This window comes from Papaver somniferum, unplaced genomic scaffold, assembly GCF_003573695.1.
Source record: "Papaver somniferum cultivar HN1 unplaced genomic scaffold, ASM357369v1 unplaced-scaffold_132, whole genome shotgun sequence".
Taxonomy (NCBI): Eukaryota; Viridiplantae; Streptophyta; class Magnoliopsida; order Ranunculales; family Papaveraceae; genus Papaver; species Papaver somniferum.
In genome coordinates, this window is record NW_020622381.1 from 2,376,395 (window position 1) to 2,448,483 (window position 72,089).

At 36.4% G+C, this 72,089-nt stretch overlaps 3 protein-coding genes, 1 long non-coding RNA gene and 1 pseudogene across 4 annotated transcripts; 2 read left to right on the plus strand and 3 right to left on the minus strand.

The window, feature by feature from the left end:
* Positions 1–21,394: 21,394 nt before the first annotated feature.
* On the plus strand, positions 21,395–22,543 carry LOC113333214. Its single transcript, XM_026579727.1, has one exon. The coding sequence runs from the start codon at positions 21,395–21,397 to the stop codon at positions 22,541–22,543; it is 1,149 nt and encodes a 382-aa protein (XP_026435512.1).
* Positions 22,544–28,219: 5,676 nt separating this feature from the next.
* LOC113333179 lies at positions 28,220–30,297 on the plus strand. The gene is made up of 2 exons (XR_003351826.1): positions 28,220–29,766; positions 29,896–30,297. It is a non-coding gene; the product is annotated as an uncharacterized LOC113333179 (long non-coding RNA).
* Positions 30,298–36,255: 5,958 nt separating this feature from the next.
* Positions 36,256–39,922, minus strand: LOC113333216 (annotated as a pseudogene).
* A 13,002-nt stretch (positions 39,923–52,924) lies between these two features.
* Positions 52,925–54,341, minus strand: LOC113333217 (putative F-box/FBD/LRR-repeat protein At1g78760). Its single transcript, XM_026579728.1, has 3 exons — positions 53,607–54,341; positions 53,257–53,424; positions 52,925–53,047 (listed from the first exon to the last, which is right to left on the minus strand). Exons 1-3 carry the CDS (start codon positions 54,339–54,341, stop codon positions 52,925–52,927), a joined length of 1,026 nt encoding a protein of 341 aa, XP_026435513.1.
* Positions 54,342–58,433: 4,092 nt separating this feature from the next.
* Positions 58,434–61,216, minus strand: LOC113333218 (F-box/LRR-repeat protein At4g14103-like). The gene is made up of 4 exons (XM_026579730.1): positions 60,245–61,216; positions 59,894–60,061; positions 59,452–59,682; positions 58,434–58,445 (listed from the first exon to the last, which is right to left on the minus strand). Exons 1-4 carry the CDS (start codon positions 61,214–61,216, stop codon positions 58,434–58,436), a joined length of 1,383 nt encoding a protein of 460 aa, XP_026435515.1.
* Positions 61,217–72,089: the final 10,873 nt, after the last annotated feature.

The window sequence follows — 72,089 nt, forward strand, 5'->3', positions numbered from 1 at the left end:
CTTTCGAGATCTGTTGTTTCACAAAAGTCCACGGATCTACAAAATGATGATGACGTGTTCCCTAACCAGATTATTGTGCGGCAGTTGAGAGACAGAGGTGCGGTTACTTTGGGAAACCAACGCATCATTTCAGTTTAAAAAAAATGTATCCACAATGTATGATGTTCATGATTACATTATCGCGTTTCTGCTTAGTAGTATACGTTTTAAGTTACTGTATAGAAAATTATATACGGGTGAAAAATGTATTTGCACCAGATTTCACGTGATCAATTGTTTGTGCACCATATTTTAAAGTATAAAGACGTAAAACAAGTAGACGAAGTAGAAAAAATGTTGATGACGTGTGTCCTCACCAGATTACTGTGCTACGTTGGGAGTTCGAGGTCCCGTTACACTGCGAAACCAATGTATCATTCGCCTTAAAAAAATATATCCACAAAGTATTAGGTTTTTGATTACATAATCGCTACGATAAAGATTAAATACACAACCCACGAGGAGAAATATTATTTTCTCTTAAAACATTCACTCACATAGTGGTTACGTCACTCAAATATGTTGTACTAATCAAGCTGTGTCTTTTCGAGATCTGTTGATTCACAAAAGTCAAGGAGCTAAAAATGATGACGACGTGTGTCTTAATCAGATATGGTGCGACGTTTGAGAGAACGAAGTGTGTTTACACTGCGAAACCAACGCATCATTTCGCCAGACAAAAATATATCCACAAAGTATTGGGTTTATGATTACATAATCGCTATGATAAAGATTTTAAATTCTCAACAACGAGGGTTGTGTAATATTTTCTTTTGAATCATCCACTCACTTAAGTAGTTTACGTCACTCTAAAATATATGTACAAATCAAGAGGTGTTTCCAGATCTGTTGTTTGACAAAGTCCACGGAGCTACAAAATGATGATGACTTGTGCCCTAACCAGATTATTGTGCGACAGTTGAGAGACAGAGGTGCGATTACTTGAGAAACCAACGCATCATTTCCATTTAAAAAAATGTACCCACAAAGTATGATGTTCATGATTACATTATCGCGTTTCTACTAGTAGTATACGTTTAACACTGTACAGAAAATTATATACGGTGAAAAATGTTTTGCACCAGATTTCACGTGATCAATTGTTTGTGCACCATATTTTAAAGTATAAAAGACGTAAACACAAGTATGACGAAGGAGTCAAAATGATTATGACGTGTGTCTTCAGTTACTTTGCTACAGTTGGGAGTCTGAGGTCCCGTTACACTGCGACACCAAAATGTATCATTCGCCTCAAAAATATATCCACAAAAGTAGTAGGTTTTTGATTACATAATCGCTATGATAAAGATTAAATCCACAACCCACGAGGAGAAATATTATTTTTTATTAAAATATTCACTCACATAAGTGTTTTACGTCACTCAAATATGTATGTACTGATCAAGATGTGTCTTTTCGAGATCTGTTGTTTCACAAAAGTCCACAGAGCTAATAATGATGACGAGTGGTGTGTCCTAATCTGATATTGTGCGACGTTTGAGAGAACGAAGTATGTTTACACTGCGAAACCAAGCATCATTTCGCCAGACGAAAATATATCCACAAAGTATTGGGTTTATGATTGCATAATCGCTATGATAAAGATTAAATCCTCAGCCAACGAGGTGTGTAATTATTTTCTTTTGAAACATCCACTCACTTAAGTAGTTTACGTCACTCTAAAATATATTACGATCAAGATGGTCTTTTCCAGATCTGTTGTTGACAAAAGTCCACGGATCTACAAAATGATGATGACGTGTTCCCTAACCAGATTATTGTGCGGCAGTTGAGAGACAGAGGTGCGGTTACTTTGGGAAACCAACGCATCATTTCAGTTTAAAAAAATGTATCCACAATGTATGTTCATGATTACATTATCGCGTTTCTGCTTAGTAGTATACGTTTTAAGTTACTGTATAGAAAATTATATACGGGTGAAAAATGTATTTTGCACCAGATTTCACGTGATCAATTGTTTGTGCACCATATTTTAAAGTATAAAAGACGTAAAACAAGTATGACGAAGTAGAAAAAATGTTGATGACGTGTGTCCTCACCAGATTACTGTGCTACAGTTGGGAGTTCGAGGTCCCGTTACACTGCGAAACCAATGTATCATTTCGCCTTAAAAAAATATATCCACAAAGTATTAGGTTTTTGATTACATAATGGCTATGATAAAGATTAAATCCACAACCCACGAGGAGAAATATTATTTTCTATTAAAATATTCACTCACATAAGTGTTTTACGTCACTCAAATATGTATGTACTGATCAAGATGTGTCTTTTCGAGATCTGTTGTTTCACAAAAGTCCACAGAGCTACAAAATGATGACGACGTGTGTCCTAATCTGATATTGTGCGACGTTTGAGAGAACGAAGTGTGTTTACACTGCGAAACCAATGCATCATTTCGCCAGACGAAAATATATCCACAAAGTATTGGGTTTATGATTACATAATCGCTATGATAAAGATTAAATCCTCAGCCAACGAGGTGTGTAATTATTTTCTATTGAAACATCCACTCACTTAAGTTTTACGTCACTCTAAAATATATATGAATCAAGATGTGTCTTTTCCAATCTGTTGTTTGACAAAAGTCCACGGAGCTACAAAATGATGATGACGTGTGCCCTAACCAGATTATTGTGCGGCGCATTGAGAGACAGAGGTGCGGTTACTTTGGGAAACTAACGCATCATTTCAGTTTAAAAAAATGTATCCACAAAGTATGATGTTCATGATTACATTATCGCGTTTCTGCTTAGTAGTATACGTTTTAAGTTATGTATAGAAAATTATATACGGGTGAAAAATGTATTTTGCACCAGATTTCACGTGATCAATTGTTTGTGCACCATATTTTAATGTATAAAAGACGTAAAACAAGTATGACGAAGTAGAAAAAATGTTGATGACGTGTGTCCTCACCAGATTACTGTGCTACAGTTGGGAGTTCGAGGTCCCGTTACACTGCGAAACCAATGTATCATTTCGCCTTAAAAAATATATCCACAAAGTATTAGGTTTTTGATTACATAATGGCTATGATAAAGATTAAATCCACAACCCACGAGGAGAAATATTTTTTCTATTAAAATATTCACTCACATAAGTGTTTTACGTCACTCAAATATGTATGTACTGATCAAGATGTGTCTTTTCGAGATCTGTTGTTTCACAAAAGTCCACAGAGCTACAAAATGATGACGACGTGTGTCCTAATCTGATATTGTGCGACGTTTGAGAGAACGAAGTGTGTTTACACTGCGAAACCAATGCATCATTTTTCCAGACGAAAATATATCCACAAAGTATTGGGTTTATGATTACATAATCGCTATGATAAAGATTAAATCCTCAGCCAACGAGGTGTGTAATTATTTTCTTTTGAAACATCCACTCACTTAAGTAGTTTACGTCACTCTAAAATATATGTACGAATCAAGATGTGTCTTTTCCAGATCTGTTGTTTGACAAAAGTCCACGGAGCTACAAAATGATGATGACGTGTTCCCTAACCAGATTATTGTGCGGCAGTTGAGAGACAGAGGTGCGGTTACTTTGGGAAACCAACGCATCATTTCAGTTTAAAAAAATGTATCCACAATGATGTTCATGATTACATTATCGCGTTTCTGCTTAGTAGTATACGTTTTAAGTTACTGTATAGAAAATTATATACGGTGAAAAATGTATTTTGCACCAGATTTCACGTGATCAATTATTTGTGCACCATATTTTGATGTATAAAAGACGTAAAACAAGTATGACGAAGTAGAAAAAATGTTGATGACGTGTGTCCTCACCAGATTACTGTGCTACAGTTGGGAGTTCGAGGTCCCGTTACACTGCGAAACCAATGTATCATTTCGCCTTAAAAAAAATATATCCACAAAGTATTAGGTTTTTGATTACATAATGGCTATGATAAAGATTAAATCCACAACCCACGAGGAGAAATATTTTTCTCTTAAAATATTCACTCACATAAGTGTTTTACGTCACTCAAATATGTATGTACTGATCAAGATGTGTCTTTTCGAGATCTGTTGTTTCACAAAAGTCCACAGAGCTACAAAATGATGACGACGTGTGTCCTAATCTGATATTGTGCGACGTTTGAGAGAACGAAGTGTGTTTACACTGCGAACCAATGCATCATTTCGCCAGACGAAAATATATCCACAAAGTATTGGGTTTATGATTACATAATCGCTATGATAAAGATTAAATCCTCAGCCAACGAGTGTGTAATTATTTTCTATTGAAACATCCACTCACTTAAGTAGCTTACGTCACTCTAAAATATATATGAATCAAGATGTGTCTTTTCCAATCTGTTGTTTGACAAAAGTCCACGGAGCTACAAAATGATGATGACGTGTGTCCTAACCAGATTATTGTGCGGCATTTGAGAGACAGAGGTGCGGTTACTTTGGGAAACTAACGCATCATTTCAGTTTAAAAAAATGTATCCACAAAGTATGATGTTCATGATTACATTATCGCGTTTCTGCTTAGTAGTATACGTTTTAAGTTACTGTATAGAAAATTATATACGGGTGAAAAATGTATTTTGCACCAGATTTCACGTGATCAATTGTTTGTGCACCATATTTTAATGTATAAAAGACGTAAAACAAGTATGACGAAGTAGAAAAAATGTTGATGACGTGTCTCCTCACCAGATTACTGTGCTACAGTTGGGAGTTCGAGGTCCCGTTACACTGCGAAACCAATGTATCATTTCGCCTTAAAAAAATATATCCACAAAGTATTAGGTTTTTGATTACATAATGGCTATGATAAAGATTAAATCCACAACCCACGAGGAGAAATATTATTTTCTATTAAAATATTCACTCACATAAGTGTTTTACGTCACTCAAATATGTATGTACTGATCAAGATGTGTCTTTTCGAGATCTGTTGTTTCACAAAAGTCCACAGAGCTACAAAATGATGACGACGTGTGTCCTAATCTGATATTGTGCGACGTTTGAGAGAACGAAGTGTGTTTACACTGCGAAACCAATGCATCATTTCGCCAGACGAAAATATATCCACAAAGTATTGGGTTTATGATTACATAATCGCTATGATAAAGATTAAATCCTCAGCCAACGAGGTGTGTAATTATTTTCTTTTGAAACATCCACTCACTTAAGTAGTTTACGTCACTCTAAAATATATGTACGAATCAAGATGTGTCTTTTCCAGATCTGTTGTTTGACAAAAGTCCACGGAGCTACAAAATGATGATGACGTGTTCCCTAACCAGATTATTGTGCGGCAGTTGAGAGACAGAGGTGCGGTTACTTTGGGAAACCAACGCATCATTTCAGTTTAAAAAAAATGTATCCACAATGTATGATGTTCATGATTACATTATCGCGTTTCTGCTTAGTAGTATACGTTTTAAGTTACTGTATAGAAAATTATATACGAGTGAAAAATGTATTTTGCACCAGATTTCACGTGATCAATTATTTGTGCACCATATTTTGATGTATAAAAGACGTAAAACAAGTATGACGAAGTAGAAAAAATGTTGATGACGTGTGTCCTCACCAGATTACTGTGCTATAGTTGGGAGTTCGAGGTCCCGTTACACTGCGAAACCAATGTATCATTTCGCCTTAAAAAAATATATCCACAAAGTATTAGGTTTTTGATTACATAATGGCTATGATAAAGATTAAATCCACAACCCACGAGGAGAAATATTATTTTCTATTAAAATATTCACTCACATAAGTGTTTTACGTCACTCAAATATGTATGTACTGATCAAGATGTGTCTTTTCGAGATCTGTTGTTTCACAAAAGTCCACAGAGCTACAAAATGATGACGACGTGTGTCCTAATCTGATATTGTGCGACGTTTGAGAGAACGAAGTGTGTTTACACTGCGAAACCAATGCATCATTTTTCCAGACGAAAATATATCCACAAAGTATTGGGTTTATGATTACATAATCGCTATGATAAAGATTAAATCCTCAACCAACGAGGTGTGTAATTATTTTCTTTTGAAACATCCACTCACTTAAGTAGTTTACGTCACTCTAAAATATATGTACGAATCAAGATGTGTCTTTTCCAGATCTGTTGTTTGACAAAAGTCCACGGAGCTACAAAATGATGATGACGTGTTCCCTAACCAGATTATTGTGCGGCAGTTGAGAGACAGAGGTGCGGTTACTTTGGGAAACCAACGCATCATTTCAGTTTAAAAAAAATGTATCCACAATGTATGATGTTCATGATTACATTATCGCGTTTCTGCTTAGTAGTATACGTTTTAAGTTACTGTATAGAAAATTATATACAGGTGAAAAATGTATTTTGCACCAGATTTCACGTGATCAATTATTTGTGCACCATATTTTGATGTATAAAAGACGTAAAACAAGTATGACGAAGTAGAAAAAATGTTGATGACGTGTGTCCTCACCAGATTACTGTGCTATAGTTGGGAGTTCGAGGTCCCGTTACACTGCGAAACCAATGTATCATTTCGCCTTAAAAAAATATATCCACAAAGTATTAGGTTTTTGATTACATAATGGCTATGATAAAGATTAAATCCACAACCCACGAGGAGAAATATTATTTTCTATTAAAATATTCACTCACATAAGTGTTTTACGTCACTCAAATATGTATGTACTGATCAAGATGTGTCTTTTCGAGATCTGTTGTTTCACAAAAGTCCACAGAGCTACAAAATGATGACGACGTGTGTCCTAATCTGATATTGTGCGACGTTTGAGAGAACGAAGTGTGTTTACACTGCGAAACCAATGCATCATTTCGCCAGACGAAAATATATCCACAAAGTATTGGGTTTATGATTACATAATCGCTATGATAAAGATTAAATCCTCAGCCAACGAGGTGTGTAATTATTTTCTTTTGAAACATCCACTCACTTAAGTAGTTTACGTCACTCTAAAATATATGTACGAATCAAGATGTGTCTTTTCCAGATCTGTTGTTTGACAAAAGTCCATGGAGCTACAAAATGATGATGACGTGTTCCCTAACCAGATTATTGTGCGGCAGTTGAGAGACAGAGGTGCGGTTACTTTGGGAAACCAACGCATCATTTCAGTTTAAAAAAAATGTATCCACAATGTATGATGTTCATGATTACATTATCGCGTTTCTGCTTAGTAGTATACGTTTTAAGTTACTGTATAGAAAATTATATACGGGTGAAAAATGTATTTTGCACCAGATTTCACGTGATCAATTATTTGTGCACCATATTTTGATGTATAAAAGACGTAAAACAAGTATGACGAAGTAGAAAAAATGTTGATGACGTGTGTCCTCACCAGATTACTGTGCTATAGTTGGGAGTTCGAGGTCCCGTTACACTGCGAAACCAATGTATCATTTCGCCTTAAAAAAATATATCCACAAAGTATTAGGTTTTTGATTACATAATGGCTATGATAAAGATTAAATCCACAACCCACGAGGAGAAATATTATTTTCTATTAAAATATTCACTCACATAAGTGTTTTACGTCACTCAAATATGTATGTACTGATCAAGATGTGTCTTTTCGAGATCTGTTGTTTCACAAAAGTCCACAGAGCTACAAAATGATGACGACGTGTGTCCTAATCTGATATTGTGCGACGTTTGAGAAAACGAAGTGTGTTTACACTGCGAAACCAATGCATCATTTCGCCAGACGAAAATATATCCACAAAGTATTGGGTTTATGATTGCATAATCGCTATGATAAAGATTAAATCCTCAGCCAACGAGGTGTGTAATTATTTTCTATTGAAACATCCACTCACTTAAGTAGCTTACGTCACTCTAAAATATATATATGAATCAAGATGTGTCTTTTCCAAATCTGTTGTTTGACAAAAGTCCACGGAGCTACAAAATGATGATGACGTGTGCCCTAACCAGATTATTGTGCGGCATTTGAGAGACAGAGGTGCGGTTACTTTGGGAAACTAACGCATCATTTCAGTTAAAAAAAATGTATCCACAAAGTATGATGTTCATGATTACATTATCGCGTTTCTGCTTAGTAGTATACGTTTTAAGTTACTGTATAGAAAATTATATACGGGTGAAAAATGTATTTTGCACCAGATTTCACGTGATCAATTGTTTGTGCACCATATTTTAATGTATAAAAGACGTAAAACAAGTATGACGAAGTAGAAAAAATGTTGATGACGTGTGTCCTCACCAGATTACTGTGCTACAGTTGGGAGTTCGAGGTCCCGTTACACTGCGAAACCAATGTATCATTTCGCCTTAAAAAATATATCCACAAAGTATTAGGTTTTTGATTACATAATGGCTATGATAAAGATTAAATCCACAACCCACGAGGAGAAACACTATTTTCTATTAAAATATTCACTCACATAAGTGTTTTACGTCACTCAAATATGTATGTACTGATCAAGATGTGTCTTTTCGAGATCTGTTGTTTCACAAAAGTCCACAGAGCTACAAAATGATGACGACGTGTGTCCTAATCTGATATTGTGCGACGTTTGAGAGAACGAAGTGTGTTTACACTGCGAAACCAATGCATCATTTTTCCAGACGAAAATATATCCACAAAGTATTGGGTTTATGATTACATAATCGCTATGATAAAGATTAAATCCTCAGCCAACAAGGTGTGTAATTATTTTCTTTTGAAACATCCACTCACTTAAGTAGTTTACGTCACTCTAAAATATATGTACGAATCAAGATGTGTCTTTTCCAGATCTGTTGTTTGACAAAAGTCCACGGAGCTACAAAATGATGATGACGTGTTCCCTAACCAGATTATTGTGCGGCAGTTGAGAGACAGAGGTGCGGTTACTTTGGGAAACCAACGCATCATTTCAGTTTAAAAAAAATGTATCCACAATGTATGATGTTCATGATTACATTATCGCGTTTCTGATTAGTAGTATACGTTTTAAGTTACTGTATAGAAAATTATATACGGGTGAAAAATGTATTTTGCACCAGATTTCACGTGATCAATTGTTTGTGCACCATATTTTAATGTATAAAAGACGTAAAATAAGTATGACGAAGTAGAAAAAATGTTGATGACGTGTGTCCTCACCAGATTACTGTGCTACAGTTGGGAGTTCGAGGTCCCGTTACACTGCGAAACCAATGTATCATTTCGCCTTAAAAAAATATATCCACAAAGTATTAGGTTTTTGATTACATAATGGCTATGATAAAGATTAAATCCACAACCCACGAGGAGAAATATTATTTTCTATTAAAATATTCACTCACATAAGTGTTTTACGTCACTCAAATATGTATGTACTGATCAAGATGTGTCTTTTCGAGATCTGTTGTTTCACAAAAGTCCACAGAGCTACAAAATGATGACGACGTGTGTCCTAATCTGATATTGTGCGACGTTTGAGAGAACGAAGTGTGTTTACACTGCGAAACCAATGCATCATTTCGCCAGACGAAAATATATCCACAAAGTATTGGGTTTATGATTACATAATCGCTATGATAAAGATTAAATCCTCAACCAACGAGGTGTGTAATTATTTTCTTTTGAAACATCCACTCACTTAAGTAGTTTACGTCACTCTAAAATATATGTACGAATCAAGATGTGTCTTTTCCAGATCTGTTGTTTGACAAAAGTCCACGGAGCTACAAAATGATGATGACGTGTTCCCTAACCAGATTATTGTGCGGCAGTTGAGAGACAGAGGTGCGGTTACTTTGGGAAACCAACGCATCATTTCAGTTTAAAAAAAATGTATCCACAATGTATGATGTTCATGATTACATTATCGCGTTTCTGCTTAGTAGTATACGTTTTAAGTTACTGTATAGAAAATTATATACAGGTGAAAAATGTATTTTGCACCAGATTTCACGTGATCAATTATTTGTGCACCATATTTTGATGTATAAAAGACGTAAAACAAGTATGACGAAGTAGAAAAAATGTTGATGACGTGTGTCCTCACCAGATTACTGTGCTATAGTTGGGAGTTCGAGGTCCCGTTACACTGCGAAACCAATGTATCATTTCGCCTTAAAAAAATATATCCACAAAGTATTAGGTTTTTGATTACATAATGGCTATGATAAAGATTAAATCCACAACCCACGAGGAGAAATATTATTTTCTATTAAAATATTCACTCACATAAGTGTTTTACGTCACTCAAATATGTATGTACTGATCAAGATGTGTCTTTTCGAGATCTGTTGTTTCACAAAAGTCCACAGAGCTACAAAATGATGACGACGTGTGTCCTAATCTGATATTGTGCGACGTTTGAGAGAACGAAGTGTGTTTACACTGCGAAACCAATGCATCATTTTTCCAGACGAAAATATATCCACAAAGTATTGGGTTTATGATTACATAATCGCTATGATAAAGATTAAATCCTCAGCCAACGAGGTGTGTAATTATTTTCTTTTGAAACATCCACTCACTTAAGTAGTTTACGTCACTCTAAAATATATGTACGAATCAAGATGTGTCTTTTCCAGATCTGTTGTTTGACAAAAGTCCACGGAGCTACAAAATGATGATGACGTGTTCCCTAACCAGATTATTGTGCGGCAGTTGAGAGACAGAGGTGCGGTTACTTTGGGAAACCAACGCATCATTTCAGTTTAAAAAAAATGTATCCACAATGTATGATGTTCATGATTACATTATCGCGTTTCTGCTTAGTAGTATACGTTTTAAGTTACTGTATAGAAAATTATATACGGGTGAAAAATGTATTTTGCACCAGATTTCACGTGATCAATTATTTGTGCACCATATTTTGATGTATAAAAGACGTAAAACAAGTATGACGAAGTAGAAAAAATGTTGATGACGTGTGTCCTCACCAGATTACTGTGCTATAGTTGGGAGTTCGAGGTCCCGTTACACTGCGAAACCAATGTATCATTTCGCCTTAAAAAAATATATCCACAAAGTATTAGGTTTTTGATTACATAATGGCTATGATAAAGATTAAATCCACAACCCACGAGGAGAAATATTATTTTCTATTAAAATATTCACTCACATAAGTGTTTTACGTCACTCAAATATGTATGTACTGATCAAGATGTGTCTTTTCGAGATCTGTTGTTTCACAAAAGTCCACAGAGCTACAAAATGATGACGACGTGTGTCCTAATCTGATATTGTGCGACGTTTGAGAAAACGAAGTGTGTTTACACTGCGAAACCAATGCATCATTTCGCCAGACGAAAATATATCCACAAAGTATTGGGTTTATGATTGCATAATCGCTATGATAAAGATTAAATCCTCAGCCAACGAGGTGTGTAATTATTTTCTATTGAAACATCCACTCACTTAAGTAGCTTACGTCACTCTAAAATATATATATGAATCAAGATGTGTCTTTTCCAAATCTGTTGTTTGACAAAAGTCCACGGAGCTACAAAATGATGATGACGTGTGCCCTAACCAGATTATTGTGCGGCATTTGAGAGACAGAGGTGCGGTTACTTTGGGAAACTAACGCATCATTTCAGTTAAAAAAAATGTATCCACAAAGTATGATGTTCATGATTACATTATCGCGTTTCTGCTTAGTAGTATACGTTTTAAGTTACTGTATAGAAAATTATATACGGGTGAAAAATGTATTTTGCACCAGATTTCACGTGATCAATTGTTTGTGCACCATATTTTAATGTATAAAAGACGTAAAACAAGTATGACGAAGTAGAAAAAATGTTGATGACGTGTGTCCTCACCAGATTACTGTGCTACAGTTGGGAGTTCGAGGTCCCGTTACACTGCGAAACCAATGTATCATTTCGCCTTAAAAAATATATCCACAAAGTATTAGGTTTTTGATTACATAATGGCTATGATAAAGATTAAATCCACAACCCACGAGGAGAAACACTATTTTCTATTAAAATATTCACTCACATAAGTGTTTTACGTCACTCAAATATGTATGTACTGATCAAGATGTGTCTTTTCGAGATCTGTTGTTTCACAAAAGTCCACAGAGCTACAAAATGATGACGACGTGTGTCCTAATCTGATATTGTGCGACGTTTGAGAGAACGAAGTGTGTTTACACTGCGAAACCAATGCATCATTTTTCCAGACGAAAATATATCCACAAAGTATTGGGTTTATGATTACATAATCGCTATGATAAAGATTAAATCCTCAGCCAACAAGGTGTGTAATTATTTTCTTTTGAAACATCCACTCACTTAAGTAGTTTACGTCACTCTAAAATATATGTACGAATCAAGATGTGTCTTTTCCAGATCTGTTGTTTGACAAAAGTCCACGGAGCTACAAAATGATGATGACGTGTTCCCTAACCAGATTATTGTGCGGCAGTTGAGAGACAGAGGTGCGGTTACTTTGGGAAACCAACGCATCATTTCAGTTTAAAAAAAATGTATCCACAATGTATGATGTTCATGATTACATTATCGCGTTTCTGATTAGTAGTATACGTTTTAAGTTACTGTATAGAAAATTATATACGGGTGAAAAATGTATTTTGCACCAGATTTCACGTGATCAATTGTTTGTGCACCATATTTTAATGTATAAAAGACGTAAAATAAGTATGACGAAGTAGAAAAAATGTTGATGACGTGTGTCCTCACCAGATTACTGTGCTACAGTTGGGAGTTCGAGGTCCCGTTACACTGCGAAACCAATGTATCATTTCGCCTTAAAAAAATATATCCACAAAGTATTAGGTTTTTGATTACATAATGGCTATGATAAAGATTAAATCCACAACCCACGAGGAGAAATATTATTTTCTATTAAAATATTCACTCACATAAGTGTTTTACGTCACTCAAATATGTATGTACTGATCAAGATGTGTCTTTTCGAGATCTGTTGTTTCACAAAAGTCCACAGAGCTACAAAATGATGACGACGTGTGTCCTAATCTGATATTGTGCGACGTTTGAGAGAACGAAGTGTGTTTACACTGCGAAACCAATGCATCATTTCGCCAGACGAAAATATATCCACAAAGTATTGGGTTTATGATTACATAATCGCTATGATAAAGATTAAATCCTCAACCAACGAGGTGTGTAATTATTTTCTTTTGAAACATCCACTCACTTAAGTAGTTTACGTCACTCTAAAATATATGTACGAATCAAGATGTGTCTTTTCCAGATCTGTTGTTTGACAAAAGTCCACGGAGCTACAAAATGATGATGACGTGTTCCCTAACCAGATTATTGTGCGGCAGTTGAGAGACAGAGGTGCAGTTACTTTGGGAAACCAACGTATCATTTCAGTTTAAAAAAAATGTATCCACAATGTATGATGTTCATGATTACATTATCGCGTTTCTGCTTAGTAGTATACGTTGTAAGTTACTGTATAGAAACTTATATACGGGTGAAAAATGTATTTTGCACCAGATTTCACGTGATCAATTGTTTGTGCACCATATTTTAAAGTATAAAAGACGTAAAACAAGTATGACGAAGTAGAAAAAATGTTGATGACGTGTGTCCTCACCAGATTACTGTGCTACAATTGGGAGTTCGAGGTCCCGTTACACTGCGAAACCAATGTATCATTTCGCCTTAAAAAAATATATCCAAAAAGTATTTGGGTTTTGATTACAAAATGGCTATGATAAAGATTAAATCCACAACCCACGAGGAGAAAAATTATTTTTTATTAAAATATTCACTCACATAAGTGTTTTACGTCACTCAAATATGTATGTACTAATCAAGATGTGTCTTTTCGAGATCTGTTGTTTCACAAAAGTCCACGGAGCTACAAAATGATGACGACGTGTGTCCTAATCTGATATTGTGCGACGTTTGAGAGAACGAAGTGCGTTTACACTGCGAAACCAACGCATCATTTCTCCAGACAAAAATATATCCACAAAGTATTGGGTTTATGATTACATAATCGCTATGATAAAGATTAAATCCTCAGCCAACGAGGTGTGTAATTATTTTCTATTGAAACATCCACTCACTTAAGTAGTTTATGTCACTCTAAAATATATGTACGAATCAAGATGTGTCTTTTCCAAATCTGTTGTTTGACAAAAGTCCACGGAGCTACAAAATGATGATGACGTGTGCCCTAACCAGATTATTGTGCGGCATTTGAGAGACAGAGGCGCGATTACTTTGGGAAATTAACGCATCATTTCAGTTTAAAAAAAATGTATCCACAAAGTATGATGTTCATGATTACGTTATCACGTTTCTGCTTAGTAGTATACGTTTTAAGTTACTGTATAGAAATTTATATAGGGTGAAAAATGTATTTTGCACCAGATTTCACGTGATCAATTGTTTGTGCACCATATTTTAAAGTATAAAAGACGTAAAACAAGTATGACGAAGGAGAAAAAATGTTGATGACGTGTGTCCTCACCAGATTACTGTGCTACAGTTGGGAGTTCGAGGTCCCGTTACACTGCGAAACCAATGTATCATTTCGCCTTAAGAAAATATATCCACAAAGTATTAGGTTTTTGATTACATAATCGCTATGATAAAGATTAAATCCACAACTCACGAGGAGAAATATTATTTTCTCTTAAAACATTCACTCACATAAGTGGTTTACGTCACTCAGATATGTATGTACTAATCAAGATGTCTCTTTTCGAGATCTGTTGTTTCACAAAAGTCCACGGAGCTAAAAAATGATGACGACGTGTGTCCTAATCAGATATTGTGCGACGTTTGAGAGAACGAAGTGCGTTTACACTGCGAAACCAATGCATCACTTCGCCAGACAAAAATATATCCACAAAGTATTGGGTTTATGATTACATAATCGCTATGATAAAGATTAAATCCTCAGCCAGCAAGGTATGTAATTATTTTCTTTTGAAATATCCACTCACTTATGTAGTTTACGTCACTCTAAAATATATGTACGAATCAAGATGTGTCTTTTCCAGATCTGTTGTTTGACAAAAGTCCACGGAGCTACAAACTGATGATGACGTGTGCCCTAACCAGATTATTGTGCGAAAGTTGAGAGACGGAGGTGAGGTTACTTTGGGAAATCAACACATCATTTCAGTTTAAAAAAAAATGTATCCACAAAGTATGATGTTCATGATTACATTATCGCGTTTCTGCTTAGTAGTATACGTTTTAAGTTACTGTATAGAAAATTATATACGGTGAAAAATGTATTTTGCACCAGATTTCACGTGATCAATTGTTTGTGCACCATATTTTAAAGTATAAAAGACGTAAAACAAGTATGGAGGAGGAAAAATTTTTTTGATGACGTGTGTCCTCACCAGATTACTGTACTACAGTTGGGAGTCCGAGGTCCCATTACACTGTGAAACCAATGTATCATTTTGCCTTAAAAAAATATATCCACAAAGTATTAGGTTTTTGATTACATAACCGCTATGATAAAGATGAAATCCACAACCCACGAGGAGAAATATTATTTTCTCTTAAAACATTCATTCACATAAGTGGTTTATGTCACTCAAATATGTATGTACTAATCAAGATGTGTTGATAGGTGTCTAAAACACCTTGATATTTATCTATTGTTTATGCTTTCTTTGCTAAGTTTTCTTTTAAATTATGTATCTTATGTTTTCTTTTGAGTGTTTAGGTACTTTGGAGTCATTTGGAACAAAAGAAGAAGAAACAAGGCAAAAAGGTGCAAATGCTGTTGGAGGCAAAATTATGTCTCATTATTTGCTTTTATTTCTTCATCTCTGTCTGAAAAGCATGTCGGCTTTAGTGATGCAAATTTCTGTCTGAAAAGCACGACTACTTTAATGATGAAGAGATATTGAAGAGAAGAAGTGAATGTGATAAATAAGAGACGGTTGTTGTTGTTGGAGGAACTCGAAAGATGGAGAAAGCGTTCAACTGGAGCATTAAAGGGAAGAATCATCATTCCGCAGGCGAGTGACATGGGAGTCGAGCCAAGTCGACAAAAGGATGTTTGTGTGTGCCTAGAATCATTCTGGGTGCCCCTTATCCACTTCACTTGAGTGGGGTTAACCAGATTCATTTCATACACAAAACCTAAAAAGGTCAGACAATAATCATCTCCTCATAATTTTGTCGGTCTTCACTACACCTGAAATCGAGAGAGAAAGTGGAGGCACCTGGGAGTTGTAGATTCTGGTGAAATCAAGAGAAGAATTCAAGGAGATGATGGCGATAAGATTGCAGAGAAAAGAATTAGGGGTTGATGTGATTCAAAGGGTCAGTAAAGATTTGGGGATCTGTTGGTTCCTATCAAGAACATATACTCAAGGTTGCAGAAATCAGAGAGATTGGGTTGAAGAATTTGTGGTATTTACATGGGTTCGATGGTTGGTTGAGAGATATGGGTTGTTCTGGATATGAATCGAAGAGAAGAAATTGATGCTGCTGAGTAAGAAGCTGATGCCGTGGATTAATGGGTATCTGTGATGATTCTAAGGGTTTGTCGAGATGAAGTTCTGATGAAGAAGAGATGAAACTGGACATGGGTTTAGTTTGAATTCCAGTATGCAGGTCAAGAGCTGTGTTGGTTGATGAATGGTTCGGAGGAGTTACAGCTGAAGGTTGGTTTGTTAATTCAGTCAAGATTTGAGATGCTGCTGTATGAGATGATGTTATGCTGTGGATAACAAGAACAGGGTGTTTGAAGCTGAGGTCTGTTACATGGAAGAAGAGTTGCAGTCATTGTTGGTACTGTGATGGTGACTGAAGCTCAAGCAATGGAATAACAGGAGCTGCTTTGCAGGAAATGATATTGAATTCGAAGTTGCGACTTAACTGATGTCGCAGGTGGATATGAGATGGAACTGAGAAATATGGAGCTGGTGTTTGCAATTGGAGACAGCTAGGTCAAGGAGTTATGTGATGATTTGAGACAACAAAGATGATCTGAAATGGGTGTGATAGCTGCTATTGTGTGGTGGTACTGATAAGCACGCAAGTGCGACGCATTTTCACCCATAACTATATTATCTAGGCCTCATTTTATTACTATTAAAGTTGTTTTATGTCTTTTCAAGGAAATAAGCTCTTATGGAGAAAGTTGCTCGAAAAGTGGTCTTTGCACCCCGGAGGACACTTGCTAAACGGACCCCTACTTTGGATAAGGGGCACCTTAATTACTAAGGGGAACCCACTTACTATTCACACCCCATCAGAGGATAAGGGGAGGTCATCTTTAACAATTCAAGAAACTGGTCTCAGTGAAAAACAGATTAGGGTTCGGATTTTAGTCGAGTTTTAGAGAGATTCAATCCCTGCATTTTGTTGGGCTGGGTTCATTAAGACTAAAGAGGGTTTATATATGCAATGGATTCGATCAGAGTTGGCTGCAGAATCATGTTGGAGCAAAACAGGAAGATAAATATTCACGGGAAGTTTCAGGCATATTTTGGATACGAATTTCAAGGCTGTTTGGGAAAGATTCAATCGCTGGATTCAGTTTTGTTGGACCTGGTAACACTAAACATGATTGGTATAGTCATCGCATTCGAAAGAATTGGGATGGATAATTCAAATCAAATTTTTGCAGTGACCGGAAAAGTTAGGGTTCATGTTTTGGAGTTGTTAGAGGGAGACTCGATCGCTCAGATTAATTGGGTTTGTTCTTAATGTATAATCAGGTTTGGAGATAGCCTTTGATTCTACCAGAATTGGCTAGAATCGTGAATTTGAAGAAAATGGTATTCTTGGATTTACTCTTCTCTGGGAAATTCTATTCGGACCTGTGAAGAATTTGGGTGAGATTCAAGCGTGGATTTGGAGTAGTACCAGCCTGTTTCGGTAAATCAGGGTTGGTAAGTGACTTGGATTCGAGTGGTGAGGAATGTTACGTGGATTGAAACAAAACAGGGAAGTTTTCAGCAAAACAGAGTTTGAAGTATACTCGGGGAGGATTGGCTTGTGTTTTGAGCATGTTTAGAACACTATGGGACGTGTACACGACCATAAGACGTGTGAAAGGGATAAAATGGGAAGAAAATCCCGTAACATGGTAGGAAAAGAAAAAAATATCTCGGGAAATATTATCTCTTTACTGTGAGGATTATCAGCAGTTAACACGAAATATTTGAGACCTATCGAGTATATAAAGGGAGCTGGGATCACAGAGAAAGGGCATCGAGAGTTGGGGAGAAGAACAGAGGGTTGCAGAGCAGATTTCTTTGTTGCTGCAGAGAAGAAGAAGAAAAACATTTGATGCCTATTGAATGTCACAGAGAACTGTCGTTTATAAACAGTACTCGTAACAGTCAGTTTGGCACCCTTGTTTTTTATTTGCAACAACTCTTGTAACGGTGACTTCTGTAACGCCAATACAGCGTTGCAGATTCATTGTATTATTAGTTTTCTTCAATAAAAACACCATTTGAGCTATGAATTATCTTTTTGAGTGTGTTTTTATCATGAGAAGCTAAACCCCAACACTGGGTCGACGGAGGAAGCCGAACTTCACACATGGGTGAATTTGTATTATTTTTATATGACTTTTGCACTTATTTTGAATTGATTTATGATTCGAATTAATTAGTTATTATTTTATTAGATGGGTCATGCTTGCTTAAATGTTTGATGTCCCATGCTTACGATTTATAACTAATGTTTTGAGGATCTACTTTGGCAAAACAAGAGTCGATGTTTTATTTATTTATTGAGCGATAATTGTTGAGAATAAATAATTGATCCCTATGATATGAATGCGGTGGAATCCTAGTCCCAGTAACTCTCTCTTTTATTACTTTTATTAAACCTTTAAATTTAATCTTCACAAGTCTTAGAGTTCGAATCTTCATTACTACAACAATAAATTAAATTTTTTATCAGGTACTGAGACTGATAGACAAGGATCTGATGTTGCTATTGAAGCATTACAGGTATTGAAGCTGCAAAGTGGAGCTACAGAGTGGTAACTGAAGTAAATTGGTGGTTCGAATTGGAGGAGAATGGGTCAAGTTCTGAGCTCAATTTCAGCTGAAATATGATGCTGCTTTTATCGAATTTGTGTGATTGTTTTACAGGGTTTGAAATGGAGTCTGGTGTTGTTGGTGGATGATTGCAAGTGTGTGTGTACTGTGTATTGCAGTGCAGGTGATGGTAAGACTTCACGAAGAAGCTACAAGAAGTGATGTTGCAGGTTCCTTAGGAGTATGGCTCAATGAGTTGTGCAAGGAATTCTGAAGCTAATGGTGATGTTTGCGGCTGCAAGTTGAACTGTGAGGATGGAACTGAAGGGTATATGTGTTGCTTTGTGTGAAGCTACATAATTGCAGTTGTGGCTAAAGGAATTGGAGCTATAAAAGAGATGAAGGCAGCTACAGCAAGGGACTTGCTTGTAATCACTGAACCAGTTCCGTAGGAAACATCGCGGTGGTACTAGTTCCGGTTGTCGGATTTCGGAACTTGAAGCATGAATGATATTATTTCAGTGAATCATAAAGGTAGAACGTGTCGAATGCAAGAGTTAGCTGCGGGATATATGAGTTCGGAGTTGCGCTTTTGGGTATGTTTTCGCAAGAACAGGGGATTGGCTTAAATTTTTTTTTTTTGTGAATGCAGAGAGGTAGAGTTGAGATGCTGGAAGTATACAATTGCTTGGTGACATTTTCTGATCATTCGGGTGGCAAGAGACAAATTTCCGGTGACAAATTCCGCCAACAGTGACCGGATCCCGGCCGGTGATCCCAGTTTCACGGCGACCAGCTTTGGACAGAGATTTTCACATGGGTATTTCTACACATGGGCTTGGTGGACTTCTATCTATTGGACCTTTGAAGACTTGACCTAATAAGAAACATAAAAGGGAGGATTTCTACAACTTTGAGATCACGTATTTTTAACTTGGAGCTTTGGAGGAGAGCCGGATACTAGGGTATTCTTATTGTTTCATCTTCTTTAATTTAATATTATGATGATGAACTCCATTATTATGAGTAACTAAAACCTTTCGTTGATTAGGGCGATTTCAAAGCCCGGAGTATGAATCTATAATTGATATGAAATAACTCATTTTCTCGCCATTGTTTTCGTTATTGTTTAATTTCTACTATGCCAATAGTGTTTATGGATTATTTTGTTGATTGTTTAAGTTCGAAATTAAATAGTTTATTTGATAATCCTATTGCTAGTTTTGAATTCTTCGACCCGTAATTGTCTAGAAAGATAAACACAAGTAGTAATATATGGGTATTGATGATGAGACTTTGTTAAGTACCCATATGTAGAAATTGACACTAGTAGGTAATTCAAGCTTTTGAATTTATCACTAGGAGCAACCTTATCTCACAAAACTTAGAGAATTTTTTTAAGTCACACCTAGTAAGCGTACCTCTAGGAAACTTGACAAGTAGAATCCGGTAGTCGAGCGCTTCCGTATCCGGTGAGCTTAGGAGATAATAACGGTATAGTTGAGCGTACTAAATATCCTAGGGTTGTTAGTAACAAGATAATGTGAAAAACGTAGTTATATATCAATTTGGTTTATGTTCCGTTGTCTAAAATGAATCCTTAATCAATCTCATCTCATATTTGAATACAACTTTGTGATTTTCAGAATTTCTAGAACAAAAATCTTCTTTGATAGGAATATTTGCATAACAACTTTTGCTTCAGACCTCCCTTGGGACGAATCTGCTTTCATTATACTACTTGCTAGTGTAAAGAATAGTAGAAAAATATTATTTGCGAGTTGACACCTCGTCAAAATTGGCGCCGCTGCCGGGGAGGCAGTGGAAAGTTTAGTTGTTATTTTTATTCTTAGTTTATACTTTTGCTTTTATTTTCAATTCCAGTTTACTAATTCAATCTCTTAGAATCTGATTTTCAGGTACTATTTCTTTGGTGAATGCGTGGAGAGGGCAGACCAAGTCCAATTGGTATACGTCTTCGTTCGGGCACTTTACTAAAAGATTTGATTCGAGCAGTGAATACTCCACTTCCTTCTAGTTATACACCAAGTGAATTCTCGGAATCGGACAAAGAGGAAGACAACACAATGGGAGGTCGACCACCTTCTCCAAGAACACTCAAGGAGCTCACTTCTCCAAACATTGACCATCAGCCTTTATGTATTCAGCTGAATGGAACCATTGAGTTGAAGCCGCAATTGATTCACTTGCTTCCCAAATTCAGAGGATTAGCAGGAGAGGATCCTTATCGTCACTTACAACAATTCCATCATGTTGTGACTAGTATGAAGCAAGCAACTGTAGATGCCGATATGGATATGATGACAGTGTTTCCTTTCTCCCTTATAGATGGTGCAGGAGAATGGTTCTTTTGTTTACCCTATAGATGTATAACTACATGGAATGGAATGGAATGAAGAAGTTGTTCCTTGAGAAGTATTTTCCAGCATCAAAAGCAGCAGTGATTTGCAAGGAGATTTGTGGTATTAGGCAAATATCGGGAGAGACTCTCTATGAGCATTGGGAGCGCTACAAGAAGCTCTTAGCTAGCTTTCCACACCACCAAATCAGCGATCAACTTGTGATTCAATATTTCTATGAGGGGTTGCTTTCTAATGATAGAAATTTGATCGATGCCGCAAGTGGTGGTGCAATCACCAACATAACCGTTGCTGAAGCTACAAGCTTGTTAGAAAACATGGCTGCAAACACTCAAAAATTCTACACTCGAGGTGAATCAGTGGTTAGGAAAGTGAATGAAGTTGGTGATTCTCCACACATGGAACAAAGGATGGGTAACATGGAGAGGATGATGCAACAAATAGCAGCTGTCGTCATACCATCATCACACACCGAACATGTTGAGAAAGCAAGTGCTATGTACCAAAATCAACAAAGGCAGAGGTATGATCCGTACTCCAACACATACAATCCAGGTTGGCATGATCATCCCAATTTCATCTACACCAATAAGCAAGCTGCAGCAAATCCTACTTTCAATCAACAAGGAGGGTACCAATTCATGCAAAGACCACAACAAGAAACTCAAGGTACAAGTGTGGATGACAAGTTTACTCTTATGATGCAAAGTATGCAAGAGATTTCAAAGACAATGCAAGGGTTCAATCAATTCCAGCAGAAATCCGAGATGGCTATGAGAGAGGTGCAAAACCAAGTTAGTCAATTGGCTAATGATATGAATCAACTCAAGGCACAAGGATCTGGAAAACTTCCTTCGCAACCACTAAATCATAAGGAGAATGCCAATGCGATTGAGCTACGAAGTGGGAAACAAGTTGAGAAACCGAAATCATCACCGGTGTCCAATGAACATGATTTGGAGAAAGAAGAGGGTGAACTAGCCCCTAAAAAGGCTTACCCGGTAACAAATTCTAACTCTAAAACTCGTGTTTCTACTTATGCTACTCTTCCTCTTTTTCCTAGCAGGTTTGCAAAGTCGAACAAGGAGACATTGTACCAAGAGATTTGGGAGATCTTTAAGAAGATTGAAGTGAACAGTCCACTCCTTGAGGCGATAAGGCAGGTTCCTCGCTATGCATAGTTCTTGAAGGAATTATGCACTAACAAGCACAAATTGACCGGTATTGAGGTAATGAGTGTGGGGGAGAATGCTTCGGCATATCTTCAAAAGAAGCTCCCACCTAAGTTGAAAGATCCCTGTAGTTTCACCATACCATGTACTATTGGTAAACTCAGGTTTGAACGTGCTTTTCTAGATTTAGGAGCATCCATAAATGTTATGCCTGCTTCCATTTATGAATCCTTGAAACTTTGGTCCTCTTAAGAATACTGGTATTGTTATACAACTTGCTGATAGGTGTAATACTTACTCGACAGGGGTTATTGAAGATGTTTTGGTGCAGGTTAATCAACTCATATTTCCGGCGGATTTCTATGTTCTTGACATGATGGATGAAGATTCACCATCGTCTACTTCCTTGCTGTTGGGTAGACCTTTCATGCGAACCGAAAGAATAAAGATAGATGTTTTCAAAGGCGCCTTAACTATGGAATTTGATGATGAGATCATAAGTTTCAATATCTTTGAGGCTATGAGATATCCTAGTGATGTGCATTCATGTTTTTATATTGATATTATTGATTCTCTAGCTCAACAGATTTTTGAATTGAATGATGATGATGCTTTAAAAAACACCATAGTGGAAGGTTTAGGTTATGGAAAATACAAAGACCTTGAAACTGAATTGTCTATTTGTGATGAACTTAAAGAGGCTATTTTAGCTCTTAACTCATTACAAGAAGTTCCACAAAAGTATAATACATCTTATGTTTCCTTGCCGATTACTAATGAGAAACTTTTACCATCGATTGTGCAGGAACCTATTCTTGAGCTGAAACCTCTTCCGGATCCCCTCGAGTACATATATTTAGGTGATAAGGAAGAGTTTCCGGTGATGATTGCCAAAGACCTTACCAAGGTGCAAGAGGAGAAAATTATTCGAGTGCTAAGAGAGTACAAGTCTGCCATTGGGTGGACCATTGCCGATATCAAAGGAATCATCCCTTCCACATGTATGCACTGAATACTACTTGAGGAGGGGGCAAAACCAACAAGAGAAGCTCAACGTCGCTTGAAACCTCCGATGATGGAAGTAGTGAAGAAAGAAATCCTGAAGTTGTTGGATGTAGGGGTTATATATCCCGTATCCGATAGAAAATGGGTGAGCCCGGTTCAAGTCGTTCCAAAGAAGTCCGTAATCACGGTGGTGAAAAACGATGATAATGACTTGGTTCCAAATAGAATCCAGACCGGTTGGAGAGTTTGCATTGACTACCGAAAGATCAACTCTACCACCCGAAAGGACCATTTTCCCTTACCATTCATTGATCAAATGCTTGAAAGATTGGCCGGACACTCTCACTATTGCTTTCTTGACGGTTTTTCAGGTTATAACCAGATTGTAATAGCTCCGGAAGATCAAGAAAAGATGACGTTTACTTTTCCTTTTGGAACTTTTGCGTGTAGACGTATGCCATTTGGCTTGTGTAACGCTCCAACCACTTTTCAACGTTGTATGGTAAGTATATTTTCAGATTATGTGGAAAGCATCATATAAGTGTTTAGGGATGATTTTAGCGTGTATGGTGATTCTTTTGATAAGTGCATAGATAACCTTGCACTTATTCTTAAACGATGCGTAGAAACTAATCTTGTGCTTAATTGGGAAAAGTGTCACTTTATGGTGAATCATGGGATTGTATTAGGCCATGTTATATCCTTTAAGGGGTTGGAAGTGGACAAGGCTAAGATAGATTTGATTCGGAACTTACAGTACCCCACAACTGTGAGGGAGGTTCGCTCTTTTCTTGGTCATGCATGTTTTTATAGGAGATTCATCAAGGATTTCTCCAATATTGCAATGCCCCTGTGTAGACTTTTGCAGAAAGATGTGGCCTTTGATTGTGACAAGGAATGCAAGGAAGCTTTTGACACCTTGAAAAAGTTGTTGACTACCGCGCCAATTATCAAACCACCGGACTGGAGAAAGCCATTTGAGTTGATGTGCGATGCAAGTGATTATGCCGTTGGAGCCGTGTTGGGACAACAAGATGGTAAAGTTCCATATGCCATTTATTATGCTTCTAGAACTCTCAACGGAGCACAAATCAACTACTCCACTACTGAAAAGGAGCTGTTGGCCATAATATTTGCACTAGAGAATTTTAGATCTTACTTGGTGGGTACAAAGGTGGTTGTTTTCTTTGACCATGTTGCACTTCGATACTTGCTCACAAAGAAGGAGTCTAAGCCAAGGCTCATAAGGTGGATTCTTCTTCTTCAAGTGTTCAACTTGGAAATCAAGGACAAGAAGGGCAATGAGAATACCGTAGCGGATCATCTAAGCAGATTGGTTGTGTCCGAAGAAGCGATTCCTTTATATGATAGTTTCCTGGATGAGCAACTATTTGCGGTAGTTGGAACAACTCCATGGTACACTGATATTGTTAACTTCTTGGTGACGGGACAAGTACCTAGTTCCATGTCTACGTTTCAGAAACACAAGCTCAAGAAGATTGCCAAGCAATATATATGGGATGAACCTTATTTGTGGAAGCATTGCTCCGATCAAATGATCCACAGGTGCGTACTCGAATCCGAGTTCCAATCAATTCTGAATTTTTGTCACTCATATGCTTGTGGTGGCCATTTCGGATCCAAGAGGACAACCCTCAAGGTTCTCGAATGTGGTTTTTATAGACCTACATTGTTTAAGGATGCATATTTATTTTGCAAGGCTTGTGATAGGTGTCAAAGGACAGGCAATTTAGGTGCTAGAAACCAAATGCCGCAAACACCAATTCTCGATGTTGAGATTTTTGATGTTTGGGGTATCGATTTCATGGGGCCTTTTGTGAATTCCAATGGGAAATTTTATATACTTCTTGTTGTAGATTATGTTTCTAAGTGGGTGGAAGCTAAAGCCACCCCTACTAATGATTCTCAAGTTGTTTGCGAGTTTGTGAAGGAACATATCTTTTCTAGATTTGGTACACCTCGAGTGGTGATTAGTGATGGAGGGTCGCACTTCAAGAGATCCTTTCACGCTCTTCTAAAGAAGTATAATATTTCTCATAAAGTTGGCACACCGTATCATTTACAAACGAGCGGTCAAGCTGAAATTTCCAACCGGGAGATTAAGTCCATCCTTGAGAAGACGGTGAACGTTACAAGGAAGGATTGGAGTTATAGACTCAATGATGCTTTGTGGGCGTATAAGACAGCTTACAAGACACCAATCGGTATGTCTCTTTTTAGGATTGCCTATGGTAAACCTTTCCATCTTCCCGTTGAACTTGAACACAAAGCTTATTGGGCTATCAAGGTATGTAATATGGAATTAGATGCAGTTGGTGAACATAGGAAACTCCAACTCAATGAGTTATAAGAGACACGAAATGATGCATATGAAAGTTCACGCATTTATAAAGAAAATACCAAGCGTTTCCATGATAAAATGATTTCCCGAAAGAGTTTTGAAGTAGGGAAGAAAGTTCTTTTATTCCATTCTCGTCTTAAATTATCTCCGGGTAAACTTAGGTCCAGATGGGTTGGACCATTTGTTGCTACTAATGTGTTTGCACATGGTGCAGTTGAAATTATTAGTCCCAAAACAGGGCTGGTTTCCAAGGTCAACGACCATCGTTTGAAACCATACTATGAGCAGTTTGTGACGGAGAATGAGGATATGGTCACATTGAGTGACCCACTCCCTCTGGAGGAGTAATTGGAGCTGAAAGTCGGGCTGGCGATTTTAAACCAAGCGTTAAGTGGGAGGCAACCCACCGATTTTGTATCTTTATCTTTTTATTTTTATGCATTTTATCTTTGTTTTCTTGTTTTGCATATCATTTGCGAAATTTCCCACCTTGAACTTTTCTTTGAATGGCTAAATTTTACATTGAGGACAGTGTAAAGTTTAAGTGTGGGGGAGAATTTATATATTTTTAGAGTTTGTTGCCTTTAGTTAAAAAAAAATAGAAAAATAGAAAAAAGAAAAAAATTGCTTTATAAACTCCGAAATCTAGAAACTTGTGCCTTTAGGATGACACTACCAACATAAGTGGATGGAACCATCTTGGTTACAGGAGTTGAGGAACCCATTAATTAAAAGGACATGCAAAGCTCATGTGTTAGAAATAATATGATAGTTGTTACCATATCTTGGAATGTCACCATATCACCTTCTGTTTTTATTTTTGCAATATTTTCTTGTTTCTCTAAGTGATTTGGTGGGTCACTAACATCGAATTGTTATTACTGATAGGATGAAATAGAGTGATTGAGTTACTAAAAAAAAAAGACTAGACCAATTAGACCAACGGGAGTGTATGCAAAAAAAAAAAAGATGATTGACACTTTGATGCAATATGTGTGTGTTCTCACTGTCTCCGTCTCCTAAGCAAGCGTGGAACACAGGATCCATGGGAATTACCATGTAATCTGATGACAAGAAGCATGCGCTTGGATCCAAAAGATCTAATCATGTTGTCAACTAAAAAAAAAAAAAAAGAATTTTTTTTTGTTATTATTGTTCAATAAAATCGACTCCTGGTTCCCTTGTATATGCCAGTTGAGTTGATCTAGAATTAAGATTGTCGACCGCTGGTTCCCTTGTATATGCCAGCTGTGTTGACAATAGAATTCAGACCAGTATCTCAATCTAATAGGATTCATAGGTTCATCTTGGCGGTGACCTTCAGACAGATATGGGAAACATCGTTCAATTAGACAACATTTGCAAACATCTATTTATATATCCATCTTCTTAATCTATTCATGTGTGATTGTGGTTAGTCATATTCCGAGTATTGTGGTTTGTTCAACTTTCTGAGTAAAGTTAATTTACATATTCATTAATTTTGGATTTGCATCAGGGTACCTCCTCCAATAGCCATTTTGGATTCGTTCATAGATTTGTCACAGGTAGTTGGAGTTGGAAATATAGGTTTGGTAGGTAGACCTCTTGTAAACCTTCAAGAGACTATAACTCGTCCACTAGGGACACCTAGGGTTCAAAGGCCTGTTATTCATGCTAAGAGTAACCGTATCCTCGACGAGACGGAGTTGTATGTATGTTTTAGAATTATTTGGTTTGATTTGCTCGAGGACTAGCAAAGTCTAAGTGTGGGGGAATTTGATAGGTGTCTAAAACATCTTGATATTTATCAATTGTTTATGCTTTCTTTGCTAAGTTTTCTTGTAAATTATGTATCTTATGTTTGCTTTTGAGTGTTTAGGTACTTTGGAGTCATTTGGAATAAAAGAAGAAGAAACAAGGCAAAAAGGTGCAAATGCTGTTGGAGGCAAAATTATGTCTCATTATTTGCTTTTATTTCTTCATCTCTGTCTGAAAAGCATGTCGGCTTTAGTGATGCAAATTTTTGTCTGAAAAACACGACTACTTTAATGATGAAGAGATATGAAGAGAAGAAGTGAATCTGATAAATAAGAGATGGTTGTTGTTGTTGGAGGAACTCGAAAGATGGAGAAAGCTTTCAACCGGAGCATAAAGGGCAGAATCATCATTCCGCAGGCGAGTGACATGGGAGTTGAGCCAAGTCAACAAAAGGATGTTTGTGTGTGGCTAGAATCATTCTGGGTGCCCCTTATCCACTTCACTTGAGTGGGGTTAACCAGATTCATTTCATACACAAAACCTAAAAATATCAGACAATAATCATCTCCTCATAATTTTGTCGGTCTTCACTACACCTGAAACCGAGAGAGAAAGTGGAGGCACCTGGGAGTTGTAGATGCTGGTGAAATCAAGAGAAGAATTCAAGGAGATGATGGCGAGAAGATTGCAGAGCAAAGAATTAGGGGTTGATGTGATTCAAAGGGTCAGTAAAGATTTGGGGATCTGCTGGTTCCTATCAAGAACAGATACTCAAGGTTGCAGAAATCAGAGAGATTGGGTTGAAGAATTTGTGGTGTTTAGATGGGTTCGATGGTTGGTTGAGAGATATGGGTTGTTATGGATCTGAATCGAAGAGAAGAAATTGATGCTGCTGAGTAAGAAGCTGATGCCGTGGATTAATGGGTATCTGTGATGATTTTCAGGGTTTGTCGAGATGAAGTTCTGATGAAGAAGAGATGAAACTGGAGATGGGTTTAGTTCGAATTCCAGTATGCAGGTCAAGAGTTGTGTTGGTTGATGAATGGTTCGGAGGAGTTACAGCTGAAGGTTGGTTTGTTAATTCAGTCAAGATTTAAGATGCTGCTGTATGAGATGATGTTATGCTGTGGATAACAAGAACAGGGTGTTTGAAGCTGAGGACTGTTACAGGGAAGAAGAGTTGCAGTCATTGTTGGTACTGCGATGGTGACTGAAGCTCAAGCAATGGAATAGCAGGAGCTGCTTTGCAGGAAATGATATTGAATTCGAAGTTGCGGCTTAACTGATGTCGCAGGTGGATATGAGATGGAACTGAGAAAGATGGAGCTGGTGTTTGCAATTGGAGACAGCTAGGTCAAGGAGTTATGTGATGATTGAGACAACAAAGATGATCTGAAATGGGTATGATAGCTGCTACTGTGTGGTGGTACTGAGACTGATAGACAAGGATCTGATGTTGCTATTGAAGCATTACAGGTATTGAAGCTGCAAAGTGGAGCTGCAGAGTGGTAACTGAAGTAAATTGGTGGTTCAAATTGGAGGAGAATGGGCCCAGTTCTGAGCTCAATTTCAGCTGAAATATGATGCTGCTTTTATCGAATATGTGTGATTGTTTTACAGGGTTTGAAATGGAGTCTGGTGCTGTTGGTGGATGATTGCAGGTGTGTGTGCTGTGTATTGCAGTGCAGGTGATGGTAAGACTGCACGAAGAAGCTACAAGAAGTGATGTTGCAGGTGCCTTAGGAGTTTGGCTCAATAAGTTGTGCAAGGAATTCTGAAGCTAATGGTGATGTTTGCGGCTGCAAGTTGAACTGTGGGGATGGAACTGAAGGGTATATGTGTTGCTTTGTGTGAAGCTACATAATTGCAGTTGTGGCTAAAGGAATTGGAGCTATAAAAGAGATGAAGGCAGCTACAGCAAGGGACTTGCTTGTAATCATTGAACCAGTTCCGCAGGAAACAGCGCGAAAACGCAGTGACAATGGTGAGCTGGTGGTACTAGTTCCGGTTGTCGGATTTCGGAACTTGAAGCATGAATCATAATATTTCAGTGAATCATAAAGGTAGAACGTGTCGAATGCAAGAGTTAGCTGTGGGATATATGAGTTCGGAGTCGCGCTTTTGGGTATGTTTTCGCAAGAACAGAGGATTGGCTTAAATGTTTTTTTTTTTGTGAATTTATGAGGACTGCAGAGAGGTAGAGTTGAGATGCTGGAAGTATACAATTGCTTGGTGACAGTTTCTGATTATTCAGGTGGCCAGAGACAATTTTCCGGTGACAAATTCCGGCAACAGTTACCGTATTCCGTCCGGTGATCCCAGTTTCCCGTCGACCAGCTTTGGACAGAGATTTTCACATGGGCATTTCTACACATGGGCTTGGTGGAATTCTATCTATTGGACCTTTGAAACTTGATCTAAGAAGAAACATAAAAAGGAGGATTTATTTCTACAACTTTGAGATCACGTATTTTTAACTTGGAACTTTGGAGGAGAGCCGGATACTAAGATTTGCTTATTGTTTCATCTTCTTTATTTTAATATTATGATGATGAACTCCATTATTATGAGTAACTAAAATCTTTCGTTGATTAGAGAGATTTCAAAGTCCGGAGTATAATCTATAATTGATATGAAATAACTCGTTTTCTCGCCATTGTTTTCGTTATTGTTTGATTTCTACTATGCCAATAGTGTTTATGGATTATTTTGTTGATTGTTTAAGTTCGAAATTAAATAGTTGATTTGATAATCCTATTGTTAGTTTTGAATTCTTCGACCCGTAATTGTCTAGAAAGATAAACACAAGTAGTAATATATGGGTATTGATGATGAGACTTTGCTAAGTACTCATATGTAGAAATTGACACTGGTAGGTAATTCAAGCTTTTGAATTTATCACTAGGAGCAACCTTATCTCACAAAACTTAGAGCATTTGTTTAAGTCACACCTAGTAAGCGTACCTCTAGGAAACTTGACAGGTAGAATCCGGTAGTCGAACGCTTCCGTATCCGGTGAGCTTAGGAGATAATAAAGGGATAGTTGAGCGTACTAATTATCCTAGGGTTGTTAGTAACAAGATAATGTGAAAAAGGTAGTTATATATCAATTTGGTTTATGTTCCGTGGTCTAGAATGAATCCTTAATCAATTCCATCTCATATTTGAATACAACTTTGTGATTTTCAGAATTTCTAGAACAAAAATCCTCTTTGCTAGGAATATTTGCATAACAACTTTTGCTTCAGACCTCCCTTGGGACGAATCTGCTTTCATTATACTACTTGTTAGTGTAAAGAATAGTAGAGAAATATTATTTGCGATTTGACACCTCGTCATGTGTCTTTTCGAGATTTGTTGTTTCACAAAAGTCCACGGAGTTACAAAATGATGACGACGTGTGTCCTAATCAGATATTGTGCGACGTTGGAGAGAACGAGGTGCGTTTACACTGCGAAACCAACGCATCATTTCGCCAGACAAAAATATATCCACAAAGTATTGGGTTTATGATTACATAATCGCTATGATAAAGATTAAATCCTCAGCCAACGATGTGTGTAATTATTTTCTTTTGAAACATCCACTCACTTAAGTAGTTTACGTCACTCTAAAATATATGTACCAATCAAGATGTGTATTTTCCAGATCTGTTGTTTGACAAAAGTCCACGGAGCTACAAAATGATGATGACGTGTGCCCTAACCAGATTATTGTGCGACAGTTGAGAGACAGAGGTGCGATTACTTTGGGAAACCAATGCATCATTTCAGTTTAAAAAAAATGTATCCACAAAGTATGATGTTCATGATTACATTATCGCGTTTCTGCTTAGTAGTATACGATTTAAGTTACTGTACAGAAAATTATATACGGTGAAAATTGTATTTTGCACCATATTTCACGTGATCAATTGTTTGTGCACCATATTTTAAAGTATAAAAGACGTAACACAAGTATGATCGAAGGAGATAAAATGATGATGACGTGTGCCCTCACAAGATTATTGTGCTAAGTTGGGAGTTCGAGGTCCGGGTTACACTGCGAAACCAATGTATCATTTCACGTTAAAAAATATATCCACAAAGTATTAGGTTTTTTATTACATAATCTCTATGATAAAGATTAAATCCACAGCCCACGAGGAGTAATATTATTTTCTTTTGAAACATTCACTCACATAAGTGGTTTACGTTACTCTAACATGTATGTAATAATCAAGATGTGTCTTTTCGAGAGCTGTTGTTTCACAAAAGTCCACGGAGCTACATAATGATGATGACGAGTGCCCTAGCAAGATTACTGTGCGACGTTTGAGGGAATAATTAGCGGTTACACTGTGAAACCAATGCATCGTTTCCCTTTAAAAAAATATATATCCCCAAAGTATGAGGTCTATAATTACATAATCGCTACGATAAAGATTAAATGCACCGACATCGAGGAGGGTAATTATTTTCTTTTGAAACATCCACTCACATAAGTGGTTTACCTCACTCTAAAATGTAGATATATGTGTCTTTTCCAGATTTATTAATTTATAAAAGTCCACGGAGCTACAAAATGATGATGACGTGTGCCGTTACCAGATTATTGTGCGACGTTTGAGAGACTAATTTGCGGTAACATTGTGAAAACAATGCATCGTTTCACTTTAAATAAATATATCCACAAAGTATGAGGTTCATGTAATCTATGTTATTATTCATGTTGATTTAAGTTACTATACACAAATTCTTTACGGTTTACTGACTTAGTTTCGTCATCGTCATTCTTCCATTATCATCATAAATATTGCTGAATAATTGTATTTAAAAGTAACAAAGTTGCATCTCTGTCATTGTTTGGTTAACAAAAAACAAAAATATCCAAAGAGGAAAACACGACATCTGCCCAGTTGACCTTATTCTGTCCGCAATGAGGTGAGAAATCTCTGGAATTAATGAAGATCGGAAACAACCAATTAGGAAAACTCCTAGTTCCATTTGTATTGATCATCTTGGAACGAATGTTTACAGAATTTCATTTCACTTAATTACTAAGATAAAAAGGAACGTTACCAAAAGTGTGGTTGCTGTAAGAATATAATTTAGTAACTTTCTTTCAAAAGATGATGAAATCAAGCTTTCATTGGTAATTGTGATGCTTATGATAACATTAACACTATAAGCTGTGAGTACATATATATATATATATATATATATATATATATATATATATATATATATATATATATACTTTATGATTAAAATAGGAAGAATATGTCCAGCTTGTTCGGCATAGTTCTCTAATTATATTCAGATTATATATATAGAAACGTTTGCAAATGATGCAAAGATAATTTTGTATTTGCAAAGAAGACTGAATATCATACTAGTTTTTAAAATGAATGAAGTGAAAATAGTAGTTTGCACCACATTTCACGTGATCAATTGTTTGTGCACCGTATTTTAAGTATAAAAGACGTAACACAAGTGTGACGAAGGAGACAAAATGATGATGACGTGTGCCCCAATCAGATTATATTGCGACAGTTGAGACACCGAGGTGCGGTTATTTGGCGAAACCAATGCATCATTTCAGTTGAAAAAAATATATCCACAAAGGATGAGGTTTATGATTATATAATCAGTATTGGAAAGGTTATATCACATCCAACGAGGAGTGTAATTATTTTCTTTTGAAACAACCGCTAACATAAGTAGTTTACGTCACTCTAACATGTATTTACCATTCAAGAAGTGACTTTTACCAGAGCCGCTGCTTGACAAAAGTCCACGGAGAAGAAGGCTACAAAATGATGATGACATACGCCATCACCAAATTATTGTGCGACAATGGAGAGAATAATGTGCAGTTACTTGGTGAAACCAATGCATTAGATTGTCTTATTTTCCGAGTTAGATCTTCTTCTTCCAAAAAATGCTTGATTGTAATGCAGCACCACCACCATAGGACGCCATTAACGCTATTATAAAAAAAATCTTGATACCCATGCGAAAGATAAAAACCTAAAACCTAAAATCTTTGCAATTAACCAAGATTGCAAACAACCAACTAGGAAAACTCGTAGTCCCATTTGTATTTTCTTTTTAAACATCCACACACTTAAATAGTTTACGTCACTCTAACATGTGTCTTTTCCAGAGTTGTAACTTAACAAAACTCCACGGAGCTACAAAATAATGACGACGTGTGCCCTAACCATAGTTTTGTGCAATAGATGATAGAACGAGGTGCGTGTACCTTGCGACAGCAACGCATCATTTCATCAGACAAAAATATATCCACAAAGTATTAGGTTTATGATTACATAATCGCTATGATAAAGATTAAATCCTCAGCCAACGAGAAGTGAGTGCAATTATTTTCTTTTGAAACATCCACTCACTTAAATAGTTTACGTCACTCTAAAATATATGTACCAATCAAGATGTGTCTTTTCCAGATCTGTTGTTTGACAAAAGTCTACGGAGCTACAAAATGATGATGACGTGTGCCTATCCAGAGTCTTGTGCGACAGTTGAGAGACTGTGGTGCGGTTACTTTGCGAACCAATGCATCATTTCAGTTTTAAAAAAATGTATCCACAAAGTATGAGGTTCATGATTACATTATCGCGCTTCTGCTTAGTAGTATATGATTTAAGTTACTCTACAGAAAATTATATACGGTGAAAATTGTATTTTGCACCAGATTTCACGTGATCAATTGTTTGTGCACCATATTTTAAAGTATAAAAGACGTAACACAAGTATGACGAAGGAAACAAAATGATGATGACGTGTATCCTCACCAGATTACTGTGCTACAGTTGGGAGTCCGAGGTCCAGTTACACTGCGAAACCAATGTATCATTTCGCCTTAAAAAAATATATCCACAAAGTATTAGGTTTTTGATTACATAATCGCTATGATAAAGATTAAATCCACAACCCACGAGGAGAAATATTATTTTCTCTTAAAACATTCACTCACATAAGTGGTTTACTCTCTACTTTAATATTATGTGTATTCCGAGGGAAATGAGTGTTTTTTTTTTCACATCAGTATTTCAAGTGCAAATATCCATTTTCATCGATTTTCGGATACTCTCAGCTTTCCACCTCTCTATATCGAGAAAAAGATAGTTTTTCTATGGATTTTTTGAGTGAATTTGAAAATTGTTAACGACTTTGTAAGACGACAATATTTGTGCCCGGGCTATGCGAATTTCCATTATTATTATCAAATAAGTCCTGATGTACACAATCAACGATACAGATTTATACGCATACTAATAATATTTGCTCATACAACTAAATTATAAAATAAAACAATGCCTTTCCGATACATAGATTGAAATTTCCATAAATTCTGGGACTCCTCAACGTAAATTCTTCCTTTGATTACGTTGATCCATCATGTACAACCAGAACAACCAATGTGGTGTGAGAAATCCATCATGACACGGTAAGGATTTGGACCCATAGATTTGTAAAATCTATAGAATTGATATATTGTTCAGTACATCTTACAGATACAGGGGAGATATATTTATAACGACAGACTTAGACAGACTTGGAAAGGTCAAGTCAGTACGACTTGAATTGACTGAACCCTGTATTCCTAATAAGATTGATGTCTGCTTGACTGCTTACCCCTGGTCTATGCTAGGGTTTCTTCTCTTTAGATGACACGACAAGACCCTTCCAAGCATAGTACTTATTAAATATCAAAGTCGTAGTCTTCCCCCTGATCTTCCTAAAAGACATTTTCTTTTATCTCTCTTTTTCTTTTTCGATTTTCGCTAGTCCATGCCCTAGGAGAAGGGTAGCCTAGTATGTAAAGAGAATGATTTATCCACCGGAAATGATTTATACACTGAGTGGTGTGTGCACCGTGTGAGAGGAGGATGGGGCCCATTCCTTCCCCCTCCCTATCCCGATGTTCAGAGCCATTCCTAGACCGTCAGATTTCCCCGAAGTGCAATTCACGGTACTCTTCTACGGTGTGTGTAGCAAAGTTGTCCATCCACCAAAGAAGAGGGATCGTAGAGTGCATCGTGTGAGAGGGTGATGGGGCACACTTCTGCCCTTCCCTGCGATTGGGTCCGTGCGATCCCTCTCGGTGCCCACTCGGTGCTTAATATATTTTCGGTGGGTATAACAAAACTCTGTAACCTATCTAAGAATAGAAAGAGATCCATAGAAGTTGGATACCCTACAACTCTTCAACGGAACCTCACTGATACAATTACTTAATACAACTTAATATTTTCAATTGAAGGGCTCATCTCAACTTGGGATGGTTGTCCTAAGTTGAGACGCTCAGTTCATCTTAGGAGGAGATGGACAAACCCTTTTATTTAAGGGTTTCTACATCCATTTTACTTGTTTGTCCGTCCTACCGTGGATGTAAAATGGCTTGTTTGCACCCCATTGGAGTTGCTCTTACAATGGTGAATATTTTCGCCTTTATGGTGAAATACACTTTTTGCACTGTCTGTATAGATGCAATATCTTGTTTGCACCTGTTATGAATGAAATTCGCAAGGGCTACACCTAGTTAGCACAATATCTTTCTATTGATTGAGAGTTGAGACCAAGCACCTGCCATGGAAGTGAATATCCTTCTATTGTTTGAGACCAAACATCCACCGCGGAATAACTATGGCTCTTGCAGGAGGCTCATAAAGAAGTTTCTGCGAGAAAAGGATGGTCGGTGAGTTCTGAGCTTTGGGGCATGTATTTTGAGCTTGAGCTTGGTTGCACTGCTGCTGACCCAATGTCCCCAGTTCTTGTTCTTTCTCCTTGATCTATATACAACAAGGAATAACTTCATGATCAAGAACGTTCCTAGGTAGAAAATGAAAGATATTTGAATCCAACTAATGCTACCCCTTTATTTTATTAGAGATAGTAAATTACCTTCTCCCCTATAACGGTATTCTGCTCTTTTAAAGTTTTTTTCTGTCATTTATAACGACAACAATGTATATGCATGAGACATTTGTCACCTTTGATTAGTCAAACTATATAAAGCATGTTTTTCTGTGTGTGAGAGGAATGGAGAGGATAAACCTTTCCCTGAAGCTCAGAAATGCATTCATACAACAACTAGTTCTGTATAAAATAAATATGAAAAAAAATCGTATAAATAACTCAATACAGAGATACAAATTAGTTACCAAGTAATGTTTATTTGTATATACCTTTCTTGATTTAATGTTCTTCAGGGAAGTATCAAGTTCATGCTCCAAATTTTGTAGCTCTTTCACACTGAAGGATTCCAAATCTTCTCCCATCATATGCCTGTTGTATTCTCACGTTATTATATTAATGACCCCTTTACAATACTTTCGTACAAGTTTGTGTAATCTGTTTTCCCCCACCCTCACCCCCCACCTCCCCAAAAGAAAAAGTAAATCCTTCGTTATTTGAGTGTCAGAGTTCTCCGTTTTTTATTTTTATCGAGTTTCAAACTTAAATTGCAATCTAGTTACAAAATGCATATGTTTATTCCATTCAAAGGCGCTACAAATGAGATACATGCAACTCTACTGAACTTAGACATTTTAGATGATATGCAGATGATTCGTCTGCCACATGGTAAGTATAGTGTTTCATCTTACATATTAATATACATATCTAATAAATAAATACTTACCTTTGGTTTCTTTGCAGAAATTCAAATTTGGCCTTAACTGAGGTATATTCCGAGGACCAGTTGCGCTATAATAAGAAGCACCAATCAAGTTACAAGCTATATCTAGTGCTCTGAATTATTTATCACTGAATTAACTAATTTCACTATGCATGTTAGACCTTAAGGCATATGAAGAACCCTAACTATGGAGTCACAGTGATGGATCACTGATAAAGAAAATTAGATTAAAAAGGAGCAAAAGAGATGCATGGAAGAGATGCTTAAAATAGTTAGACATGCATCCAGTATGATAATTTCGTATTAATCCACCATTAATGCTATCAAAGAAGTAATATTCCATGCTGTTGTTATTTTTTCTTAAACAACTCGTATACTAAAATATACAAATGAGAGGAAAAATATATATGAAATCAGGGAATTTCCAACTCAATCAAAGATGTTTAACTAACTTGAACTTCTCCTTCCTTCCGTATCATTGATTCTAGGTGATTTTTCCTGACATGTTGTGGGTAACAATGTATATGGGTGAATTTCTTTTTACCTTATACAAAATTGAGATATGCCGAGCTAATCAGTTCAATCTGATTAGTAGGACGCTAATAAGGCTTATTGATTAGATCTTTTTCTTCGGAAGGAATGGCTTATTAATCTTAGCTTGAACTGAGCTTCATCTATAACAATGTGTATGTGGACATATCTTGTCATGAGCTTCAAACTATAGGTTATCAATGTGTATATATGCAATACTCACGTACCAGTAATTCTTGATCAGTTGCAACAAGCTCTTCCGCAACACAACATTGTCTTTCATATCGTTCAAGGATGGCGTTCATGCTGCGTTAATGTGCCAAAATTTAAGAGGTTAAAAGAAAAGAAGCAGTCGTACATGAACACAGAAGCTTAGATGGCGGAGCGAAATAATATTGAACCTTAGTTTACATGAATATGGACCACAATTTTGTTAAAAGTTTATTACAACTAATCCGGTCATAAAGAAGGAAAAACAATTGCTATTAGTTTTGGTCTGAGCGCTCCCTACTAAACATCATAAATTTTACTGTGCATTTTTTATGAAAAAATCATTTTCTCACTAAAAATAATAATAATCATGATAGTAATTAATGTTCGCTAAACCTGTCGATGCTTTCATGGCCTTAATGAAGGTTACATATGAGAAATTACAAGATTAACCAAAACATGTCATTTAGTTGAAGACATTAATAAGATTCCAAATTTCAATTTCATTATAGATTTATAGGTATGCATCTCATAAAGTTCAATATTTGCTATGCAAGTGATGCATCAGTGCATGCACCCACACAGTGCCAAGTTTTACGAATGCTAAACTAATACTATAATATAACTTGCCGACAGTAATTTTGGAATTAACATAATAAATATATAGAAATAACCTATTCGAGCTCCAGTGACATTGGCTACCTCTTTGGGGTTACATTAAAGACTAAACTGAAGCGATAATATGTTGAACCCACTGTAACACATCAGGTTTATTGCATGAGGTATAGCTACAACAACTCTTATCAAAAACAACCAAAAAAAAGTGTCTATTAATCTAGAAATAAAGGTGATTCTTTTAGTAAACCAAAATAGTAGTATTTTTTTTAACAACTAAACTTTTGTTGGAAAATATCTTCCTTCATTGTTATTCTTTTGGGAAAATTGTTTGAGATTTTTATCATCGATAGAATTCAGATATTCTCATGTTTATATAGAAGGTAACGCAGTGGATGATTTGTTGGGTAAATGCGGAGCTACTACAGGGTCTCAACGGTGGAATGAGCCACCATATTTTATACGAGTAGCTTTGGGTAGTGACAGATCGAGTCTGTCTTCTTATCGTTTCAAATAATCTGTAACATGTTATCTTCTTTTCTTTTTCTCTTTCTCTCCTTCTCCTGAGGTTTGGCCTAACCCCCCTCTTTCTGTTTTCTTTGCATTTTTATTAATAAAATATCCTCGTGAGCTTTGCCAAAAAAAAAAGATAGTTACACCTTATCGATCAGATTAAACAGATTACAACTACTGGCTAAATTACTTATGTAAAGGATCAACAGAAACCAATTAAGGGTAGTTAGGGTGGGGTGAAAAATCTTTTAAATATTGTCTTACTTATATAGTAAATGAATATTTTAAAGTCTCCAAACATAAACCCAGTAACAATATAAACACTCAAATAAAGAATCATCTTCTTTTGGTATTGTGATGATCAGCTTAAAAGTTAAAACCCTGTGTGGTAATATTTATATCGTTTAAATGATCAATTATTTATACAAAATTTCACTACATAATTTAAATTATCGCATTAGATCATGAACAAAACATAACATAACATTACATTACTACTTTTCTCTACCTATTAACATTGCATACTTGGGATAAATAGGATAGATCGAGGAAATAAGTAGATGGAGTACTGAGTACGTACCAAGCATCAGTAGGGTATTCAAATAGTTCTCCTTCCGGTGAAAAACAATCAGGGCAACTTCAGCATCACATAAAACAGAAATTTTATTAGCTTTATTAATTAAACCAGGCTTTCTCTTTGAGAAAGTAACTTGTTTATCGATCTTGTTTTCTATCCTCTTCGGCGGTACTCTACCTATTTTTCCCATTCTCTCTTCTTTTTATTTGATTCTTATAAAGGTAGGACTTAGGAGCAAATGACAAAACAAGATTAAGAAAAAAATCCTAGTATATCATTGCCATTACTAAAAAGAAGAAGGCAAAGAAACCCGAGTATGATAACAATCCAATATCACAACAATAACGAAAATGAAAGTTGAGAAGAAGCTTGAAACAAAATATAATAAGAAACATATTTTAGGTTTTTCCTTTTTCTCCACCTTCCTCCTCAATTTTTTGGAAAACAACCTTTTTGCATGATGCAGAACTGTAAGGGTCTGTTTGGCATGCCAGTTTTAGACATTGTGTACTGTATATATGTACCATGAGGGAAACAACCCCTTTTAAGCTTTTGCCATGTGCCCTATGCGTTGTTTCTATCACACACACCAGTGTTTCAGTTGCAAAACTATATTTTCACCTACTTTATATTGAGTAAATTATGAGTACAAAATTACTTTTCTAACATGTATTTGGAGTGAAACATTATGTTTTCACCTCCGCTAATTACCCTTAAGAACCTTAACCTACTCCCAGTAATAAGCTACATTAATTAATTAAACTACTCTTGATGATATCCAGGGAAGTATAATAACTGTTTTATTAATTTATTATTATTTTATTATTATTATTATTATTATTATATATTTTTTATAATTATTGGATAAAGAGTATCACATTAACTACTTGGAAGCCTAACAAGCTAAACTCTCCAACGACATACCACTACATTAATTGAACATGTTGTTGTGCTAGCCTACCAGCGAGGCTCATGGGTAACCTAACCAAGAGAGCAGAAGCGGATGGGGGGCTCAGGGCTGAGATTTTTATTATTATTATTATCATACCTTATATTATATTATGTGATGGGAAAGTACACTTGGGATAAGTGGAAGTTATTCTTTTCACGTCAGTGCTCACTTGAAAATTTGCCTTTTCACCTATCTTTCACTTTCATCAGTGTTAGGTTGTATCTTGCACTTCTAGTGCGAGGGAAGAATTCTATTTCTCACATGTATTTTAGGTAAAATACTGGCCGGACTGGGAATCGGATCTATAGAATTAGACAGGAAAAATGTAGAATCGTAGATCGTAAATCTCTGATGTGCGCCTGGCCCTAGTTACATCTCATTAAATCCTTCTAACTCTAGAGTTTAGTGGGTGTATGTTGTATACTCTCGAGACAAGAAGAGACGTCTGCTTTTCTTTCCTGAACTCTACTCCCGAAGTAGATAGGTTTGAGACTCGAGACTAGTTATTAAAAAAGGGTTGAGTGATAAGCAAACGTCTTTTCAGATGGATTTGTAAGCAGGAGTGGAGGGAGACTGGAAAGGGGTTTTTTACTTTGTTGCTCACATGCTAAGGAAAATCAATAATGATTAACCTACCGTGATTGTGTACCGCAGGATGCACCGTGTGAGAGAAGGGTGGGGCCTTCTTATGACTCACTCCTAATGTTTAGAGTCACTCCCGCCCCCCGGGACCGTAGGATTCCCCCTAAGTACACTCTGCGGTGCAGTTTTTCGGTGGGTGTATAGTCGTTGGAGGAAAATTGAACCTCTATGTCCTATAGAGTTTCAGAAAGTCTAGAGTTTACACCAATTCTGAAACAATTTTTAATAATACTAATAATTTAAACTGACCAGTAATGACCGAGCAAGAAATAATAATTACTAGTGATTGTAGCCGTAGGCATGTAGTTAACATAGGGTAGATAGGAACGAGAGACGGAGAGAGTAAAAAAAAATAGGAAAACATTTCTCGAAGAGCTAACTTCTTTTCTGATAAATAGTAACCTAGTAAGGTCAGTGATTTCAGTCGTAGCTTCTGAGTTTAGTGGCTACGCTTTTTTTTTTTTAATAAATAAACCAGGACTTAAGCCTGAGGTTACAACACGAAACATAACATAAAAACATTACACAGAGTGACTTCCAAACAGTACCAAAACTTCGTAACCAGAATCTTTTCGAACCAGAATCTCTTTGAACCAGAATCTCTTTACGCGAAGCTTCTACACTTCCCCCACTACCTTCCCCCATTAGGTGGCAGTGATCTTAGCCCTTGATACCTTGTATTTGAGTTAAAAGGGGGGCCCTTTTGTGTGGAACCACACCATTATCTTCATGACACCTCACGGGGGAAATGGTTGGGGGAAGACTATCATTTTCGGTGGTTACGTCTCACTACCTCTCGTTAGGTATCTAGAGTTTAGTTGGTCTATAAACTCTATACTCTCTAGACAAGACGATAAGACAAGACGATAATGGGACAAGACCAAACGAGACATATGCTTTTCCATCATGTCTCACTCTACCACATGCTTATACTGGTCCATAATTAAGAAAAGACGTTTGACTTCCCCTAGTTTTTACTGTCTAGTCTCGAATATCGACCTGTGTTACGTGATAATAAAAGTGTTTCTGCTTCTTGGCTAATAAAAGGTTTTACTCTATAGTCTTGAATATATATTTGTATTTGTATTGAGTATTATAATATATTAAGTGGGACCCTTTAGATATAAAAATATGGAAATGATTGACACACACCAAAACAAAGCACCGAGCGTCTGTACCATGTGAGAGGATGATGGGGCCCACAGCCACCCTTTCCATATCTCTATGCTAAGCACGCAAGGTTAGGTCCGTGCGATTCCCTTCGGGACAAAACGGAGTACAATACTTTGGTGTGTCTAGCAAGTTCCATAAAAATATGTAAAAATATAGTATTAAAAAACTGAAAAAGTAGGAGAAAAGGATATATATATATATATATATATATATATATATATATATATATATATATATATATATAATTACTCGGAGATAGTCTGACCATCGTTGGAGATGGTCTGACCTTCGTTGGATGGAAAGACCATCGAGCGATGGAATCTCTATCACTAGGCATATGAATGAGTTTGGAAGTTTGGCATACCCATAGTGGGTACATATACTAGTGATTATTTTCGCCTTTATGGTGAAATGCACTTTTTGCACTGTCTGTGTAGATGCAATATCTTGTTTGCACCTATTATGAATGAAATTCGCAAGTGAAACACCTAGTTAGCACAACATTTTCATATTAATCCACAGGTTTAGATAATTATTAACATTTATACAGTAGTTTTTCTCATTAAAATTTATACAATATTTTTTCTCAAAAAGTAAGGTGTAACATAGGAAAAGAGGTATTTGCTTAATAAGATACTTCCCTTCTCCGCCCATATAAGTTGGAGTGTCAGACCAGAATTTTCTATTTTAATATAATACTCTCGTTAAAATAATAGAATTTTCTGCTTTCGACTCTCGACTCGGGTCCTTAGTGCTTAAATAATAAGTTGGATAATATTAATATTATAAAATAATACATTCCAAAAATTTATCTTACACATTATTATGTCCCAACAATTATATAAAATAATAACTCAATTAGAAAATAAAAAATAATTTTCATACATATCAAAGTTAAGTCCGTTGAATCAAAGACTGCGTAAGCCTTTTCGCTCAAACGACCCTTGATCGTGGACATAAGATTCATAGATGCGTGATTTGTTACTTTCAGGTAGTTACCCCGATACTTATGTGGGTGAACAAACTTGCTATACACATGAGATGCTTCAAGTCAGTTTCTTCCAAGGATATGCAGCAACTACAATATTTTGAAGGGAGGAGGATTCTTTGACAAGGTTATTCTCAAATCATCTAACAATTTAAACACCAGTGTAGTTATAAAACGCAAATGCTAATGAATCTAAAAGACTAAAACTAACTTTTGGTAATATGTTCATCTTACAATCATCTACATTACTATTAAAAATTAATGCATCTCCAAATGGAAAACCTCATCATCTACAAAATTTACCAAGTGGTAAATGGTGGTGTTATTAGGTAATTCATTACCAGGTGCCTTTGGTAGTATCATAGAGCACTATAGGGAGAACATATTACCAACTAACGGATCTTCTCTCTTGAAAACTTATCTCTAAACAACACCCTGAAAGAAAAGACTTTATGAGAACGAATGAAAAAAACATACTATGGTTAGGTTCCTGATGAATAACATTCCGACGATTCAACAGATGCAAAAGCCGTCTCTAAAGATTCTTTGGAATTGACATCATCTTGGAGGTCAGTATCCTTTGAACCTCCAGCTGTGGTAGTAGACATCTTTCCCTAACACCATGGACAAATAATCAATTTACCATCACAACAATTCACTCAACTGCAGATATATAACAAATCAGGTTCATAATTTCAGTGAGTTTCGAGAAAGAAGAACTTCACATACTTAAGTTTGCAAAGAATTCTACATCCACTGATTCTTAATCCCAAAGGTGTCAAAGGACTAAAAATATGTATTTAAGATATATGGTTTTATAGGGTCAGTATCTGAAAGGAGAAACAGTTATCTTTTTCAAGATGTTGAACTAAACCATGGTCTTGACAAATTAAATTCAGCGATAAAACCTTAATTACCTTTCCTAATTGGGTCTCCAATTGTAAAATAAACAAATAATTAAGTATAAGCACGATGCATATGATTTTGAATATAACCAACATGACTATGTAGTAATTTATTATTTTCAGATTGAAATAACTATTATAAACCCATGGAACCACTTTACTGAGTATCAATAAGTTTAATGAAGAAGAATTTACCAGTTATGAAGCTTTTACCAGTGCCGAAAGCCCAAAACCCTGTACACAATAAAAGCAAAAGTTAGGAAAACACCCAAATTAATTGAAATCATCCGAGTAACGGTGAAGGACGGGATTGAATTTAGGTCACGTTTAATGAATTTGATGGCGAAAGCACTATTATGGGTATATTTTGCACCAAATGAACTAGGGTTTGAAGGCGACGCAGGGAGATACTCGCTACATTTCTCAAGAGAGAGAAATGGTATGATATCAGAGTATGCTTTTCATATTTATATGGCACATCCAAACGCGACATCAGTGCGACAATATTTGGGATACATCCGTCATTGGTTAATTAGATAGTATCCGGCTCGGGTATATTGGAAAACTCGTGGTGTGTTTCGTGAACTATTTGCAAGCCGTGGTAGTGGGCAATAATATACCCCTAAATGTGCCTTCCAAACACAATTTAACCCATTTATTTCAATCATTCTGTTTCATAGAAGAAGAAGAAAAAAGAGGAAGAAACCTCAAACTACTAGATCTAGCAATGAAATTCTTGTCTTTTCATTATTCACGTACATCATCACGTACTGTGAAGGCTAGGTGATAAGCACGTCAGTGCTACATTTTATACCCATATTTATATTAGTTAGGACTCGATACTTTGGCTAATAATATTTTTTCAGTGCTTTTATAGAAAGTAGAAACAATTCTGGTGATGGAAGGATAAATAGCCATATTACAAGCTTATAAGGCAGTTGAGACGAAAGTTACTAATGCAACCTCTCAAGTCAACAAAATGGAGAAAGAGCCCACTATCTTAACCTCTTGTACTTATTAGTCCGCACCACACTCACGGCCAGAAGTTAAGCAGGTGAAAGAAATGCTTTTATTTCCCTGATGTCGACCAGGTGAACTACATTTGGAGACATAAGAAAATTATTAGTGGGACGTGTTTTCGCAAAGACAAGGAGCTGATGATGTTAGTCATATGGGTTTTATTTATGGTGTGCCTGCGACTTCGAACAAATGTTGCTTGTGACCTGGAACGATCAGCTGAAGGTAATGTTAATAGAAGTTCTTGATGGCTGCTCAGGGAGAAGAAGATCGCAGCTTCCTGAGAAGAACTGATGTGTAGGTGATGAATCATTGAAAGCAACGAGTTGAAGAAGTGCAGGCGATGGCTGCTCTAAATTTGCAGAGATGAAATCGTATTGGCTGCTGCAATTGTTTCATCACCGAGATGGAGTCAGGCCATGGAAAGGATACAGACGAGGGAAGAAACGAATATACAAGGATTGTTAATGCAGACTGTGATTACTGCAACAGAAGTAGTGACTTTTGCCTAGTCTACTATGGGAGCTGGGTGTGTCGGTACAAAGAGAAGAGACGAAGTGGTGTTGTCCGTTTCGGCCCGAGATGATCTCGGTTAGTGATGGTGATTTCAAAGGGCATGCATGGAAAGGTCTCGATCAGTACAGACCTACAACATTGTGAAGTATTAAATTGCTATCAGCAGCTTAACAACTCTTTCAAGCCGTGAAGACAGCCGGTGGTGATGACTGAACTTAAAGAGAAATGAGGTATCGGCTCAAATAGGAGTTGGATTGGTTGAGCTGTTTTACCGGTGGAGAAGGCAATGGTGGTTGGCGAGAGATGGCGTTAGTAGCTCAGCTGAGATGTCAATGAGATGGAAACTTCATGGTACGATAGTGGAGATGGGAGAAAAGATGAATTCTCATGTGGTGTTTAGACGGCGTTGTAAACAGAATGGGGTTTTGCTGTCGACCTCGAATGGCAAGATGGACTTGGGTGCTGATGCTGTTGTCTCAACGGAGATGCAGCAGCTTATGGAGTTTGGGAGTTCATATATGGATTGAAACAAGGTTCATCTAGAAAGTGAAATCAGTGTCGGAGTGATGTACTTCTTAGTGCGTTGAATCAAAAAAGGAGTTGCATAGGTGCTGATCGAGAGAAAGTTGTTCTCAGCCAGAAAGGGAATGAAGAGGAGCCGTTGCCATTGATATTTTGGAAGTGAGCTGGTGATTGTCCGGCCAATGAATATTGAATTGCTTAGCTGCCGCAATCGATGGCAGAATGTGCTGTGTGTGCCAAAGGCAGTAAACGGAGCAAGAAGATGAAGGAGCTTGGAGAAGAAGAACGAGTGTTGGCTAATGATTGTGTACTCATTCTTATAGAGAGCTCGGACACAAAGAAGATAAAAAATGGAGCGAGTCTGATCCAGTATGGAAGAAGGATATAAAACGACGGCGAAGTCAGGGTTCTGTATGTTGCTGTATTTTTATATTAGAGGCAGTGCACGAGCTGTTGCTATTGGTGGCTAAAAGAACATGATATGGGAAATAAAACTGCAATCAGGTCAACTGGAGCTGTTCGCAAGAAGTGAAGCTTTGGTCATTGAAGTCACGGAATATAATGGAGGCTAGATGGACCGGATGGTTTGGGCCCATTGGGCAGTGTAATTGCTAGGTCTTAATTTGATTTCTGGCAACACTTGCATGAAAACAAAAAGAGAACAACTTTCGAAGGGAGGGAGCGGACGGAAGAATCTGGAGGGTTCTCTGTTAGTGACGGACAGAGACGGAGAGAAGCTTGGCGGCCGCTGAGGCGAGCAAAAGAACAAGAGACGACGGAGACAACTTGAGTTTGATCATTCCTCTTTTGTTATCATTTTCATGGGTTTTAAGAAATCCATAATCGTGTTTTGCTAATCTATTTGTAACTAGGGTTTTTATGGTTGAAACTACATGGGTGTTAGGCCATTTTTGATTGAATTGAATTATGAAGCAATAGACCATTATGATTTGAATTGATTAATTTTGATTATTGTTTATCAATTAATTGAAGTATGAGTTATTGCGTTACCGGTTTTATAAACCTTTGTGCGTAGTTGGATAGTTTTACAAATAGTTTTGGTCTCGTTATTTGATAGTCCATGCTTGGGTTGAATTCTTTGATGGGTTATACTTAGAAGAGCCAGATTCAATTTGTGAATCAATATTTTAGTTTCGTATGATTTTCTCGCTAATACAATTTGATAGGGCATGCTTGGGTTTAATCTTTTGATGTGCTATGCTTTTAGTATAGTAGTGACATTTGCGATACTATCGGTATAATAGGTGATGTCAATAGAACGAAAGATAAACACATATTCATAATTATGTTTCATTTCAGTAATTGAATAGAAATAGTAGTGGATAGCATGAAACCATGGTTACCGACTTTTCTTTTGGATCCATTTTATTAGTTTAATTTATTTTCTTTGTTTTTATAATTCTAAAAATCCAAAAACATCATTTCTGGTTAGTTTTATTAGGGATATTGATTACAATATTTCCACCGCTCCTCGTGGGAACGACCTGTACTTTCCATTGTTATATTAGTTAGACACCGTGCAATTGCGGTTTATATAAATAGGGTTCTTCCATAATCCTATCAATTTTTGGCGCCGCTGCGGGGGAGCGGTTGTGGAATATTGTAATTAGTATTTTTTTTTATTTTGTAAATACTTAGGTGTTTATTAAAAAAAAAATTGTACAATATTTTTATTTTTTAGGATTTCTTTTACCTTTTGACTTGTTTTGTGCTTCAGAATTTTATTTCATGAGCGTTTTTGAGAACGATGAGTGCTTTGCGCGAGACGTCGTCTATGACGCTTGGGGAATACATGTATGGGTCACGGTATAAGGAACTTCTTGCTTATAATCGTCTCATGTATGGAACTTGGAATCCACGTAATTTCGCTATGGGTGGTTATTCAGATGAGTATCAACCCCAATACCATGAGGGTGAAAAGGAACTTGATACTAGAAGTGATTTTAGGAATTATGACACCGATATAATATCTGAATCTATTGTATCTTACACAACTCATGATCTAACTGATTATTTGTCTATTCAAAAGGACGAGAGTTGTGTTAGAGATGCCATTTATTCAGATAATGATGATTTAGAAGAACATATTTATACAGAAGATACTATTGTTGATTCTGATGATTTAGAGACAGTAGACGTGCATAATGAGATATTTTCTAATCATTCAAATAATGAGTTTCCTATAAGTCACTTAGTTGCAGATAGTGATGAGGCGATTATTCATGATAATGTTGCTCCATTGCCCTCTTGTTTTTCTGACCCATCTTGTGATTTTCTGATTGCTGATGTGGATGTGGAGGCAATTGGTACTGATCAGGTAACTACTGATTTTGAACTAATCTCAGTTTGTTTAGCCCACTTTGCAGATTCCGATGATCCTATGCTTATTGACATCGTCAATGCATTGCGGTCTCCAATGGATAATCAAGGTAACTCAACAATGAAAGTTATTTCCGCGGACTTAGAGCCAGATTTAGGAGTTGCTGATTTTGATAAACTTGAACCATTGGATACAAGTTTAAACCATTGTGTTGAGTTTGATAAATCGGTACCTTTTTGCATTGTCAATACATTGCTTCATATGATCTCTAGTGAAGATAATGTGTCGACCGGATGTACTTCAGCTGATTTAGAACCTGATTTAGAGTGTGCTTCTCGAATAGAAACTAATGTGGATTCTATGTCGGTTGTCCATGTGAGTGATTTACTTATCTCGACTAAGGATTGTTTTCTATTAGGAATGGACTTACACATCTTTTTGGAGATTTATAATGTTTGCAGGTTCATATTCGTAGCTGAACTGATTTATTGGATTGATCCCCAACTTTTCAGACTTTATATATATGCTTTGCAGGGATACAAAGATTATGCTTTATGGGAGTCAACCCATACGATTTTGCTTCATGGGAGTCAACCCATCAGATTTGTTTTCTTTCCTCTATCTTTTATTTGTTTGCTTAAATTTCCCATCTTAATTTCTACGTTGGATGACTCAATTACATTGAGGACAATGTAATGTTTAAGTGTGGGGAGTGGCTCTTTCATTAGGAATTTTGATAAAAAATTTTTTTGAATGAATCACAAGCTGTTTAGCGGGTCTACATAAAAAAAAAAAAAAGATGATCAGCTGTGTAGCGGGTCTTTTAAAAAAAAAAAAAAAACTTTTCGGGTTATGACCAGCTGTGTAGCGGATCTTGTATATGGTATTTGTCATGACCAGCTGTGTAGCGGGTCTTTTCTAGGGTATTTTCTATGAGCTGTGTGGCGGGTTTTGTGTACGCTATTTCAAATTTTCATTTTATGACCAACTGTGTAGCGGGTCTAACTCTCTCTTATGATATGACCAGTTGTGTAGCGGGTCAATTATTTGTTTTGCTCGAGGCTTAGCAAAATATAAGTGTAGGGGTGTTGATAAACACGTCAGTGCTACATTTTATACCCAGATTTATATTAGTTAGGACTCGATACTTTGGCTAATAATATTTTTTTCAGTGCTTTTATAGAAAGTACAAACAATTCTGGTAACGGAAGGATAATTAGCGATATTACAAGCTTACAAGGAAGTTGAGACGAAAGTTACTAATGCAACCTCTCAAGTCAACAAAAAGGAGAAAGAGCCCACTATGTTAACCTCTTGTACTTATTAGCCCGCACCACACTCACGGACAGAAGTTAAGCAAGTGAAAGAAATGCTTTCATTTCCCTGATGTCGACCAGGTGAACTACATGTGGAGACATAAGAAAATTATTAGTGGGACGTGTTTTCTCAAAGACAAGGAGCTGATGACGTTAGTCATATGGGTTTTATTTATGGTGTGCCTGCGACTTCGAACAAATGTTGCTGGTTTATTTTGACTTTGAGCTCGATTTGTGCTGGTGACCTGGAACGATCAGCTGAAGGTAATGTTAATAGAAGTTCTTGATGGCTGCTCAGGGAGAAGAGGATCGCAGCTGCCTGAGAAGAACTGATGGGTAGGTGATGAATCATTGAAAGCAACGAGTTGAAGAAGTGCAGGCGATGGCTGCTCTAAATTTGCAGAGATGAAATCGTATTGGCTGCTGCAATTGTTTCATCACCGAGATGGAGTCAGGTCATGGAAAGGATACTGACAAGGGAAGAAACGAATATACAAGGATTGTTAATGCAGACTGTGATTACTGCAACAGAATTAGTGACTTTTGCCTAGTCTACTATGGGAGCTGGGTGTGTCGGTACAAAGAGAAGAGACGAAGTGGTGTTGTCCGTTTCGGCCCGAGATGATCTCGGTTAGTGATGGTGACTTCAAAGGGCATGCATGGAAAGGTCTCGATCAGTACAGACCTACAACTTTGTGAAGTTTTAAATTGCTATCAGCAGCTTAACAACTCTTTCAAGCCGTGAAGACAGTCGGTGGTGATGACTGAACTTAAAGAGAAATGAGGTATCGGCTCAAATAGGAGTTGGATTGGTTGAGCTGTTTTACCGGTGGAGAAGGCAATGGTGGTTGGCGAGAGATGGCGTTAGTAGCTCAGCTGAGATGTCAATGAGATGGAAACTTCATGGTACGATAGTAGAGATGGGAGAAAAGATGAATTCTCATGTGGTGTTTAGACGGCGTTGTAAACAGAATGGGGTTTTGCTGTCGACCTCGAATGGCAAGATGGACTTGGGTGCTGATGCTGTTGGCTCAACGGAGATGCAGCAGCTTATGGAGTTTGGGAGTTCATATATGGATTGAAACAAGGTTCATCTAGAAAGTGAAATCAGTGTCGGAGTGATGTACTTCTTAGTGCGTTGAATCAAAAAAGGAGTTGCATAGGTGCTGATCGAGAGAAAGTTGTTCTCAGCCAGAAAGGGAATGAAGAGGAGCAGTTGCCATTGATATTTAGGAAGTGAGCTGGTGATTGTCCGGCCAATGAATATTGAATTGCTTAGCTGCCGCAATCGATGGCAGAATGTGCTGTGTGTGCCAAAGGCAGTAAACGGAGCAAGAAGATGAAGGAGCTTGGAGAAGAAGAACGAGTGTTGGCTAATGATTGTGTACTCATTCTTATAGAGAGCTCGGACACAAAGAAGATAAAAAATGGAGCGAGTCTGATCCAGTATGGAAGAAAGATATAAAACGACGACGAAGTCAGGGTTCTGTATGTTGCTGAATTTTTATATTAGAGGCAGTGCACGAGCTGTTGCTACTGGTGGCTAGAAGGACAGGATATGGGAAGTAAAACTGCAATCAGGTCAACTGGAGCTGTTCGCAAGAAATGAAGCTTTGGTCAGTGAAGTCACGGAATAGAATGGAGGCTAGATGGACCAGATGGTTTGGGCCCATTGGGCAGTGTAATTTCTAGGTCTTAATTTGATTTCTGGCAACACTTGCATGAAAACAAAAAGAGAACAACTTTCGAAGGGAGGGAGCGGACGGAAGAATCTGGAGGGTTCTCTGTTAGTGACAGACAGAGATGGAGAGAAGCTTGGCGGCCGCTGAGGCGAGCATAAGAACAAGAGACGACGGAGACAACTTGGGTTTGATCATTCCTCTTTTGTTATCATTTTCATGAGTTTTAAGAAATCCATAATCGTGTTTTGCTAATCTATTTGTAACTAGCGTTTTTATGGTTGAAACTACATGGATGTTAGGCCATTTTTGATTGAATTGAATTATGAAGCAATATACCATTATGATTTGAATTGATTAATTTTGATTATTGTTTATCAATTAATTGAAGTATGAGTTGTTGCGTTACCGGTTTTATAAACCTTTGTGCGTAGTTGGATAGTTTTACAAATAGTTTTGGTCTCGTTATTTGATAGTCCATGCTTGGGTTGAATCCTTTGATGGGTTATACTTAGAAAAGCCAGATTCAATTTGTGAATCAATATTTTAGTTTCGTATGATTTTCTCGCTAATACAATTTGATAGTGCATGCTTGGGTTTAATCTTTTGATGTGTTATGCTTTTAGTATACTAGTGACATTTGCGATATTATCGTTATAATAGGTGATGTCAATAGAACGAAAGATAAACACATATTCATAATTATGTTTCATTTCAGTAATTGAATAGAAATAGTAGTGGATATCATGAAACCCTGGTTACCGACTTTTCTTTTGGATTCATTTTATTAGTTTAATTATTTTCTTTGTTTTTATAATTCTAAAAATCCAAAAACATCATTTCTGGTTAGTTTTATTAGGGATATTGGTTACAGTATTTCCACCGCTCCTCGTGGGAACGACATGTACTTGCCATTGTTCTACTAGTTAGACACCGTGCAATTGCGGTTTATATAAATAGGGTTCTTCCAGAATCCTATCACTAGGACGACATACTATTTTCACACTTGAAGATGTTGTTGGAAGTGCTCTAACCTTCTCTAAAAATAGTTCCATTTTTCTCACTCCATCCGGCGAGCAAGTACTAGCACGGAATGACAGACGAACATTGCTCAAAACCTTAGCATGTTTTAATAAAAAACTCAGAAGTTTGAGTTTAGCATCACATCCTTCCACATTGTAGAAAGAAACATCAGTGAGGCGAGACAACATCCCTGCGATGACAACCCTGCATCCCAATCATCCCCGACGTCCACTAAATTTGACTACATCAAAACAATCACAATAGCTAATAGGTCACTTGGTGACAAAGAATAATTGTACAAAATACGAAATCCTGCATACTCAAAGTTTCCAAAATTCTTCAAAAATTAAAGTCACCATGAGATGCATGATAAACATTGACGCTGTATTAGAATTTTCGGAACTACATCACAGGCCAGATCAATAAACGCAAAGGTTGGTTAACTGTTACCTGCTTGGAGTAAAGGAGTATACTCTGTACCCGAGGAGAAATCTTGAGCAAATACGTTATAGCCCACAAGCAACCTCTTGTAAACCGCATTTTCATCCAGAAAGATAGCATATTAAATAAGCAAGGTGGTTCAGAGTCTAATAATAAGTCAGGCGCTTCTGAGAGAACCTTGAGAAACAAAGAAATTTTTAAAATAATGTAAGAGCTAATAAATACTAATACTAGTTGAGAGCTCTGTTGTGTCAGGCGCTAGGCCAGGCGACAAGCCCTTCGCCTTGCGCCTAGGCTCTACTTTCCTTTGACATAATCGAGAGCTAATAACAAAAAAACCTCCATCATATTAGCCATACCTCGAGTAATCCATAGGATAACCACATATTTCTCACCATACAAGCCTCTCTTAGAAACTTCGTCATATGTTTAGCATATACCATTTCTTCATGTGAGAGAAAATTACAATATGCTTCTGTATTCTCACCTAAAACTCTTTCTTTGAGATCCAACTTAAAATTTACCTCGAATAGAAGAGAACAGTTTTCTAGAGAATATAATTGTGTCACGCAAGACATGCACTGGAAATATTTTAGATTTGGAGTAGTCAACTTGATAACATTGTCTGTACTACCAGGTAACCGCTTGTACACGAAATTCTCGAGGCTGAGAGAATTAACAGTCAAATTTGGTATGTCACAATGATATACGAATAACTTTTCAAGAACTGGGAAACTTGAAAAGATCCTTTTAGATAGTTCTTCATTGGGGATCGAAACTCCATGAATCCACAAAACTTTGAGCCGAGGTAAATCCATTGATTTTGGTAACATAGCATCTGTACATTTGAAACCAAAATTCACTTGCATTTCCAAGTGCACCAGTGACTTGCAATTAACAAGTTGATGGGGAATTTCAAGTGCTTCTGGATGACCTTGACTGATTTTCAAACTCATTTCTTTAACATTGCGCTTAACAGCTTGAACAATCCATCTATAAACATTTTTCATCACAATATCTTCACCTATAGCATATCTATACCGAATTATAGCAAATCGCTGAATATCAGATTTATTGCGAAGAATGAATACCATGTCGACAAAATGTATGAACCTTTGATCATGTTCTCTTCTTAGAGGAAATGAACTTCTCTTGATGCTTAGACATGGAACAGATTTCCGAATATGAATCCATCTTTTGGATAAAACACATGTTTGCATTACATCTCTGATATAATTAGAAGACATGATGCGGTGAATTATTTGCAATTAACAAATTATTAGGGATATTGATTACAATATTTCCACCGCTCCTCGTGGGAACGACCTGTACTTGCCATTGTTATATTAGTTAGACACCGTGCAATTGCGGTTTATATAAATAGGGTTCTTTCATAATCCTATCAATTTTTGGCGCCGCTGCGGAGGAGCGGTTGTGGAATATTGTAATTAGTATTTTTTTTTATTTTGTAAATACTTAGGTGTTTATTAAAAAAAAAAATTGTACAGTATTTTTATTTTTTAGGATTTCTTTTACCTTTTGACTTGTTTTGTGCTTCAGAATTTTATTTCATGAGCGTTTTTGAGAACGATGAGTGCTTTGCGCGAGACGTCGTCTATGACGCTTGGGGAATACATGTATGGGTCACGGTATAAGGAACTTCTTGCTTATAATCGTCTCATGTATGGAACTTGGAATCCACGTAATTTCGCTATGGGTGGTTATTCAGATGAGTATCAACCCCAATACCATGAGGGTGAAAAGGAACTTGATACTAGAAGTGATTTTAGGAATTATGACACCGATATAATATCTGAATCTATTGTATCTTACACAACTCATGATCTAACTGATTATTTGTCTATTCAAAAGGACGAGAGTTGTGTTAGAGATGCCATTTATTCAGATAATGATGATTTAGAAGAACATATTTATACAGAAGATACTATTGTTGATTCCGATGATTTAGAGACAGTAGACGTGCATAATGAGATATTTTCTAATCATTCAAATAATGAGTTTCCTATAAGTCACTTAGTTGCAGATAGTGATGAGGCGATTATTCATGATAATGTTGCTCCATTGCCCTCTTGTTTTTCTGACCCATCTTGTGATTTTCTGATTGCTGATGTGGATGTGGAGGCAATTGGTACTGATCAGGTAACTACTGATTTTGAACTAATCTCAGTTTGTTTAGCCCACTTTGCAGATTCCGATGATCCTATGCTTATTGACATCGTCAATGCATTGCGGTCTCCAATGGATAATCAAGGTAACTCAACAATGAAAGTTATTTCCGCGGACTTAGAGCCAGATTTAGGAGTTGCTGATTTTGATAAACTTGAACCATTGGATACAAGTTTAAACAGTTTTAAACTTTGTGTTGAGTTTGATAAATCGTACCTACCTTTTTGCATTGTCAATACATTGCTTCATATGATCTCTAGTGAAAAGATAAGGTGTGTCGACCGGGATGTACTTCAGCTGATTTAGAACCTGATTTAGAGTGTGCTTCTCGAATAGAAACTAATGTGGATTCTATGTCGGTTGTCCATGTGAGTGATTTACTTATCTCGACTAAGGATTGTTTTCTATTAGGAATGGACTTACACATCTTTTTGGAGATTTATAATGTTTGCAGGTTCATATTCGTAGCTGAACTGATTTATTGGATTGATCCCCAACTTTTCAGACTTTATATATATGCTTTGCAGGGATACAAAGATTATGCTTTATGGGAGTCAACCCATACGATTTTGCTTCATGGGAGTCAACCCATCAGATTTGTTTTCTTTCCTCTATCTTTTATTTGTTTGCTTAAATTTCCCATCTTAATTTCTACGTTGGATGACTCAATTACATTGAGGACAATGTAATGTTTAAGTGTGGGGAGTGGCTCTTTCATTAGGAATTTTGATAAAAAATTTTTTTGAATGAATCACAAGCTGTTTAGCGGGTCTACATAAAAAAAAAAAAGATGATCAGCTGTGTAGCGGGTCTTTTAAAAAAAAAAAAAAACTTTTCGGGTTATGACCAGCTGTGTAGCGGATCTTGTATATGGTATTTGTCATGACCAGCTGTGTAGCGGGTCTTTTCTAGGGTATTTTCTATGAGCTGTGTGGCGGGTTTTGTGTACGCTATTTCAAATTTTCATTTTATGACCAACTGTGTAGCGGGTCTAACTCTCTCTTATGATATGACCAGTTGTGTAGCGGGTCAATTATTTGTTTTGCTCGAGGCTTAGCAAATATAAGTGTAGGGGTGTTGATAAACACGTCAGTGCTACATTTTATACCCAGATTTATATTAGTTAGGACTCGATACTTTGGCTAATAATATTTTTTTCAGTGCTTTTATAGAAAGTACAAACAATTCTGGTAACGGAAGGATAATTAGCGATATTACAAGCTTACAAGGAAGTTGAGACGAAAGTTACTAATGCAACCTCTCAAGTCAACAAAAGGAGAAAGAGCCCACTATGTTAACCTCTTGTACTTATTAGCCCGCACCACACTCACGGACAGAAGTTAAGCAAGTGAAAGAAATGCTTTCATTTCCCTGATGTCGACCAGGTGAACTACATGTGGAGACATAAGAAAATTATTAGTGGGACGTGTTTTCTCAAAGACAAGGAGCTGATGACGTTAGTCATATGGGTTTTATTTATGGTGTGCCTGCGACTTCGAACAAATGTTGCTGGTTTATTTTGACTTTGAGCTCGATTTGTGCTGGTGACCTGGAACGATCAGCTGAAGGTAATGTTAATAGAAGTTCTTGATGGCTGCTCAGGGAGAAGAGGATCGCAGCTGCCTGAGAAGAACTGATGGGTAGGTGATGAATCATTGAAAGCAACGAGTTGAAGAAGTGCAGGCGATGGCTGCTCTAAATTTGCAGAGATGAAATCGTATTGGCTGCTGCAATTGTTTCATCACCGAGATGGAGTCAGGTCATGGAAAGGATACTGACAAGGGAAGAAACGAATATACAAGGATTGTTAATGCAGACTGTGATTACTGCAACAGAATTAGTGACTTTTGCCTAGTCTACTATGGGAGCTGGGTGTGTCGGTACAAAGAGAAGAGACGAAGTGGTGTTGTCCGTTTCGGCCCGAGATGATCTCGGTTAGTGATGGTGACTTCAAAGGGCATGCATGGAAAGGTCTCGATCAGTACAGACCTACAACTTTGTGAAGTTTTAAATTGCTATCAGCAGCTTAACAACTCTTTCAAGCCGTGAAGACAGTCGGTGGTGATGACTGAACTTAAAGAGAAATGAGGTATCGGCTCAAATAGGAGTTGGATTGGTTGAGCTGTTTTACCGGTGGAGAAGGCAATGGTGGTTGGCGAGAGATGGCGTTAGTAGCTCAGCTGAGATGTCAATGAGATGGAAACTTCATGGTACGATAGTAGAGATGGGAGAAAAGATGAATTCTCATGTGGTGTTTAGACGGCGTTGTAAACAGAATGGGGTTTTGCTGTCGACCTCGAATGGCAAGATGGACTTGGGTGCTGATGCTGTTGGCTCAACGGAGATGCAGCAGCTTATGGAGTTTGGGAGTTCATATATGGATTGAAACAAGGTTCATCTAGAAAGTGAAATCAGTGTCGGAGTGATGTACTTCTTAGTGCGTTGAATCAAAAAAGGAGTTGCATAGGTGCTGATCGAGAGAAAGTTGTTCTCAGCCAGAAAGGGAATGAAGAGGAGCAGTTGCCATTGATATTTAGGAAGTGAGCTGGTGATTGTCCGGCCAATGAATATTGAATTGCTTAGCTGCCGCAATCGATGGCAGAATGTGCTGTGTGTGCCAAAGGCAGTAAACGGAGCAAGAAGATGAAGGAGCTTGGAGAAGAAGAACGAGTGTTGGCTAATGATTGTGTACTCATTCTTATAGAGAGCTCGGACACAAAGAAGATAAAAAATGGAGCGAGTCTGATCCAGTATGGAAGAAAGATATAAAACGACGACGAAGTCAGGGTTCTGTATGTTGCTGAATTTTTATATTAGAGGCAGTGCACGAGCTGTTGCTACTGGTGGCTAGAAGGACAGGATATGGGAAGTAAAACTGCAATCAGGTCAACTGGAGCTGTTCGCAAGAAATGAAGCTTTGGTCAGTGAAGTCACGGAATAGAATGGAGGCTAGATGGACCAGATGGTTTGGGCCCATTGGGCAGTGTAATTTCTAGGTCTTAATTTGATTTCTGGCAACACTTGCATGAAAACAAAAAGAGAACAACTTTCGAAGGGAGGGAGCGGACGGAAGAATCTGGAGGGTTCTCTGTTAGTGACAGACAGAGATGGAGAGAAGCTTGGCGGCCGCTGAGGCGAGCATAAGAACAAGAGACGACGGAGACAACTTGGGTTTGATCATTCCTCTTTTGTTATCATTTTCATGAGTTTTAAGAAATCCATAATCGTGTTTTGCTAATCTATTTGTAACTAGCGTTTTTATGGTTGAAACTACATGGATGTTAGGCCATTTTTGATTGAATTGAATTATGAAGCAATATACCATTATGATTTGAATTGATTAATTTTGATTATTGTTTATCAATTAATTGAAGTATGAGTTGTTGCGTTACCGGTTTTATAAACCTTTGTGCGTAGTTGGATAGTTTTACAAATAGTTTTGGTCTCGTTATTTGATAGTCCATGCTTGGGTTGAATCCTTTGATGGGTTATACTTAGAAAAGCCAGATTCAATTTGTGAATCAATATTTTAGTTTCGTATGATTTTCTCGCTAATACAATTTGATAGTGCATGCTTGGGTTTAATCTTTTGATGTGTTATGCTTTTAGTATACTAGTGACATTTGCGATATTATCGTTATAATAGGTGATGTCAATAGAACGAAAGATAAACACATATTCATAATTATGTTTCATTTCAGTAATTGAATAGAAATAGTAGTGGATATCATGAAACCCTGGTTACCGACTTTTCTTTTGGATTCATTTTATTAGTTTAATTATTTTCTTTGTTTTTATAATTCTAAAAATCCAAAAACATCATTTCTGGTTAGTTTTATTAGGGATATTGGTTACAGTATTTCCACCGCTCCTCGTGGGAACGACATGTACTTGCCATTGTTCTACTAGTTAGACACCGTGCAATTGCGGTTTATATAAATAGGGTTCTTCCAGAATCCTATCACTAGGACGACATACTATTTTCACACTTGAAGATGTTGTTGGAAGTGCTCTAACCTTCTCTAAAAATAGTTCCATTTTTCTCACTCCATCCGGCGAGCAAGTACTAGCACGGAATGACAGACGAACATTGCTCAAAACCTTAGCATGTTTTAATAAAAAACTCAGAAGTTTGAGTTTAGCATCACATCCTTCCACATTGTAGAAAGAAACATCAGTGAGGCGAGACAACATCCTCTGCGATGACAACCCTGCATCCCAATCATCCCCGACGTCCACTAAATTTGACTACATCAAAACAATCACAATAGCTAATAGGTCACTTGGTGACAAAGAATAATTGTACAAAATACGAAATCCTGCATACTCAAAGTTTCCAAAATTTTCTTCAAAAATTAAAGTCACCATGAGATGCATGATAAACATTGACGCTGTATTAGAATTTTCGGAACTACATCACAGGCCAGATCAATAAACGCAAAGGTTGGTTAACTGTTACCTGCTTGGAGTAAAGGAGTATACTCTGTACCCGAGGAGAAATCTTGAGCAAATACGTTATAGCCCACAAGCAACCTCTTGTAAACCGCATTTTCATCCAGAAAGATAGCATATTAAATAAGCAAGGTGGTTCAGAGTCTAATAATAAGTCAGGCGCTTCTGAGAGAACCTTGAGAAACAAAGAAAATTTTTAAAATAATGTAAGAGCTAATAAATACTAATACTAGTTGAGAGCTCTGTTGTGTCAGGCGCTAGGCCAGGCGACAAGCCCTTCGCCTTGCGCCTAGGCTCTACTTTCCTTTGACATAATCGAGAGCTAATAACAAAAAAACCTCCATCATATTAGCCATACCTCGAGTAATCCATAGGATAACCACATATTTCTCACCATACAAGCCTCTCTTAGAAACTTCGTCATATGTTTAGCATATACCATTTCTTCATGTGAGAGAAAATTACAATATGCTTCTGTATTCTCACCTAAAACTCTTTCTTTGAGATCCAACTTAAAATTTACCTCGAATAGAAGAGAACAGTTTTCTAGAGAATATAATTGTGTCACGCAAGACATGCACTGGAAATATTTTAGATTTGGAGTAGTCAACTTGATAACATTGTCTGTACTACCAGGTAACCGCTTGTACACGAAATTCTCGAGGCTGAGAGAATTAACAGTCAAATTTGGTATGTCACAATGATATACGAATAACTTTTCAAGAACTGGGAAACTTGAAAAGATCCTTTTAGATAGTTCTTCATTGGGGATCGAAACTCCATGAATCCACAAAACTTTGAGCCGAGGTAAATCCATTGATTTTGGTAACATAGCATCTGTACATTTGAAACCAAAATTCACTTGCATTTCCAAGTGCACCAGTGACTTGCAATTAACAAGTTGATGGGGAATTTCAAGTGCTTCTGGATGACCTTGACTGATTTTCAAACTCATTTCTTTAACATTGCGCTTAACAGCTTGAACAATCCATCTATAAACATTTTTCATCACAATATCTTCACCTATAGCATATCTATACCGAATTATAGCAAATCGCTGAATATCAGATTTATTGCGAAGAATGAATACCATGTCGACAAAATGTATGAACCTTTGATCATGTTCTCTTCTTAGAGGAAATGAACTTCTCTTGATGCTTAGACATGGAACAGATTTCCGAATATGAATCCATCTTTTGGATAAAACACATGTTTGCACTACATCTCTGATATAATTAGAAGACATGATGCGGTGAATTATTTCATCAGGTAAGCTACTGATCCAATCTTTGCCATTAGAATATGGAGATTCGTTTCTTGTTTCTTCCATTTTTCTTAACCGACACTGAAAATAAAAAAATTAGTTTTTAAGATGAACCCTAATCTACAATTTGGCAACGAATCAATCAATCTGAGCAGAAACAAAAACCCCAAAATCCCATTTCGCAATGAGAAGAAACAAAAAAAACGTAGAATTCCAATTTTGCAGAGCCAATTAGAATTTGTAATTTAAAACCCAGAAATTAAAAGATGGAAGAGGAAGTACCTTTTGTTGTATGACGCAGTGGCTGATGAGTAACTCTTCAAGTGCAATTTTAAGTTCTTAATGTGGAAGAACATTAAAGTACCGATCTAGTAAAAAATGGAAGAGGAAGTACCTTTTGTTTAAAGACTTGAGGTGACGCTTCGTTTTCTATAAAAATATGTGAATGAATTACTGATACCTAGAAAATTCAACGGCTATAAAAAATATGTGATGACTTGCAATTTTGATGTGGGGCATGTGTGACAGCGTGTGAAGAATAGATAAAATGTACTCGTATTTGTTTTATCGAGGTGTTCGAATCTTTTGTGGATTGCACCTTTATAATCGAGGTGTTCGAATCTTGATGTGGGATGAAATACTTATGGTTTGATGATAAAAAAAAAAGAAAAATAATCTTGATGTGGGGCAATTTTGATGTAGGGCATGTGCGATTGCACCTTTATAATCGAGGTGTTCGAATCTTTTGTCTTGCACCTTTATATTTTTGTTTTATTCAGCTAGAAGCTTGCTAGAAGTAAGCAAAAAATGAAATATTTTTACTACTATCTAGTCCGTAGTCTCATTCTAGACCTTACTATATTCTAACAATCGTTTTCCCTCTTTTTAATACTATCTGAGATAATTTCTTTTAAGATACATCATGTACATAAATTACCTTCTTATTTATGCATCCATAGATGAATGTGGCATGACCCTATACTAGGATTCAAACATCCACTCACATAAGTGGTTTATGTCACTCTAAAATGTATGTACCAATTAAGATGTGTCTTTTCCAGAGCTGTTGGTTGACAAAAGTCCACGGAGAAGAAGGCTACAAAATGATGATGACGTGTGCCCTCACCAGATTATTGTACGACGGTTGAGAGAATAATGTGCGGTGACACTACAAAACCGATGCATCATTTCTCTTTAAAAAATATATATCCACAAAGTATGAGGTTCATGATTACATCATCACGCTTCTGCTTAGTATATGAATCAGGTAAATCTATGTATTATTTATGTTAATTTAAGTTACTATGCGCAAAATTATATACGATGAAAATTGTATTTTGCACCACATTTCACGGGATCAATTGTGTGTGCACATATTTCAAAGTATAAAATGATGATGACATGTGCCCTCACCAAATTATTGTGCTACAGTTGGGAGTACGAGGTCCGGTTACACTGCGATACCAATGCATCATTTCGTCTTAAAAAAATATATCCACACAAAGTATGAGGTTTATGTAATCGCGCTTCTGCTTAGAATGGGAATCAGGTAAATCTTTATAAAACAGATGATGACTTGGTTCTTGAAGCTAAATCTTCAGTCCTAGCTTGGGAAGCTGCAACAGGATACCACGTTCACTTGAATTTCTCAAGTTCTGTGCTAAATACCTGGGACTCCATTTTCATGAAGTCTATTGCTTTCTTATCTTCTACCTATGGTAGAAACTCCGTACATTCTTTTACTTGTTAATACAACTTCTCTTTTGATCAAAAAAGAGAGGTGAATCTCTGTTATTATTCATGTTGATTTAAGTTACTATACACAAAGTTCTATACGGTTTACTGAGTTTGTTTCATCATCGTCCTTCTTCCATTATCATCATAAATATTTCTGAATAAATGTATTTAAAAGAAAAACAGTTGCATCTCTGTCATTATTTAGTTAACTAAAAACAAAAACATCCAAAGAGGAAAACACGAAATCTTCCCACTTGACCTTATTCCGCAATGAGGTCAGTGATCTTTGCGATTACCTAGATCGGAATCAACCAACTAGGAAAACTCCTAGTCCCATTTGTATTGATCATCTTGGAACGGATGTTTATAGAATTTCACTTTACTTAATTACTAAGATAAAAAGGAACGTTACCAAACGTGTGGTTTTTTTTGTATGAATAAAATGGGAAAGGATCCGTTGACATGGTTATAATGACATAATATGTTGACATGGTTGTCATTTTTTCTACCAAACCCAACCGACAATGAATTTATAGCTAATATTTTGGTGACATGTTCCTCGTATAAAACTCTACATTCCTACTAAAAATGAGAGAATTCTGAAATACGAAACTTCACCATCCACAAATTTTAATTTCAACCGTTAATCTTCAAAGGTTGATATTCAAAATGGTATATGGTGGTCTTATACATCTCGGAATGCTCTTATTTTTGGTGGGAGTGTATAGACTTATAAGAAGAACATGTCATAAAAAAATTAGCCTCAAATTCATTGGCCGTGGGGTTTGGTAGACAAAATGACGTCAAAATGTCAAGATTATGTCATTATAACCATGTCAACGGATCCTACCCCGAATAAGATTTAGTAACTTTCTTTCAAACGATGATGAAATCGAGCTTACATTAGTAATTTTGGTGGTGCTTATGATAACATGAACATTATAAGTTGTGTGTATATATTAGGTCTGAAAGGACATGACATTTTAGTAGGATATTATATATATTATATATAATCGGGACGACCGAAGCGAGTCCCATCTATATTTAAATAGTTTACATCACTCAAAAATGTATACATATGTATATATATATATATATACTACAAGAAAATCTAGCTATTGCTACACCATATATTACCACACCTTCAATATAGGTGTTGCAAAAGCAAATTTGTAGTCACAGTACTTTTCAGCTGCAACTAAAAGCTATAACTAACTGATGTAAAATGAAACTTTTGCCACAAAACTGTAGCAACAATATGAAAAGAGTGTGGAAAAAAAGTGTAATCTCTGGCTGCAAAAATAAAGATTGGGTGCAACAATAGACTTCTTGCTATATAGGTTATCGCGACACTAGTAGGGGTTTATGCCATAACCACTGGGTGCTGCAATATATTAAGTTTTCTTGAAGTATGTACCAATCAAGATGTGTCTTTTCCAGATATATTGTTTTACAAAAGTCCACAGAGTTACAAAATGATGATGACATGTGCCCTAACCAGATTATTGTGCGACGTTTGAGAGAATAATTTGCGGTAACATTGTGAAACCAATGCATCATTTCACTTTACAAAAATATATCCACAAAGTATGAGGTTTATGTAATCTCGCTTCTGCTTAGCATCGGAATTAGGTAAATCTATGTTATTATTCATGTTGATTTAAGTTACTATACACAAAATTCTATACGGTTTACTGACTTAGTTTCGTCATCGTCATTCTTCCATTATCATCATAAATATTGCTGAATAATTATATTTAAAATAAAAACAGCTGCATCTCTGTCATTCTTTGGTTAACAAAAAACAAAAACATCCAAAGGGGAAAACACGACATCTGCCCACTTGACCTTATTCTGTCCGCGACGAGGTGAGAATACTTAGCAATCAACCAAGATCGGAAACAACCAACTAGGAAAACTCCTAGTCCCATTTGTATTGATCATCTTGGAACGGATGTTTACAGAATTTCACTTTACTTAATTACTAAGATAAAAAGGAATGTTACCAAACGTGTGGTGTATGAATAAAATTTAGTAACTTTCTTTCAAAAGATGATGAAATCGAGCTTACATTGGTAATTGTGGTGGTGCTTATGATAACATGAACATTATTAGTTGTATATATATATATATATATATGAAGAAAATGAGGAAAATAGGAAGAATATGTCCAGCTTGTTCTCATAGTTCTCTAATTATATTCAGAATATATATACAGAAACGTTTGCAAAGGATGCAAAGATAATTTTGTATTTGCAAAGAAGACTGAATATTATACTAGTTTTTAAAGTGAATGAAGTGAAAATTGTAATTTGCACCACATTTCACGTGATCAATTGTTTGTGCACCATATTTTAAGTATAAGAAGACGGAACAAAAGTGTGACGAATGAGACAAAATGATGATGACGTGTGCCCTAACCAGATTATAGTGCGACAGTTGAGAGAATGAGGTGCAGTTACTTGGCGAAACGAAAGCATCATTTCAATTTTAAAAAATATATCCACAAAGGATGAGATTTATGATTACATAATCGCTATTGGAAAGATTATATCCACAGCCAACGAGGCGTGTAATTATTTCCTTTTGAAACATCCGCTCACTTAAGTGGTTTACGTCACTCTAAAATGTATTTACCATTCAAGAAGTGTCTTTTCCAGAGCTGCTGCTTGACAAAAGTCCATGGAGAAGAAGCCTACAAAATGATGATGACATACGCCATCACCAAATTATTGTGCGACGGTTGAGAGAATAATGTGCGGTTTCTTTGTGAAACGAATGCACTAGATCGTCTTATTTTCCGAGTTAGATCTTTTTTTTTTTTGATCGGTCAAAAAAAATGCTTGATTATACAGCACCACCACCATAGGACGCCATTAACGCTATTATATAAAAAATCTTGATACCCATGAGAAAAATAAAAACCTAAAACCTAAAATCTTTGCAATTAACCAAGATTGCAAACAACCAACTAGGAAAACTCCTAGTCCCATTTGTATTTTGTTTTGAAGCATCCACACACTTAAATAGTTTACGTCACTCTAAGATGTGTCTTTTCCAGAGTTGTAGCTTGACAAAAGTCCACGGAGCTACAAAATGATGACGACATGTGCCTTAACCAGAGTTTTGTGCGATAGATGAGAGAATGAGGTGTGTTTACCTCGCGACACCAACACATCATTTCTCCAGATAAAAATATATCCACAAAGTATTAGGTTTATGATTACATAATCGCCATGATGAAGATTAAATCCTCAGCCAACGAGGAGTGTAATTATTTTCTTTTGAAACATAAACTCACTTAAGTAGTTTACGTCACTCTAAAACATATGCACCAATCAAGATGTGTCTATTCCAGATCTGTTGTTTGACAAAAGTCCACGGAGCTACAAAATGATGATGACGTGTGCCCTCACAGGATTACTGTGCTAAGTTGGGAGTCTGAGGTCCGGGTTACCCTGCGAAACCGATGTATCATTTCACCTTAAAAAAATATATCCACAAAGTATTGGATTTTTGATTACATCATCGCTATGATAAAGATTAAATCCACAACCCACGAGGAGTAATATTATTTTCTTTTGAAACATTCACTCACATAAGTGGTTTGCGTCACTCTAACATGTATGTACTAATCAAGACGTGTCTTTTCGAGAGATGTTGTTTCACAAAAGTCCACGGAGCTACATAATGATGATGACGTGTGCCCTAACCAGATTACTGTGCGACGTTTGAAAGAATAATTTTCGGTTACACTGTCAAACCAATGCATCGTTTCACTGTAAAAAATATATATCCCCAAAGTATGAGGTTTATAATTACATAATCGCTACGATAAAGATTAAATCCACCGCCAACGAGGAGGGTAATTATTTTCTTTTGAAACATCCACTCACATAAGTGGTTTACGTCACTCTAAAATGTAGATGTGTCTTTTCCAGATTTATTGTTTTACAAAAGTCCACGGAGCTACGAAATGATGATAACGTGTGCCCTAACCAGATTTTTGTGCGACGTTCGAGAGAATAATTTGCGGTAACATTGTGAAACCAATGTATCGTTTCACATTAAAAAAATACATCCACAAAGTATGAGGTTTATGTAATCTTGCTTCTGCTTAGCATCAGAATTAGGTAAATCTATGTTATTATTCATGTTGATTTAAGTTAATATACACAAAATTCTATACGGTTTACTGACTTAGTTTCGTCATCGTCATTCTTCCATTATCATTATAAATATTGCTGAATAATTGTATTTAAAAGAAACACAGTTGCATCTCTGTCATTGTTTGGTTAACAAAAAACAAAAACATCCAAAGGGGAAAACACGACATCTTCCCACTTGACCTTATTCTATCCACAATGAGGTGAGAAATATCTGCAATTAATTAAGATCGGAAACAACCAACTAGGAAAACTCGTAGTTCCATTTGTATTGATCATCTTGGAACGGATGTTTACAGAATTTCATTTCACTTAATTACTAAGATAAAAATGAATGTTACCAAAGTGTGGTGTTTGTTGTATGAATAGAATTTAGTAACTTTCTTTCAAAAGATGATGAAATCGAGCTTTCATTGGTAATTGTGATGCTTATGATAACATCAACACTATAAGATGTGTGTACATATATATATATACTTTATGATTAAAATAGGAAGAATATGTCCAGCTTGTTTTGCATAGTTCTCTAATTATATTCAGATTATATTTACAGAAACGTTTGCAAAGGATGCAAAGATAATTTTGTATTTGCAAAGAAAATTATATCATACTAGTTTTTAAAGTGAATGAAGTGAAAATTGTAGTTTGCACCACATTTCACGTGATCAATTGTTTGTGCACCATATTTTAAGTATAAAAGACGTAACACGAGTGTGAAGAAGGAGGCAAATGATGATGACGTGTGCCCTAATCAGATTATCGTGCAACAGTTGAGAGACTGAGGTGCGGTTACTTGGCGAAACCAATGCATCATTTCAGTTGAAAAAAATATATCCACAAAGGATGAGGTTTATGATTACATAATCGCTATTGGAAAGATAATATCCACAGCCAACGAGGAGTGTAATTATTTTCTTTTGAAACATCCGCTCACATAAGTGGTTTACGTCACTCTAAAATGTATTTTCCATTCAAGAAGTGACTTTTCCAGAGCCGTTGTTTGACAAAAGTCCATGAAGAAGAAGGCTACAAAATGATGATGGCATACGCCATCACCAAATTATTGTGCGACGGTTGAGAGAATAATGTGCCGTTACTTGGTGAAACCAATGCATTAGATCGTCTTATTTTCTGAGTTAGATCTTCTTCTTTCAAAAAATGCTTGATTATAATGCAGCACCACCGCCATAGGACGCCATTAACACTATTATATAAAAAATCTTGATACCCATAAGAAAGATAAAAATCTAAAACCTAAAACCTAAAATCTTTGCAATTAACTAAGTTTGCAAACAACCAACTAGGAAAACTCCTAGCCCCATTTGTATTTTATTTTTAAACATCCACACACTTAAATAGTTTACCTTGCGACAGCAACGCATCATTTCACCAGACAAAAATATATCCACAAAGTATTAGGTTTATGATTACATAATCGCTATGATAAAGATTAAGAGAAAATCCTCAGCCAACGAGGAGTGAGTGTAATTATTTTCTTTTGAAACATCCACTCACTTAAGTAGTTTACGTCACTCTAAAATATATGTACCAATCAAGATGTGTCTTTTCCAGATATGTTGTTTGACAAAAGTCCACGGAGCTACAAAATGATGATGACATGTGCCTAACCAGAGTATTGTGCGACAGTTGAGAGACTGGGGTGCGGTTACTTTGCGAACCAATGCATCATTTCAGTTTTAAAAAAATGTATCAACAAAGTATGAGGTTCATGATTACATTATCGCGCTTCTGCTTAGTAGTATATGATTTAAGTTACTGTACAGAAAATTATATACAGTGAAAACTGTAGTTTGCACCAGATTTCACGTGATCAATTGTTTGTGCACCATATTTTAAAGTATAACGTAATACAAGTATGACGAAGGAGACAAAATGATGATGACGTGTATCCTCACCAGATTACTGTGCTACAGTTGGGAGTCCGAGGTCCAGTTACACTGCGAAACCAATGTATCATTTCGCCTTAAAAAAATATATCCACAAAGTATTAGGTTTTTGATTACATAATCGCTGTGATAAAGATTAAATCCACAACCCACGAGGAGAAATATTATTTTCTCTTAAAACATTCACTCACATAAGTGGTTTACGTCACTCTAATATGTATGTACCAATCAAGATGTGTCTTTTCGAGATCTGTTGTTTCACAAAAGTCCACGGAGCTACAAAATGTTGACGATGTGTGTCCTAATCAGATATTGTACGACGTTTGAGAGAACGAGGTGCGTTTACACTACGAAAACAATGCATCGTTTCACTTTAAAAAATATATATCCCTAAAGTATGAGGTTTATAATTACATAATCGCTATGATCGATAAAGATTAAATCCATCGCCAACGAGGAGTGTAATTATTTTCTTTTGACTTTGTATCATTTCGATGGAATGCCAATGAATTTGTAAATAACAAGATACATTTTGTATCTACACAAATAATACGTAGAAACATTGAACTTGAGAGTGGCATTTTTCAGGTCAAATTTCCCATAGTAAAAGGAACAATAATTTTTGGTATTCCCGAGAGTATTACTTACATTTGCATAAAAAAGAAAAGAATATTATCCTAAAGAGGTTATCGGAACTTCTGTATATAAAATCTTCCTTACTACTTACACAAGCCATATCAGATGATACACATCATGTCTCCATCTGCTTACTACTATCACAAAGAAATTCTTCTTCTTCCTCCTCCTCCTTCTCTGCAACTCATTCATCCCTTTAATCCGAAACATATATTTCCATTTCCTCCTCCTTTATTACTCTTTCTCCCATTTAATCCCAAACACCAGTACTAATGTTTGGACTTGTTTTTGTTGTTGTCTTCTTGTTTGCTGTTGCGGCTATCCCCTTTGGAATAGGTTGACATATAAACTCCAGTACCAGAACTAGTATCATTAACTACTTCATGCTTATGATAACATCAACACTATAAGTTGTGTGTTCATATATATATATATATATTTACTTTATGAGTAATATACTCCCTCCGTTCCACTTTAAATGATGTTTTTGTAGTTTTCACGCAAATTAAGAAATGGAGAGAGATATGAAGATTTTCCATCTATAGCCTTGATAAAAGTTTTCAAACATTAATTGTTATTAGTGCATTTAAAAATAAACTTATAATTCCAAGACAAAATGTAAGGGTGTTATTGGTAGTTTTATGGATATGAAAACTTTCAAGTATTGTGGAATAAAAAAATATCCTAAAACATCATCTAAAATGGAACGGAGGGAGTAGGAAGTAGTAGTTACAAAAGTACTCAAAGCATGAAGTAGTTAATGATACTAGTTCTGGTACTGGAGTTTATATGTTGACCTATTCCAAAGGGGACAGCAGCAGCAACAAACAAGAAGACAACAACAAAAACAAGTCCAAACATTAGTAATGGTGTTTGGGATTAAAGGGGTGAAAGAGTAGTAAAGGAGGAGGAAATGAAAATATTGATTTTAGGATTAAAGGGATGAATGAGTTTCAGAGCAGGAGGAGGAGGAAGAGGAAGAGTTTCGTTGTGATAGGTAAGCAGATGGAGACATGATGTGTATCATCTGATATGGCTCTGCATTTGGGTTCAACATTGTAGAAAATTGTTGAAGGATGAAGAGGAGGAAGAAGGATGGTGATGAAAAAATTGTGCTGAAAGGGAGTATTTTGATGGTTGTAATTGTAGAGAGAATGTGAAGTGAAGTGAAGGTAAGGGAGGAGAGGAGAAATGAATTTACAAAGGAGACAAACAATGATACTAACTCTCAGTTGCCTTCCTTTGCAAATGAGGTCTGATTTTACTGATCAAGCAATACCAAACGTGTGCAACTTTTTGTTGCCAATGCTGCTGTTTGTACCGGGTAAAGTTGTCGAGAGTAAGGAAGAGTTTATATACAGAAGCTCCGATAACCTCTTTAGGATAATTTTCTTTTCTTTTTTATGCAAATGTAAGTAGTACTCTCGGGAATACCAAAAATTATTGTTACTTTTACTATGGGAAATTTGACCTGAGAAATGCTATTCTCAAGTTCAATGTTTCTACGTATTATTTATGTAGATACAAAATGTATCTTGGTATTTTACAAGGTCACTGGCATTCCAAAGATGTATAATTTTGATTTTTCCTTTATTTATGATACAAAGGAAAAATATACATCTTGCTACTTTCTATGCAAAACATCACTCTTATTCCTGCCATTTATGATATCTTCTTTGGACACTTACTCTCGGGAATACCAAAAATTATTGTTACTTTTACTATGGGAAATTTGACCTGAAAAAATGTTACTCTCAAGTTCAATGTTTCTACGTATTATTTATGTAGATACAAAATGTATCTTGGTATTTACAAGGTCATTGGCATTCCAAAGATGTATAATTTTGATTTTTCCTTTATTTATGATACAAAAAAAAAATATACATCTTGCTACTTTCTATGCAAAACATCACTCTTATTCCTGGCATTTATGATATCTTCTTTGGAAATAGAAGAAGCCAACCGACAAGGATTGAAGGAGCTAATAGTATATAAGAATGCGCTACACCTATTCAAAGATCTTAAAAGTCCCAAAAGATAAGTAAAAATAACACTTGCAAAGGTTCCTAGCTATTGCAATGGTTCCACCTATTTGCCACCCACACTTTTTCTATGTGCCACCATCTTAAAATTTCTAAAACTATTTCACTTTTCAATTGTACTTTTTCCTATTAACCATCTATAAAAAGAAGTCAAACATTAATTAAACAGATCAATTGGCGGGCAGAATTTTTACAAATCTAACACTGCCTCACAGCCAAGCATGATATTTGATCAACTTATTTGAAAAATCCGTATATCAGTGACCATTAACTCTGTTCCATCAAAGAAAAAAAATTCAATCAAGTAGTTATATCATAATGTGCACATAGGTGCAACTAAAAATGAAAAACCCAACTTAACAATAATAAGATTGTATGATTGAATTCATCACGGATCCATTTATGAACCACAAACAAGATTCAAATTTTGTCTCACTTGGCGTTCATCAAA

Bases quoted from the DNA above. Each gene is read 5' to 3' on its own strand.
- LOC113333214 (XM_026579727.1), top strand. From the start codon at position 21,395: ATGAAGAAGTTGTTCCTTGAGAAGTATTTTCCAGCATCAAAAGCAGCA.
- LOC113333217 (XM_026579728.1), bottom strand. From the start codon at position 54,341: ATGGTATTCATTCTTCGCAATAAATCTGATATTCAGCGATTTGCTATA. The intron at 53,425-53,606 runs GTATGGCTAATA...TTGTTTCTCAAG, and splicing joins TATCCTATGGATTACTCGAG to GTTCTCTCAGAAGCGCCTGA. The intron at 53,048-53,256 runs GTAACAGTTAAC...GTTTTGATGTAG, and splicing joins TACTCCTTTACTCCAAGCAG to TCAAATTTAGTGGACGTCGG.
- LOC113333218 (XM_026579730.1), bottom strand. From the start codon at position 61,216: ATGGAAGAAACAAGAAACGAATCTCCATATTCTAATGGCAAAGATTGG. The intron at 60,062-60,244 runs GTATGGCTAATA...TTGTTTCTCAAG, and splicing joins TATCCTATGGATTACTCGAG to GTTCTCTCAGAAGCGCCTGA. The intron at 59,683-59,893 runs GTAACAGTTAAC...GTTTTGATGTAG, and splicing joins TACTCCTTTACTCCAAGCAG to TCAAATTTAGTGGACGTCGG.